General features: G+C 40.1%; 6 protein-coding genes, 1 long non-coding RNA gene and 2 pseudogenes across 7 annotated transcripts; 2 read left to right on the forward strand and 7 right to left on the reverse strand.

Annotated features, from left to right (window-relative positions):
- The first annotated feature begins 605 nt into the window (after nucleotides 1-605).
- Nucleotides 606-1,166, forward strand: LOC106423651. The gene has a single exon (XM_013864429.1). It carries the CDS (start codon nucleotides 606-608, stop codon nucleotides 1,164-1,166), a length of 561 nt encoding a protein of 186 aa, XP_013719883.1.
- Nucleotides 1,167-15,801: 14,635 nt separating this feature from the next.
- On the reverse strand, nucleotides 15,802-17,205 carry LOC106423653. Its single transcript, XM_013864430.1, has one exon. It carries the CDS (start codon nucleotides 17,203-17,205, stop codon nucleotides 15,802-15,804), a length of 1,404 nt encoding a protein of 467 aa, XP_013719884.1.
- A 6,153-nt stretch (nucleotides 17,206-23,358) lies between these two features.
- Nucleotides 23,359-24,756, reverse strand: LOC125593023. Its single transcript, XR_007328921.1, has 3 exons — nucleotides 24,499-24,756; nucleotides 23,665-23,686; nucleotides 23,359-23,582 (listed from the first exon to the last, which is right to left on the reverse strand). It is a non-coding gene; the product is annotated as an uncharacterized LOC125593023 (long non-coding RNA).
- Nucleotides 24,757-25,307: 551 nt separating this feature from the next.
- On the forward strand, nucleotides 25,308-31,218 carry LOC106423654 (annotated as a pseudogene).
- Nucleotides 31,219-32,724: 1,506 nt separating this feature from the next.
- On the reverse strand, nucleotides 32,725-33,963 carry LOC125593024 (protein HOTHEAD-like). The gene is made up of 2 exons (XM_048768922.1): nucleotides 33,018-33,963; nucleotides 32,725-32,935 (listed from the first exon to the last, which is right to left on the reverse strand). The coding sequence occupies exons 1-2, from the start codon at nucleotides 33,581-33,583 to the stop codon at nucleotides 32,872-32,874; spliced, it is 630 nt and encodes a 209-aa protein (XP_048624879.1). The 5' UTR covers nucleotides 33,584-33,963; the 3' UTR covers nucleotides 32,725-32,871.
- Nucleotides 33,964-36,390: 2,427 nt separating this feature from the next.
- On the reverse strand, nucleotides 36,391-44,276 carry LOC106423655 (protein HOTHEAD-like). The gene is made up of 3 exons (XM_048768923.1): nucleotides 43,689-44,276; nucleotides 38,801-39,873; nucleotides 36,391-38,717 (listed from the first exon to the last, which is right to left on the reverse strand). Exons 1-2 carry the CDS (start codon nucleotides 44,254-44,256, stop codon nucleotides 39,467-39,469), a joined length of 975 nt encoding a protein of 324 aa, XP_048624880.1. The 5' UTR covers nucleotides 44,257-44,276; the 3' UTR covers nucleotides 36,391-38,717; nucleotides 38,801-39,466.
- A 15,579-nt stretch (nucleotides 44,277-59,855) lies between these two features.
- Nucleotides 59,856-64,892, reverse strand: LOC106350232 (annotated as a pseudogene).
- Nucleotides 60,563-61,141, reverse strand: LOC125592657. The gene has a single exon (XM_048767988.1). The coding sequence runs from the start codon at nucleotides 61,139-61,141 to the stop codon at nucleotides 60,563-60,565; it is 579 nt and encodes a 192-aa protein (XP_048623945.1).
- Nucleotides 62,332-62,958, reverse strand: LOC106350231 (glutathione S-transferase T3-like). The gene has a single exon (XM_013790139.1). The coding sequence runs from the start codon at nucleotides 62,956-62,958 to the stop codon at nucleotides 62,332-62,334; it is 627 nt and encodes a 208-aa protein (XP_013645593.1).
- Nucleotides 64,893-72,089: the final 7,197 nt, after the last annotated feature.

Here is a 72,089-nt window from a genome sequence, read left to right on the forward strand (position 1 = left end):
TCTGCAATGGTATATCAACTTACCCTCCTGGTCCATAGCCTCCTTTGGGGTTCTCAGCGACAAGTTTGTGGAGCAATTCACCAGCAGCAGGGACCTGGAGAAAACCTCCGACAGCCTCTACAAAATCCTCCAGCACCGAGCGGAACCCCTGCGAGGCTACATAGCCCGCTTCAATCAAGAGAAGGTGGCTATCCCCGAATGCAGTATCCCCACTGCTATCTCTGCTTTCAAGAGAGGTCTGCTCCCCGACGGAGACCTCTACAAGGAGCTGACCAAACATCAGTGCAAAACCATGGAAGACGTCCTATCTCGAGCCTGGGCGCATGTCAAATGGGAGGAAGACGTCGCCAGCCGTGCCAAAGCGCAACAAAATCAAGATCCCAAGACGATCAGACCAGACCAAACCGAGCGAGATGAGAAACCCTCTCAAAGACCAGCTAGGGACTCCGGAAACCAAAACCGGGGCAGGTACCAGGACCGGCCGATCGAGAACGCAGAAGGGATGCCAGTGTCCACGTGGCCAGACATCTCACCTCTCCATCTCAAGGCCGGAGCTGGTCAATGTTCTGAGGCAGATGGGCCATCAGGTTAAGTGGCCTCAGAAGATGAAAGCCCCCGACTCTTTCCGGAACCTTGGCTTCTGGTGCGACTTCCATCGAGACCACGGTCACAAAACGGAGGACTACATCGCACTAAAGATCGAGGTCAACGAGCTGCTTAGGAAAGGGCACCTCAGGGAGTTCCTTTCCGAGAAGGCTATGAGCCATCTAAGCAAGGAGACAACGAGTAAGCCCACTGAAGCTGCTCCCGTCTCGCCACCGCAACAGGACCGAGTTATCCATGTCATTTCTGGCGGTTCGAAAATCAGCGGCATAAGACATGCAGCTGCGAAGAAAAGCACCTGGAACGCCAAGCACGGCCTAGAGGCAGCCATGCCAAAACGCCAGCTCCTAGGAACAGACGAGATAAGCTTCACGGCCAAGGAGCAGGAGAGAGTTCTCACTCCGCATCACGACGCCCTGGTTATTTCACTCACTGTAGCGAACTGCCTGGTAAAAAAGATACTGGTAGATAATGGAAGCTCCGGCAACATCATCTTCCAGGCCGCATACAAGGATCTGGGGCTGGAGGAAGACGCTCTAACTCGGAGGATAACCCCCTTATAGGGTTCAGCGGGGAGGTCAAGCAAACCGCCGGGGAGGTAACCCTCCCCGTATACGCCGAAGAAATCAACATGTCAACCAAGTTCCTCGTGGTTGATTGCGATTCGTCTTACAACATGATCCTATGACGGCCCTGGATCCATGGAATGGTGGCCGTCCCCTCGACTCTTCACCAAATGGTGAAATTTCCTACACCCTGGGGCATAAAGGCGATCAGAGGGTGATACGTCCTGAATTGAAGGATCACTTTAGCTAGATGTTGGATATGAACCGAGAAGGCAAATGACACTTTTGGAACTAAAATGGATTGAAAGGATCGTCAAGAGATGCGGAATGGCTCTTGATATACCCACGATCTAAGGCTAACCACCTAAGAAAGAATGAATGTGTTGGCTAACCACCAAACAACACACAAAGATGAATTGGCTGACTACCAAATCAACAAGCCGGTTCACACCAATGAACTAGCTAAAGAACTCTCTCTCTCAGAGAAGAAACGAAAATAAACTCAAAAATATAGACTGATTTTATTCATAGAATGAGACTACATATTTATAGTGTTTATAGTCAAAGACTAATAAAGAAAATACACGGAAAATAATGCATAGAAAATACAAATTTGACCAGATCTGAATTAGTGAGTCAAAGACTCAGTCTTCCATGCAGATTAGTCAAAGATGGCCCTTCAGATAATGTCCAGGTTCATCTGAACCAGATGGATGCACGAGGTAAAGATACGGACGCTTGCAGGACTATCTGGATGGTCCGCCGGATGAGAATGCATGTCCGTCTTCGATTTCTTCACGACCCAAGCTAAGTCTGCCTCGACCGTGGGTCTTAGAATGTCGAGTTGGTCGGGGAAGACGAGCTCCGGTACGGTCAGTTCGGTTGTCTGGTCTTGGTTCCAGCCGAATCTCCAATCGGGACGCACACGGGACGGCTCGGTCAGTCTGATCGGTACGGTCGGATGAACGAACCTCGGTCAAATTGTTCAGAATGTCATGATCTCCAGGCTGGTTTGCTCCAATGGACTGATCCACGAACCGGGGCACATTAGAGGGGATCAGGAATATTCCTGCTCTTGCTATCAGACTACTTTGAAGGGAAAGACCAAGGTCTTATAGCAATTACAGAGCAAACCTCCGCTTCGTCACACCGAGGAACCGGAGGTAGAGGAAATGGACGACGTGCCATTAACCGGAGGAGATCAGACCCGACATCTCAAGATGGGCTCCAATCTAACCAAAGGATTGAGAAGAAGACTGATAGACTTCCTCAGGTCTAACTCCGACTGCTTCGCTTGGTCCCACGCAGATATGCCTGGGATCGATCCGGAGGTCATCATGCACAAGCTGCAGGTGGACCCCCTACACCAACCCGTCAGAGAAAAGAGATGGAAGTTTTCCCCCGAGAGAGACGCGATCATCAACGATGAAGTCAAAAGCCTGCTCGGCGCGGGGTTCTTTCGTGAGGTGCAGTACCCAGAGTGGCTAGCCAACGTCGTCGTGGTCAAGAAAAAGAATGGGAAGTGGAGAGTCTGCATCTACTTCACAGACCTCAACAAGTCCTGTCCAAAGGACCCCTTCCCGCTACCTCATATCGACAAGTGGTGGACGCCACCGTGGGGCACCAGCTGATGAGCTTCATGGACGCGTTCTCCGGCTACAATCAGATACTTATGCATCTGGAAGACCAGGAGAAAACATCCTTCATGACGTCCAGAGGGATCTACTACTACAAGGTCATGCCCTTCGGCCTAAAGAACGCAGGATCAACCTATCAACGGCTGGTAAACATGATGTTCGTGGACCAAACCATGAGAACCATGGAGGTCTACATCGATGACATGCTGGTCAAATCTTTGAAGGCGAAAGACCACATATCTCACCTGCAGCAAGCCTTCTCCACCCTCTGGAAATATAACATGAAGCTCAACCCGGCTAAATGCTCATTTGGGGTCAGTTCTGGCAAGTTCCTCGGGTACATCGTAACCCACCGGGGCATCGAGGCCAACCCGAAGCAGATCAGGGCCATTCACTCAATCCCTTCCCCGAAGAACGTCAAGGAGGTTCAAAAGCTAACGGGAAGGATGGCAGCCTTGAGCATGTTCATCTCTAGACTCTCCGACAAATCTCACGCCTTTTTCGGAACTCTCAAGAATCCGAAGGATTTCCAGTGGACGGGAGAATGCGAATCCGCTCTCCAAGAGATACAATCGTATCTCACCACTCCTCCTCTCATGTCCAAGCCACTACTCGGTGAAGTCATGCTGCAATATCTAGCGGTCTTCGAACATGCCGTGAGCGCCGTCTTAGTTCGCGAGGAGGAAAACAAGCAGCTACCAATCTATTATATAAGAAAGGCTCTCCTAGATGCGGAGACCCGCTATAGACACCTAGAAAAGCTGGCCTTAGCCTTGGTAGTCGCCGCTCGCAAGCTCCGACCCTACGTCCAGGCTCATACAATCGTTGTTGTTACTTCCTTCCCTGTAAAGTTGTTCCTCCACAAACCAGAAGTCTCCAGACGCCTAGCCAAATGGGCAGTGGAACTAGGGTAGTACGACGTAATATTTCGACCCGCCATGGCTATAAAGTCACAGGTCCTAGCAGACTTCGTGGCTGAGTTCTCCCCTGCCTTGTTCCCAGCTCTGGAGCAGGAGGTACGCCTCCGAGGCGAAATTAAGGAAGAGGGAGAATGGATCCTACACTTTGATGGATCCAGCAACGTCAGTGGAGCTGGAGTAGGGATAGTGCTTACCTCTCCAACAGGGAACACGGCCTTAAGGGCTGTGAGATGCAACTTTAAAGCAACCAACTACGAAAGCGAGTAAGAGGCTCTAATCGCAGGCCTAACCCTCGCCCATCAAATGGGGGCAGAGAACATCCAGGTTTTTGGCAATATCTAGCGGTCTTTGAACATGCCGTGAGCGCCGTCTTAGTTCGCGAGGAGGGAAACAAGCAGCTACCAATCTATTATGTAAGAAAGGCTCTCCTAGATGCGGAGACCCGCTATAGACACCTAGAAAAGCTGGCCTTAGCCTTGGTAGTCGCCGCTCGCAAGCTCCGACCCTACGTCCAGGCTCATACAATCGTTGTTGTTACTTCCTTCCCTGTAAAGTTGGTCCTCCACAAACCAGAAGTCTCCAGACGCCTAGCCAAATGGGCAGTGGAACTAGGGTAGTACGACGTAATATTTCGACCCGCCATGGCTATAAAGTCACAGGTCCTAGCAGACTTCGTGGCTGAGTTCTCCCCTGCCTTGTTCCCAGCTATGGAGCAGGAGGTACGCCTCCGAGGCGAAATTAAGGAAGAGGGAGAATGGATCATACACTTTGATGGATCCAGCAACGTCAGTGGAGCTGGAGTAGGGATAGTGCTTACCTCTCCAACAGGGAACACGGCCTTAAGGGCTGTGAGATGCAACTTTAAAGCAACCAACAACGAAAGCGAGTAAGAGGCTCTAATCGCAGGCCTAACCCTCGCCCATCAAATGGGGGCAGAGAACATCCAGGTTTTCGGCGACTCCCAGCTGATAATCAACCAGGTACATGGGGAGTACCAAGCAAAAGACGACAGCATGATCCAGTATATGGCGGTCGCTCAGCGACTAATCAAGAAGTTCAAGAGCTGCAAGCTCACTCAAATCCCTCGGGAACAGAATTCACAAGCCGACGCCCTTGCTAATCTAGGGTCCACCCTTGAAACGAATATCCAGATGAGTATCCCCTTGCTCGTGCTTCAATGGCCAGCTACCCTGGAGGAACCCCCGTCAGAGGAGGTCTCTGCCGTCGAAGAAGGCGAAACCTGGATGACCCCCTTAATCGGGTACCTTGTGGCCGACATACTCCCGGAAGACCGTAGCGAGGCCAGAAAGATCAAGAAGCAAGCCACGAGGTATTGTATCTCCCAGGAGAAGTTGTACTGGAGATCTCTCTCTGGCCCATACCTGAGGTGTGTCACACCCCGAGAGGCCGCTAGAATCCTTGTAGAACTACATGAAAGAGATTGTGGATCCCACTCTAGTGGCCGAAGCCTGGTGCTCAGAGCCAGAAAGGCTGGTTACTACTGGCCCACGATGGCCGCCGATGCCGACAGACAAGCCAAGCACTGCGACCAATGCCAAAGGCACGCTCCAGTCTCCAAGCTTCCCCCGGAGAACCTCAAGTCCATAAGCTCACCATGGCCCTTCAGAAAGTGGGGCATGAATATAGTAGGAAATTTCCCTATGGTGACAGGGCAGATGGTCTTCCTTCTGATAGTCACTGACTACTTCTCCAAGTGGGTCAAAGCAGAAGCGCTCAGCCGCATAACAGATCTCCAGATCCGAAAATTCCTGTGGATCTACGTAATCACTCGCTTCGGGGTCCCCCACGATATCGTCATCGACAATGGACCCCAGTTCACGATCCACAACTTTAAGGAGTTCTGCAAGGACTGGGGCATAAAACTAACTTTCGCCACACCCCGACACCCCCAGTCTAACGGACAAGCCGAGTCCACGAACAGAACATTGGTCAACATGCTTAAAAAGCGACTGGAGGGCCCTCACAGGAAGTGGGCGAAAGAACTACACTGAATCCTTTGGGCCTACCGGACCACTCCCAAAACAGCAACAGGGGAAACCCCCTACTCGCTAGTGGACCCCCTACACCAACCCGTCAGAGAAAAGAGATGGAAGTTTGCCCCCGAGAGAGACGCGATCATCAACGATGAAGTCAAAAGCCTGCTCGGCGCGGGGTTCTTTCGTGAGGTGCAGTACCCAGAGTGGCTAGCCAACGTCGTCGTGGTCAAGAAAAAGAATGGGAAGTGGAGAGTCTGCATCTACTTCACAGACCTCAACAAGTCCTGTCCAAAGGACCCCTTCCCGCTACCTCATATCGACAAGCTGGTGGACGCCACCGTGGGGCACCAGCTGATGAGCTTCATGGACGCGTTCTCCGGCTACAATCAGATACTTATGCATCTGGAAGACCAGGAGAAAACATCCTTCATGACGTCCAGAGGGATCTACTACTACAAGGTCATGCCCTTCGGCCTAAAGAACGCAGGATCAACCTATCAACGGCTGGTAAACATGATGTTCGTGGACCAAACCATGAGAACCATGGAGGTCTACATCGATGACATGCTGGTCAAATCTTTGAAGGCGAAAGACCACATATCTCACCTGCAGCAAGCCTTCTCCACCCTCTGGAAATATAACATGAAGCTCAACCCGGCTAAATGCTCATTTGGGGTCAGTTCTGGCAAGTTCCTCGGGTACATCGTAACCCACCGGGGCATCGAGGCCAACCCGAAGCAGATCAGGGCCATTCACTCAATCCCTTCCCCGAAGAACGTCAAGGAGGTTCAAAAGCTAACGGGAAGGATGGCAGCCTTGAGCATGTTCATCTCTAGACTCTCCGACAAATCTCACGCCTTTTTCGGAACTCTCAAGAATCCGAAGGATTTCCAGTGGACGGGAGAATGCGAATCCGCTCTCCAAGAGATACAATCGTATCTCACCACTCCTCCTCTCATGTCCAAGCCACTACTCGGTGAAGTCATGCTGCAATATCTAGCGGTCTTCGAACATGCCGTGAGCCCCGTCTTAGTTCGCGAGGAGGAAAACAAGCAGCTACCAATCTATTATATAAGAAAGGCTCTCCTAGATGCGGAGACCCGCTATAGACACCTAGAAAAGCTGGCCTTAGCCTTGGTAGTCGCCGCTCGCAAGCTCCGACCCTACGTCCAGGCTCATACAATCGTTGTTGTTACTTCCTTCCCTGTAAAGTTGTTCCTCCACAAACCAGAAGTCTCCAGACGCCTAGCCAAATGGGCAGTGGAACTAGGGTAGTACGACGTAATATTTCGACCCGCCATGGCTATAAAGTCACAGGTCCTAGCAGACTTCGTGGCTGAGTTCTCCCCTGCCTTGTTCCCAGCTCTGGAGCAGGAGGTACGCCTCCGAGGCGAAATTAAGGAAGAGGGAGAATGGATCCTACACTTTGATGGATCCAGCAACGTCAGTGGAGCTGGAGTAGGGATAGTGCTTACCTCTCCAACAGGGAACACGGCCTTAAGGGCTGTGAGATGCAACTTTAAAGCAACCAACTACGAAAGCGAGTAAGAGGCTCTAATCGCAGGCCTAACCCTCGCCCATCAAATGGGGGCAGAGAACATCCAGGTTTTTGGCAATATCTAGCGGTCTTTGAACATGCCGTGAGCGCCGTCTTAGTTCGCGAGGAGGGAAACAAGCAGCTACCAATCTATTATGTAAGAAAGGCTCTCCTAGATGCGGAGACCCGCTATAGACACCTAGAAAAGCTGGCCTTAGCCTTGGTAGTCGCCGCTCGCAAGCTCCGACCCTACGTCCAGGCTCATACAATCGTTGTTGTTACTTCCTTCCCTGTAAAGTTGGTCCTCCACAAACCAGAAGTCTCCAGACGCCTAGCCAAATGGGCAGTGGAACTAGGGTAGTACGACGTAATATTTCGACCCGCCATGGCTATAAAGTCACAGGTCCTAGCAGACTTCGTGGCTGAGTTCTCCCCTGCCTTGTTCCCAGCTATGGAGCAGGAGGTACGCCTCCGAGGCGAAATTAAGGAAGAGGGAGAATGGATCATACACTTTGATGGATCCAGCAACGTCAGTGGAGCTGGAGTAGGGATAGTGCTTACCTCTCCAACAGGGAACACGGCCTTAAGGGCTGTGAGATGCAACTTTAAAGCAACCAACAACGAAAGCGAGTAAGAGGCTCTAATCGCAGGCCTAACCCTCGCCCATCAAATGGGGGCAGAGAACATCCAGGTTTTCGGCGACTCCCAGCTGATAATCAACCAGGTACATGGGGAGTACCAAGCAAAAGACGACAGCATGATCCAGTATATGGCGGTCGCTCAGCGACTAATCAAGAAGTTCAAGAGCTGCAAGCTCACTCAAATCCCTCGGGAACAGAATTCACAAGCCGACGCCCTTGCTAATCTAGGGTCCACCCTTGAAACGAATATCCAGATGAGTATCCCCTTGCTCGTGCTTCAATGGCCAGCTACCCTGGAGGAACCCCCGTCAGAGGAGGTCTCTGCCGTCGAAGAAGGCGAAACCTGGATGACCCCCTTAATCGGGTACCTTGTGGCCAACATACTCCCGGAAGACCGTAGCGAGGCCAGAAAGATCAAGAAGCAAGCCACGAGGTATTGTATCTCCCAGGAGAAGTTGTACTGGAGATCTCTCTCTGGCCCATACCTGAGGTGTGTCACACCCCGAGAGGCCGCTAGAATCCTTGTAGAACTACATGAAAGAGATTGTGGATCCCACTCTAGTGGCCGAAGCCTGGTGCTCAGAGCCAGAAAGGCTGGTTACTACTGGCCCACGATGGCCGCCGATGCCGACAGACAAGCCAAGCACTGCGACCAATGCCAAAGGCACGCTCCAGTCTCCAAGCTTCCCCCGGAGAACCTCAAGTCCATAAGCTCACCATGGCCCTTCAGAAAGTGGGGCATGAATATAGTAGGAAATTTCCCTATGGTGACAGGGCAGATGGTCTTCCTTCTGATAGTCACTGACTACTTCTCCAAGTGGGTCAAAGCAGAAGCGCTCAGCCGCATAACAGATCTCCAGATCCGAAAATTCCTGTGGATCTACGTAATCACTCGCTTCGGGGTCCCCCACGATATCGTCATCGACAATGGACCCCAGTTCACGATCCACAACTTTAAGGAGTTCTGCAAGGACTGGGGCATAAAACTAACTTTCGCCACACCCCGACACCCCCAGTCTAACGGACAAGCCGAGTCCACGAACAGAACATTGGTCAACATGCTTAAAAAGTGACTGGAGGGCCCTCACAGGAAGTGGGCGAAAGAACTACACTGAATCCTTTGGGCCTACCGGACCACTCCCAAAACAGCAACAGGGGAAACCCTCTACTCGCTAGTCTACGGCTTTGAGGCCATTGTACCTACAGAGATACACGTAAGAACAACGGTCTCCGGATCTACCTCTCAGGAGGAGAATAACGAGCTGATGGCGCTAAGCCTCGACCTGCTCGACGAAAAAAGAGAGGCCGCTCGGCTGAGAAACTGGTCCTTCCAGCAAGACGTCTCCAGGACGTATAACAAGAAAGTCAGAACCAGAACCTTCCAGCAAGGGGACTGGGTTCTACGACGAGCAGAAAAAACGATGGGGAAACTCACCCCAGGGTGGGAAGGACTCTATAAGGTCATCGAGGTGCAGAAAGCAGGTGCCTACAGGCTGCAAGATAACAAAGGTAAAATACAACCCAACTGTTGGAACACCCTGCACCTCAAAGCATATCATTTTTAATACGGTCTCCGGATCACGATTTCTATACTAGTATATACTATTTAAGCATTATGATTTCCTACTACTATGTATGCTAAACGTCTCTGGACAAAGCCTATAATAAAATAGTTCCGACTATAAAAGCAGAAGAGAAATCATTATACTTAAAGGGGCATACGAGCTGGATTAGGTCTCCAGAGACCTCCGATCCTGGCCAACCCTCACAAAAGTGGCACGACCACAGTGGCACGCCCACAAAGAATCAAAATGGGTATGAGACATAAAGCAGGAATTGGTATGCGCAAGCCTGAGTATGCTATCAAAACTACCTAAAACCCATGTGCAGCCTAAGGCGCATCGGGGTCCCCAGAGTACCAACGTGAAAAGTACATGTATCAAAATGCTACGAGCTACACAATATAGGGAACACATGGTATATATTCATTGCAAAAGTACTGTGAAATACAGAGAAAAATCTAAATCATGCTTCTCCAGACGTGGAAAGCAGCGTAATCCTGGCACTTGGGTCATAACACCCACACCAGTACCCTCTAAACATGTCAGTGACTTCCTGCAGAAGTAGAATACATCATAGGAACTCGATAGTGGCCAGCTTCCGAGCGGCAGAATGCGAAATCCAAACAGGTACCGGTAGTAGTCTTGCCTAGGAAGGCGGAGTACGGTCCCTGCGAAAAACAAAACATTTCGGGTTCCCAAGGAACTCTGGGTCCTTATGCGAGCCCCCGATCTAAAAAGGAAACCCAAGGCTCCCCAATTGATTTCGGGTCCTACGCATAAAATCTAAGGAAGAACCTTCGGGTTCCCCCATAGCCTCCGGGTTCCAATCAAAAGAATCTCAGGATATAAGGAAGAACCTCCGGGTTCCTATGTGGCCTCAGGGTTCCAAAGATAAAAAGAAGTTAGAACCTCTGTGCAGCCTAGGGCGCATCGGGGTCATTACAACTTCAAAGAACCTCCGGGTTCCAACCAGCAATCTTTGGATCCAAACCTCCGGGTTCCAACATGGCCTCAAAGGCCTAATGCGATTTTAGAAAAAAAGATAGAACCCCTGTGAAACCTAGGGCGCATCGGGGTCGTTACATCCCTAAATGACCTTCGGGTCCCCACACGACCTCAGAGTCCAAATACACCAGGGTCCCGATACGATCTCCGGATCTAAAGGTAAAAACCTGTACGCTAATACGATCTCAGGGCCCAATCATAGAAACCTCCGGGTTCCAACTACGATCTTCGGATCTAATTAGAGAATCTCAGGATTCCTACATCGCCTGAGGTCCCCAGTCTTGGTCCCAGGACCTAGAGAAATGACCTCCGAGTCCCAGATAAAAGACCTCAGGGTCTGACGGGAAACTCCGGGTCCCTAACGTGATCTAAGGATCCAAGGAGAGCCTCTGCTCCTCCACAACCTCCGAGCTCCTAGATGACCCCCGGATCCTCACGCAACCTCTGGGTTACGAGATCATTCAACGTACGAGAAAATAGGGATCATAGACTACAAAATCCCACTCCAATCGAGAAAAAGGCGAAAAGATGTTTTCTTAAAGAAAGAGAGTGCAACAGCAAGGAATAAAAAGGTAAACCATGAAGCATCATTATTCATAAAATCAAGGAGCGGGCTATAAAGACCCTTTATTCAAAAGAAAGCAACAAAAACCAAAGTCTCAAAAGATAAAGATCAATCAGAAAGAAGGTCCCTCTGAGAATCGCGATCCTATAACATATCTCGGGGTTACAGCCTGGGAGAAATTCTCTGATCGATGGTTAAACCCTCCAGATAAAAACAGATGACGCCGACATTCCTCTTCCGGATTCTAATGATCTACGCGCTTCTCCAGCCATTCCTTCATAAGCTCCCACCTAGCCGAAGCTCTCACTTGTGGAATTAGTAGATCCCGGCAAGCCATCATGTCTTGCACCTGGCCACGGAGAAGGAGTGCCTCGCTAGTCAATCTCCGATGAGCATCTGCCAGAAGGTCCCGGTTAGACATAATCTCGGCGCTTGTTGACGAGATAGAAGATAGACTCCCAGCCGATAAAGTGGCCCTCGCTAGTCTTGGTGGAGGAGTATAAGAAAGATGCCGTTTCCGCACTTTAACCTTCTGATACTCGTCATAGACAAACGATGCCGGAGACCTTGCCACGTTCCCTAAAACAGAAATATATATATATCATGGGAAACAAACAAACACAGAGTCTTATCAAATAGAAAGGGAAGGCTTACCCCAAACGCAACTATGACGTAAGGCCTCCCTGATCACCAGAAAGGCCACCCAGCGGAATCGCCGAGGAATTCCCATTATAAGCTTCGCCACTGTTTTTCTAGCGAAGGAAACCGGACGAGATACATCTGACAAAGCAAGAGCTAAAACGTCAGTATCAAGCTCCCGAAAGGATGGTAAAATTCAAAACTCAGAAGGAGAACTTACCCACGGTACGCCAAGACGTATGGTAACCCACTTTGCTCCTGAATCTTCACGAACACGTACCGGCTGTTCCAACCATCCCCAAAGGGGTGATTACCTCTGATACCCCTCGAAGGTTCCTCAACCAAAAGGGCACCGTCACGGGATCGAAGATCGTAGAACCCATCTTTGTTCACCAAAGGAGCAAAGTAATAAGAGTATAAAATCTCATGCACCCCGATGGAAAATCCATGGAGTTCTCCAAGTACTTGGATAGCCATTAAAGTCCTCCAGGTCAGGAGACTAAGTTGAGAAGGACAGAAACCGGAGAAAGATGACACTTCGTCTATAAGAGAAGGAATAACACCCCGGAAGCCTGCTTCCAGGTATGCTTCATAGACAGTCACCTCACCCGCTCTGCCATCCGGAGCGCGTTCGAACTCAGTCGGACTCCTCATCCCCACTGAAGGATGAATCAAGTACTTCCTTCTTATGTTAGCCAGGTCCCCCTCTCGGATCTCAGAACGGGGACCGTCATCAAAGAAACAAGAACGGAGCCTTCTCAGAGGCGCCATCGGAACCGCTTCACTATCAGCCTCCGGAACATTCCCCCAAGATGGATCGTGGGATGAGAAAGGATCGGTGAAAGGACGATGCGGCCTTGCATGACCACCCACGAGCGAGGACGGAAACGATAGCACCTCGGGATTCATATTTCTCAGCTAAAAATCAGCGCTAAAGTTGGGATGAGGCCAGCTAGGAGGTATCGTGAATCTCTATTTATATTTGGGTCATTCCCTTTTCCGCGGGATCAGAAAAGGAAATAAGGATGTTTCCAAATATCCTGAAGAATCCCTAACATAAGGAATGAGCGGCGAAAAGGAAAACCCGATCCCTACAGAAATGGAAAGTGCACGCTTTTGGAAGAATAGAAAGAGCATCTAGTATCATCAAACCGTACGGGCTCCCGCCCCCCGGTCTATCCTCAAAGCGTCAGAGCTCCAGACTCCACCGTCTCCGAGATGCCATCAGAAGTCCAGAGCTTCCCATCTTCTACAAAAAAAACCAGCGGTTCAATAGCGCCAGACCCCGGTCTGGAGTAACGGGATCGGTTCTCCCCCGGGTTCAGAATGTGGTTCCGGCCTGAGTGGAACCCGGGATCGCAGGATTACTGGAGCAATTTCCTGCCTAAGGGAAGCCTGCTGAGAATGAGCAACTCCGGTTTACTTGAGTGTACAGGTTATTCCCCGAGTTTGATAACGAAATCGAGCAATAAGGGGCAAACTGTTGGGGAAAAAATACTCAGGTATTGAATTCCTCCAGACCCCAGGTAGGACACCGGCCTCTGTATTCCTGCTGGAAGGAATCCCGGTTCCCAGGATCCCCGCTGGAAGGAACCCTGGTTCCCCGCTATGAAGTACTCCGGGTCCGGTCCCCAGGACCGCCCCTTCCCCCCGGGAAAAATGGAAAACTTCTGATATGGAGAATCTTCCATATTTTCGAATTTGGAAGAGTTTAACCTACTCCAACCGACTAAGGCCCGCCTTAGGAAGACTATATAAAGGGAACCTAAAACCTAAAGTAAGAGATCGACACTTCAAGACTTAAAGATTAGAGTTAGACGGCTAGAACTAGGGTTTATACACCAATCGTTGTAGTTCCGGCTTGTTTACTCAACAAAACATCTCTCTAACTTATACGAACTCAGCATAAATACTAAGCCTTGTCCATCATTCCGTGGTACTCACAAAGATCCTACACAAAAATCCTCTAACAGTAACTTTGAATCTTTAGCTTGTTCTGTCCATGCTGACTCGTTATGTTCCAGGCCATGGAGGCTAATAATGATTTTGCGGTGACTTTGGAGAGGCTTCAGCAGGATGTTCTGCGCTCCGACGAGCTTTATGAGATAAACATGGTAGTTCGGGAGCTGAAACATGGTCTGAAGATGGCTCGGGATCGAGAGCGTGGTAACGCTGTTCAGCTGGCCGCCGCTGAGAAGCTGGGGAATCAGGCTGCTTCGCTCGAGGCTCGTTTACGAGTCGTGAGTAATGAGAGGAATTCGGCCCTCGAGCAAGTCTCTTTTTTGGAGGTGACGTTCGAATCTTCCGCTAATAAGTTCTCTGATGACCTTCGTCGCGCAACTTACGATGCTAAAAAGGCTTTGGCAGACAACTACTTGGACGTGCTGGTATCTTTGAAGGAGAAGTGGGAAAAGAAGAAAGCCGCAACTGATTGCGAAGCTTGTCTTAGGGAGGTCATGGCGAACATAGATCTCTTGAAGGAGATCATGAACAACAACCTTTTGGCTTCGGATGATTTGTCGCGTCTTCGTACGAAAGAGGTCGAGCTCGGATCCGAGCTCGATGTGATGGCGGTTTTGGATTTCTCCGTTGAGAAGCTTGATCTGCCTCAGATTATGGAGGACCTGCCAGAAGATTTCTTTGCTAAAGTTCCTTTTGCGGTGAATGATACAGGAGACAAGATGAAGTGCGCGGGTGGCCAGTTTGAGGAAGGTGAATTCGATATCGAGGAGTAGTTTTAGGGATTTGATTTTTATTTTCGCTTCCCCCTTTGTTTCCGTTGCTTTATTATTATTTTTTAATAAAGAAAGGATTGTGAGTTCTCGAGTTGTTTGTCGCAATTTTTATGTTTACGCGAGGCCGATCTTTTGAGGCCGTGTGTTGATTTGTTGTAGGTACTTTTATCGACGTACGTTTCGTGTAGCAAAATATTTTGTTAACTAGTTTCGCCGCGCTCGTTGGCGGAGCTGGCTGTAACCGAAGACTTGATCAGGGTCCTGGTTTACAGTTAAACGTTAAGAATATTGCGATTTTCGGAAATAGGAAATTTAACGAGCTCGACTTACGAGGTGTAAGAACCGAATTTTACTAAAAAGTTGGGTTTTGGTTTGTTACAAATTTGAGATAAGGAAGGAAGCTTGTCTTTCGATTCAAAGTCGATGCTGTCGTGCTAGCGTGCTTCGGGTGTTGCGACGCGCATCCTTCGAGCTGTGTAGTTGGTGGGTGACTGAACTCGTGTCGTGAGTTGCCTACGTACCCTCGGCGAGGGATCAATTCATAACGTAGTTCGATTATTTTCCAAGAGATAGGGTCTTTTGTTTCGTGGTTCGTGTACGCGTGTACGTCTGTTGTTGGTCTTGGTCGCCTGATTAGGAGTGCTGCTAGATATCTTTGAAGCTTGCAAGGTAGCATGTTCTGGAGCTCTTCTGACTTCCTCTGATGGTTTTGATTCCTTTAATTTCTGGCATTGGTGGTAGGTTGAGGGAACTGCCTTCATGATGTATAGCGAGGACCTTCCAAGGATTGCGTTGAACGGGGCTGGACGGTCTATCACGATGAATTCCATGATTTTCCTGACTTCTCCGGCGGTTACAGCGAACTCGATTAACCCGAGGGAGTAGGTGGTTTCCCCTGCGAACCCGATCAGAGCGGTTGGTTCTTGCTTGAGGAGTGCTTTGGTGAATCTCATTCTTTTGAACGCGTTGTAGAAGAGGACATCAGCCGAGCTACCGGTGTCGATCATTACTCGGGATAGTTCGCAGCCGCCGATGTCGTGTCGTATTACTAGAGCATCGTCGTGTGGTTTGTCGAGTTCTGCGGTCTCATTTTCGTCGAAGATGATTTCGTGGTCGGGACCTTACAGGGGCTCTCTGACTCCTACGCTGTTTTCGGCTCTTCGTTGGTATGCTTTGATGGAGTTAACCGAGTTGCAAAATTTAGAGCCTACGTAGATAAAGTCGATTCGTTGTTTGCCTTTGTTTAACGTCGGAAAATTCCATCTTTTGGTTGGTGTTGGTCGGTAGTGTCTCTGTCCCCTAGACAGGTTGCGATTAAGGGTTCGCATGCTATCTTTCTTCTGAATTTGTGGGGAAATCGGTCTTTCTAGCAGTTCGCGGATTCTGGCCATCTTCTACTTTCGCTTGAAGTTTGGGATTTTCCTAAAGGAAGACCCCGCATCTGGGTTGTATCGAGTAATGCTGTGAGGAGGGGTAGCTTCATTGAGGTTCTCTAGTGTTCGGATTGCTACCGTAATGTCGATGCATACTCTTCCTTCGGTCTGTCCCTCGATTCTATTAGGTGTATGGCTTTCTGACCCCCACGAGATCAAGTCGACTCTTTTCTTCGGCGCTGGGGGTGGAGAGCTAGGTGACTCTGGCTCGGTTTCGCTACTTCTTTTATTCGAAGAGCCTTTAGCTTTCCGATTAGATTTTGGAGTCGCTGGCTCTTCCTCTTCTTCTTCGGTATCCTCACTAGTCTTTTTATTTTTGTTTTGACTGCGAAGTGCCGCTCGACATTCCACGGTCGAATGAAATTTTTGGTCATGGAAGGCACAGTGTTTGTTCGGGTCGTACGTTGATGATTTGTTTTGCGGTGAATTGTTTATCGCATAGGAGGGTTGCTCTTTAGTTGCTGGTTCTTTAGGAGCATTATTCTTTTTGGCGATGTTATTTTTTTTCGTGCTGTACTGTTCCTTTAAGGCTGCAAACTCCTCTTCGTGAGTTGTGAAATAGGAAGCTCGGTGTAGGGCGTTGTCCAACGAGATTGGTGCCCACACTGCCATTTCTTCCCTGAATTTGGATGAGAACCAGACGCCGTTCTTTAACGCTACCAGGGCCAAGACTTCGTTTGGGTGCGAGATCTTGGCTTTGATTTCCCTGAACTTGTTTATGTACGCTCTTAATGGCTCGAAAGGCGCTTGCTTGAGATTCCAGAGGTCTGCCTCGGTAACCCTCGGTTCTAAGAAAACTAAGTATTGTTTGAGGAACGTAGACACCAATTGGGTGAAGTTGTCGATTGAGTTTTCTTCAAGGCCTGCAAACCATTCAAAGGCGGCCCCGGTGAGATTTTCGGCAAAGAAGCGGCAGTAGCCGGCCTCTTTTTCGTCATCGTTGAGGTGTGCTCTTGATATCGCTAGTCGAAAGGCTCGTACGTGAGCTTTCGGGTCTGTGTTCCCAGCGTACTCGGGAAATTTGAGTTTCCCGACATGATGTAGCCTTACGCTGGCGATTCGGTTCGTGAATGGAGTTCTCCTTGTCTCCTCAATGACCATATCTATGTCTGGAGCAGAGCTCGTCGCCATATGCACGATGGCGTGTATTCTTTTGAGCTCGGCGTCGTTTCTTTCAATATAATTCTTGAACGTTCCGGTTTCGCCCGGGATCCTTAGGTCTTCTCTTTGAGGATCCTCGCCGATGGGTCCGCAGGGGTCGTAACCGCGAGCTTGCCCTATTGGGTCACTGAACCCCGTTTGCTGAACGGTTCTCGCAGCAGGTGGAGTTCGATTCTCGGAGGTTAAGTTTCCCAGTGGTGGCATTCAATTTCTAGGCTCTCTGGGTCTTTCTGTATATCTGTTTTGTGATTGGATCGGAGTACTTCTTTGAGCTTGTAGTCCGGTGTCTATTTCGTCCAGCCCGCTGTAACTCAAGCTTCACTGAGGCATGTTCTGCTACAGAGGTCGTTGCGAGTTCTCTCCCACGTAGCGTTCGGATCAAGCACTCGGGCTCCGGTATTTTAAGGATTTAGTGTTTCCCTTAATGGATCAGGCTGTGGTTGGTTTCTTTCTCGGGCGTTAGCTCGGTGCTCCACGAGTTCCCGTTCGGCTTGATCTACACGGTTAGCGATGGCATGATAAGCGGCCTTTTGGCTGCGGGTTTCATCGATTAATGACGAGACCATCCCTCGAAGCTCGGTCACTTATTCCCGAGTCTGTGCTAGGGGGTAGGAGATATCGGCCTAGTTGATTGAGGTCGGGTTAGGTCGTCAGCAGCATGTCTTTCTCCGGGGCGAGTCCAGACTCGAGCTCCGGTCCGATCGGGGATCGAGGTCCTTTCCGGAACCGAAGTGCAATCTGGTGGTGAGGATCGATCGTGGGTTGATGACCGTTCCTGGTTCGAGGTTCCGATTGGAGGGATTCGTTGTGTCTGGGCAGTTCCAGTCATCCCGTTGGTCCAACGGGTAAGGTTTCGGTTCTCGAGTTGGATCTGGTAGGATCGATTTTGTGGACTCCTGATGGCGTGGCTCCGATGGTTTGATTGGGATCCATAGTCGTGCTTAGGAAACTTAGATCGGTTTCTTAGCAAAGATGTTTTTCGTTTATCTTCCCCACAGACGGCGCCAAAATGTAGATCCTAAAATCTACACTAAGAATTTGATAGTGATCGGGAGTTCAATCTAGAGAAGGTAAACGATGTGGGCAACGATATCATTAGAACACAACGATGTAATCAGTTTTTGGTAGGCAAAAATGGACTTTTATTGATGAATAAGATCGAATACAATGAGTAAAACAAGATCGAACGTTACAACAAGATCGTTAAGAGAAAAGATCTAACGATGGATGAAAAAAGGTCGAAGTATGGGTGTAGCTCTCTCTAGGGTTTTCAACGTGTCCTTTCCTTATGCGTCGATCTCTTAACGGGCTGCTCCCGTGATCTTCGCAACTGTTCCGCGATCTCCGGATCTTCGAAGTCTCTGTCTGGAGCTCACGTTCTCGCTATGGGCTTTAACTCTTCGCAGTCCATTTAGTTGATCGTGGCCCATTAACGTATTGGCCAAAATTGGGTCCAACAAACAGGATAATAGAAACCTTGTAGCCATCAACAATGGCTTAGAAATACAAAAATAGGGTTTATGGTCGTCCATGGGTATTTTGGTAACTTTGTGTGGCTTATGGGCTTCAATCGGTCTTGAAATATGCTTGGGCCACGTTCTGGCATCACTGTCTATCGATGGTAATGCCGTTTCATCGATTGACAGTCATGCATCTCCTCGACAGCTTCCTCTCGCAAGGCAGACTGACCACTCTTCAGTAAAACAGACATAACTTCTGTTACAGGATGTTGATTGACCTCCAACCGGCAACATTGGAAAGCTAACACAAAGCTCTATCGTGTGCCAAAAGATGGGCTCAATCTGTAGGTCCCTGAAAGAATGTCCAAATTTTATCTCTCATCTCTTCAGCCCTTGCATCATCTAAAAATTCAGTCATAAAAACAGTTCTGACATCATTCCATGTAGTGAGAGATCCTGGTGGTAGGCATCTCAGCCACTTTTTAACATTCCCAGAGAGAGAATATTTGAACAGCTTGCAGATGATGTAGTCTTTGGTTGCTTCATCCTCCTGGAGGCCAGACACAAAGTCTTCGAGTGTCTCAATATGATCTAAGGGATTTTTATCAGGAAGGCCACGATAAGGGTGCCGACCCACATGAGAGAAATGTGTGGGGTGTATTTGAAATCCCTGGATTTCTAGAGCTCGAATCGCAGACCTGCTGGTATAGAATTGACTAGGCCTGATCAAATCTGCTAGCGTTCTCTGAAGAGGAACTTTAGCATCCTCGGTGGCAGCAGATGGCTCAAGGATTGCAGTCCCTTGTCCATCTATCTTCTGACCTGCTACATTACACAGATGACCTCCAGGGTCATGCAGGTTTCCATTCTCAACCCTCTGTAGCACAAGTGTCGCGACCATGTCTGCTCGCGGATTGGTATCGATCGATGTTCGAGTTGAACTGTCGATCGTTGCTTTGTCACAAGTGTCGATCGTAGTAGAGGTGGTGTCGATCAACGTAGTAGAGGTAGTGTCGATCGATGATGCATGTTTCTCTTTGCGGATCGAGCATTCCAAAGGTGCTGGGTCTGAGAAGAAAAGTAATTCCTCCTTACTGCTTCTGGTATTGATAGGCATGTACCTGAAAGACAAGAATTTTTTTTTTATGTATGTAACTATGATAGTAAATAAAACCTAGACTAAACCTATTAATCAAGTCTATTGGCGAATCCTTGCTGCCCGGCAACGGCGCCAAATTTGATATCACTCAAATTACCCTAAGGAGTGATTTTATACTTAGGGATCGAATCCAAAGGGAGCATGAGCACACAATAAACTATAGAAATCAAGGTTAAGCTAGGCAAACAGTTTAATAAGCAGTAAATAAATAGAACAGGGTTGGACAAGGCAGTTGTTCTGTTGATTGGTTGAGGTTTGTAAACAATAAGATGAAAGCGCAAGACTTAGGGATTTATCAATCAAGAGATTCAAAACTACAATTCAAGGATGCTAATGGTTTATAGATTCAATTCTAGATCTCGATTTTAATAAATAAGTAATCCAGCTTTCGCATGCAATTGCTAATCAGATGTCTAAGTCCAGTCTCAACTGTCGCTTATTGACTTGGAGCGAGCGTCGATCGATGCTATGGCCTGAGCGTCGATCGATGCTTCCTCAGACAAGCATTAACGACCTAATCGATTAAGTTCAATTAGATTCCTAGACCAACTCTCGTATGCGCCTAGGTATCTAATCCAGCAGAGTTCGGGTTCCGTTAATTGATTGCACTTTCGTGCCTCTCAACTATCCTATGATTCTAGGTTCAAACAATTAGTCACACTGTCGTGCTATCCTAACTATTCCAGATCCTAGTATTACAAATCATCATGGTGTAGAGATCTATAGATAATCTAACAATCCTAATTGACTATCAGTTTGACATTAAGCTCATGAAATCCCTAAACCTAACAAGATGATTACTCAGACATAGAAGCAGTAACACAAATCATAGTCTAAATAATAGATAGATAAATCAATTGTAAAACCAATGGAGTTCCAATCAATCTCTGAAGGAGAATTGATCTTCTCTCCAAACCTAAGAGAAAATAATAGAATAGGATAATAGAAAGCTTGTATCCGTCAACAATGGTTTAGAAATACATAAATAGGGTTTCTGGTCGCCTATGGGTATTTTGGTAACTTTGTGTGGCTTATGGGCTTCAATCGGTCCTGAAATATGCTTGGCCCACGTTTTGGCATCACTGTCAATTGATGGCAATGCTGTTTCATCGATCGACAGTCATGCATCTCCTCGACAGCTTCCTCTCGCGAGGCAGACCGATCACTCTTCAGTAAAACATGCATAACTTCTGTTATAAGATGCTGATTGACCTCAAACTGGCGGAATTGGAAATATAACTCAAAGCTCTATCTTGTGTCAAAAGATGGGCTCAATTTAACGGTAAGAAGGTCTCCATCCATAGCTAAACATCTGACGCGTCTATGCATATCTGCACTCAAAAGGCTTCAAAATCACCATATTTCTCCAGAACGTATTTGAACCTGTAAATACTCTTAAAAGACTTCAAAACATAATAATTATATCTTAACACTTATATACCCTGTCTGATGGGTAAAATCCATGGTGTACCAAGATACCCCTTAACTGCTTTTTACCCTAAAATCTTCCACCATCTGTATGCATATACATAGTGATATGTTAGTGTTACTGTCGACTAAAATGTTGTGTGTTTTACGTTAACTTGTACATGAATTTCATTTGTGTGATTGTTTTACATTAATGAGTGTGTTTGGCAATGCTATTTTAGATCTAACAAATGATAAACCATTTTTTATTATTGTTTTCGGGTAGTTATTCATTTAATGAGGTCAAACTAAGAGGTGATTTAACAAAGAAGTAATATTACTATTTTCATAGAGAAATCGTATTTTCACATCTTCACATTATTTACTACAATGCCTAATATTTCTATGTGATTGCGCGATTTTGTGGATACAAATATTTGATGAAATATATTTATAATATATTGTATGAAACAGTATTATATTTTATTTGAAATACCTAAATTTAAAATTTTATTATATATAAACAAAATTTAATTTATTATTTATTTTGACCATTTTTTTTACTTTTGAATATAAAATATATGTATATTTGAATATTTTGTTATGCTAACTACTGTAGAATTAGCTAATATATTTTTTATTTTAACTTTTTAAAATTGATACTTTTATAATTTATATATTGATACTTTATTTAGGAATATAAATACTGATTTAGTTATTGATTTGTAGAAAGAACAATAAATCATAAAAATAATAGTTGTATTTTAATTCTCTTTTATTTTCAAATTTTATTCTTTGAATTTTATTTCCTTCTAAAAATGTTGCATTCAGTTGTAAAAATGATTTTAAAATAAAAACATTATTTTCATTAAAAATGAAATTTAATACGTAAATAAAAAATCATTATATGATTTTCACATTCAAATGATCAAAAGTGGTAACGGTATCCCTAGATTTTGTAACAAATTTTATATATAAGTATATCAGAATACTCTTTCTGTCATTCTTACACACATAACTCATGTATCTTGTAATTTCTCTCTCATTTCATCCGAATCATAACTCCTTCTGTTATTCTTACACTAGGGATATTCCGGCGCTACGCGCCGGGTTCGGAGGTTGATTTCTCTTATGAATTCCATTTGTTTCATTTTGTTCTGTTAGTTGGTAGTTCATTTGAGTCTGAATTATTAGTTCTTGGCAATTAAGATTTGGGGGCCGTGAACTAATAATTGAATATATAAGTACATGTTAGTAGATCGCATGATGTCATGTCAAAGCGTTCCTTACTCTTTGGTGAGTGAATTTTAGTTTTTTTGAGTTATGGGTTTGATGCAGTTTTTTTGGTTTACGTATGTATTAAGGTTTATATTTATTTGTTTAATTTTTGGAGTCAGTATAGTAGGGAGTAATTATATATTTTTTATAATTGGTTGCTGTCTGTGGGACTTCTTTCTGTCAGTGTTTTTTGTGTGATTTTGCATGGGTAATGTGTGGGTGAAGCTGTTGATGCGGAACATTAGATATGGTGGTTGGTATGAGGTATTTTGGACCTTTTAAAACTTAGTTGTCATTGGATATTGGCTATTTATCGATTTCGTACAAATTTATCTTTATTAGTTCTTTTAATTTGTGCTAGAAACACATTTTAAAATGGATTTGACATAGTAAGTTTGTTTTTCCCTTTATATAATCTCGACATGCTTAAGAATTAAAAAATTAGTTACTTTTATATAATATAGTTTTTTTAGATCATAAGTTTTAAGTTCAACTGAAACCTATTTTTATTAAGTGAATCTTTGGGGTTTTTATAGTTCTTTTATGTCAAACATCTTGTTATAATTTGTATTGAATATTACATAAATGTTTTTGAGAAGGAATATTACATAATTTGTTTTTATATATTTTGTATATTGTTCTAAATGTTTTTGGTCTTCGTATTGTTTTGGCGCTGATTTTGAATTGTAAATTTACTATAATAGGATAATTATAGATTTATTTTAGGTCAATAGAGTGTGTAATTCCATAGTCTTACAGTCATAATGAGTATTTTTATTTTTATATAGTTAATGAATATATTGACACGTTCGTCTTTCTATTGTTTTTAATTTTGTATCTCTCAATTCATTTTTTTGACATGTTTATTTTATTATTAGTGGTAAGTTTACTATCACATTGACGACAAAAAAAAAAAGAAGCTTACTATCACATTATATTTATATCATATTTTACTATGATATTTATTTTTTATGGTTTCCTAGCCATTATGTTTTTATTGCTGAGTAAATAATTTTACGTCGTTGATTTTTTTTGTTTTAAAGAATACCTAAATAATGTAAATTATTCTTGTTTAATATTTTATTCAGTCTAGTTTTTGTTATACTACACTGCTAATATAAATCTCCTGCACTCCGAAGCAAACGTGCAGCTAAATCGACGGTCGGACCACTACCGATAGATTGATAGAGGATAATGTTCTCCTGCTTTGCTCCATAGTTCTCTTCCAGACATTTGTAAGCAGCTTCGATATCAGCATAAGTATTTTGTTCGCTGGGCTGCAACAAAACAGAGATTTATATTAGCAGTGTAGATGGGCCAACAGAACTAAAGAGAGGCTTAGGATCTGTGGTTACTCACCTTCCCTGATGATTGACCATACCTGTAAACACCACAACATATTTAGAGGAGTTAAATAAGTGGAAAATGTGAACTTACGGAAGTAAATCCTACAATATTCCAGTTCAATTTTAAGACAAGACAGAACAAGGTTTATAGTTTATGCTTTGTATGAACCAAAAAGGTGTTTCATAAAAGAGCTACATTTTGACATTTCAATACTTTTGCCTTCAGAAACAGATACAAACAACAGATCTGAAATGTCTAGAAACTTTAAGTTTTTGGCCTAAGACCATTTTATGTCAACAACACAACCGAAACATCAAACTCAAACCCTACCTCAAAACTGCTTTTTGTCTCCAAGGACTATTGTAGATCTCGACTATGAAGAAACCATAAAGACAAAATCTTCCAAAAACAACAAAGATTTTTCCAGTAAATTTCTAGACTTTATAGAGTCTGCAAACCTAAACTTTCCGAAGATTATCAGCTTCAACAGAATGAAAGCACAAATCTCTGCATCTGGAAGCTTCAAATCTACTTGAACAAATCCAGAAAACAGAGCAACAAAAAAAAATCAAAACTTTCTCAGAAAGATCTGTGCTTTAAAATTCAAAAGGGAAGAAAGAACTGAACCCATCAAATCCATAAGCATAATTTTGTCTGAGAATGATAAAGAGGACAGATGAAAAAGTATGCTAAACGTATTAATCAACACAAGAACAACTGGTGAAAGGTGATCATTTATCTACTGAATCTACTGATATTCAGCTCCATATATGACAATCAATCATTTATCTACTGAATCTCACAAGATCTATATAAATAAAGGTGATGGATTTTCAGGACATAAACCTTTTCATCAAGAAGGAGCATGTCCACTCCCATCAGCTCTCCTCCCTTTGGGGTTTCCCATACTCGTGACGACCGTATCGGAACAACGACCAGTGCTAACATTAGAAAAAGGTCTGGTAAGCCACCATTGATGCAGGTTACGTTGTAAGAAGGAGATGATACTCTGTTGAAACAACTTGATCTGAAGATTTCTAAGACGTTATTTATAGAATTTTTTTTTTAGGGTTTTCATCTGGACTTTTGAGAAGGAGGCAATTGAATAAACTGTAGTGGGAAAGATTGAAGGACCAATCAATGGTGAGAAAAAAAGACAAACTCTCATCGTCAAGGCAAAGCGTTACAGATCTGAAACCGTAGTGTAGGAAGATATCAGGGATCGTGAACAGTGCAGGGGAAAAGCAGGAAGAGAGTTCTGAGTAGTTGGGCTTTGTGAATATTGGACATTGCCATCTTTGAGTATTTTTTACAGATTACGGGAAAGTGGTAAGATAAGCGCTGATGTGGCGCAATTTGCCCTTTCCTCCATGATGACGTGGACGCAGGAGGTGAGAGAAAACTCTCATTTATTGTTATAGATAACACATAACTCTTTTTGTCATTCTTACACACATAACTCATGTACCTTGTAATTTCTCTCTCATTTCATCCGAAACAAAATCAAATTTTGATTTCAAAATAACATTGTCATTGAGCTTCCTCAAGTTTGATGATATTGAATTATTAAAGAGTGGGTATCTTTCATCGAATTTAAGCTAAAAGTTTTGTGTGCTTGGGGAAGCTATGCACGAAATCTTAACAATCTAGATAATTCATATGAGTTTAAAATTTTATGATATTTTTCGCGAAGCATACTCCCCTGAAGTCTTCTGCTCAATGCATGTAAAATGTTTTGGTCAATGCATGTGTTAGTTTTGAAATTGACAATTTTTAAATTCTTCTTAGTTGACTTTATGTGAAGTTTTTAAAATTTCTTTTGTAAACAAAAACAAAGTTTAGACTTCCAATGAAGTCTCTGTAAAACAAAACGAGGCTAGCTTTGCATTTGACCAAAATTTTATAAAAATTTGAACAAAACAGGCAGCCACAAGACGACCACAGCTCACTAAGATTCCGGTAACCAGAGACTAATCCCACCTTACAAATCCAAGATGAACTAGTCAATAACACCTCTGCAAAGTTTCAGCTCAATCAGAGAATATCCAACCTTCGGATTTACCAAACACTCAAGATAGCACTACTGAAGAACTTTGATGATCAGCTTCACTAAAACCCAGACAATAGAAGATCCAACCGTTGAAAACCAATCCCTTCGATGAACCTTTAAAGCATCCCACAAAATATCAGTCCGATGAGGATCCGTTTGACCCCTCCAAACATGCCTTGAAAAACCCAGACATAATCTCTCTTTTGTGTAGTGAGTCTTCTTGAGTACTCTTCTTTTTTGTGTCAATTCTAACCACACAGATTAGGTTAAGAGACTTTATATAATGTCTCACTAACCCAAAGGGCCCAATAATAATCACATGGACTACCAATGGTCCAACTTCCAAGTTTGGTTATCACCAACCAAACCCAATGGGTTTCCTCCATCTAGAAGGAACCCAACAACATTAGCACCAAAGATCGGTCATTTCGATTACATTATCATCGGAGGAGAGGCCTCAGGGTGTGCGTTAGCCACAACGCTTTCTCAAAACGCCACAGTTTTGGTTCTTAAACGCGGTGGCTCTCCCTATGACAATCCTACAGCCACCGACATCGGCAACTTTTCCAACACAGCATTGAACAACACACCGAACTTGTAGTCACAGCTATTCATCTCTGAGGAGGGCGTATACAACATACAGCCACGTGTTCTCGGTGGAGGCTCAACACTAAGCGCTGGATTCTACACACGTGTGAGCGATGACTATGTGGAAGAGGCTGAGTGGGAGATGGAGGAAGTGGAAGCTGCTTATGAGTGGGTCGAGAAGAAACTCGTATACAGGCCACCTATGAAGGGATGGCAATCTGCGTTGAAAGATGGGCTTCTCGAGGCTGGAGTGTTACCTTACAATGGTTTCACGTTGGATCATATCTATGGGACGAAGATCGGTGTTATGTTATTCGACCGTGAGGGACAAAAACACTCCGTCGTGGAATTATTAAAGTATGCTAATTCGGACACAATTGTTGTCTACTTGTACGCTTATGTTCACAAGATCCTCTTCACCACCAAAGGTAATGGATGCCATACTCACATTTTCTTATTCATATCTATATTTTTGGACATGAAAACTATGTGTTTTGTACAGGAAGACCGAAGCCAAAGGCGTCTGGAGTGATATATCAAGATGCAGATAGAGTGTTCCACAAGGCAGAGCTTGTGAATAAAGCAATGAATGAAGTAGTTTGTCTGTCGGTGCCATGGGGAGCCCGCAGCTATTGATGCTTAGTGGTGTGGGTCCTACGACTCATCTTAAGGCCCACAAGATTAATCGTGTGGTCCTAGATAACCCCATGGTTGGACAAGGGATGGGAGATAATCTGATAAACATTGTCGTTGTCCCTTTTCCTCAACCTGTTGGAGTGTCCCTTCTAGAGGTTGTTGGGATCACCAAGTTTGATAGTTTCAGTGAATATTGTGCTGGCTTGAGTCTCTCTTATAACTTGACCCGTAGGTTTTTCGATGGGTTTTGAGACTTCCCAACGAGGTACAATATAGTTACATTGAATGTTAATAAGCCCCACATTTTAAAGGGGAGTCATCCTCAAAATAAAGGGACGATGGTGTATTACTCCAACGGCCACCCTCAAATTTATTTTTAATAGAAATAATAATTTCCACTTTAGTCCTCAAAATTAGTGATTTGCCAGCTTCTCAAAATTATTGATAATGAACTATAATCGTTAAATTTTCAAATATGAATAAAATATACTATTTGAAACATATTAAAATAAATTATTTTTGAGAAAATATAATAATATGTAGTCAGATATAACTATATATAGTACAAAAGGTGTTAATACAATAATTTTAATTGAAATATTTTAAAGAAAATATAAAGATAAATATTAAAATATGATATATAAAAAGTTATTGATGTGATTGTGAAACTGTAGGGACTAAACTGAAAAATAAATAGTATTTTTAGGAGGAGAATAATGCACCATCAAATTTGAAAGTGTATTATTCACCTCCTTAAAATTTGAGGGGATGAATGACTGTTTTTTTTTTTTTTTTGGCAACAAACGGTTATTCTATTACTCAAACATGAGATGGTCTGGGTAATCGGACCGGAATAAAACAACCAATAAAACATAGAGATCTATGAAAACTGATAGGATTAAGAGCTATCGGAGATGTTATCTAATTTGTTAAAATATAATTATATTTTTTATCTACTAATAACAGGTTGTCACTTGAGTGTTAGCAAGACAATATTTGATTTATTATGTAATCTGAATAACTTTTAATAAATTACGTGTAATAATATGCTAGCAAAGTTTCATTGTTTTAGGAATAGAAATCATTCATTATACGGTGTTTAAAAATATGCTAATAAAATTTTACAATTAAGAAAATCGTATTAAAACAAAATTTCCTTCGGGTTATACTAGATATATAATATTTAATTGACAACAAATATCTCCTATTTAAAATGCAAAATTTCATCGAGATGATATTTATTAGAATTGGTATCTACATTAACTTCCCTACTAATATAATATTTTCCTAAACAAAGTGACACCACTATCTTTACAATAAAATCTTTAAAATACATTTAGCACTATATTAGAATATGCTCATCAGCTTTCTATATTTGAAGCAATGAGACGATAAATACATGTACAATATTTTTTTATATAAACAAAATTATAATCAACTTTAAATATGTCATTTATTCTTCAAAAAAATTCATCTATGTTATTTTTTGCAAACTATAAAAAGATTGTTTATTTTTCTCTTTTAGGTTGTTCACCCATTTAATTATTTTAAAATAATAGGTTTTGATACTAACCATGGCATTAATGAATTGATATTTATTAATTAATTATGAAATAACAATATATACAAAATATTATACAGTAATAGTATCGAACAAGGTACATAAATAATAGTTATAAAATTGTATAATATAACACTAAATTTTATAAAATATATAAAATAATTTTGTAATATAAACTAATTTTTGATCCGTACAACAACAAAAAAATATATGTGCAGGTCCACATTGCCAATAGGCTTACATCAAATAACTGAACATCTAATGTTCTATCATTGACGATAATAAATTAATTTTAAACTAGTTTTCTAAATCAAATAAAAAATTTAAAACGTATTTTAACGCGGATCAAAATCTAGTTATTACTTATTCTAGAATTATAAGACTCAGCATCATTAGTGGTGCTGTCTAAATAGTCTCTTAACAAAAATAATAACATTTTTTTTAGCAAGGCGAAAATAATAACAAAGTATAATAAAATAAGAAAGAGAATAAGAAAGGAAGAAAAGATTATTTGTAAAGAAGCGTTGCCCACATGAGAAATAAGTTGTTCTACAGCTGTCTTTTTGCTATTTGTGTATCTGTTTTTTTTGTTTTTAAAATTTAACCAGATAAATATATCACTTAGAATATTAATATAAATTCATAAAAACTGTGATAGAGAGACTTAAATGCTAATGCTCTTATATACTTATATAATACATTTTGCAGGCAAGCCTCTCCACCCAATCAACTATAGAATTTTTCAAATCTATTGATGGCTTGATACTCCAAAAGGTCGACGTACCACTCTCCAGGGGTCACCTAGAGCTCCGGAACACAAACCCAAATGATAACCCTTCAGTGACATTCAACTACTATCAAGATCCTGAGAATCTTAAGATTTGTGTTAAAGGTCTCAAAACCATATAATTGAAGTAATAAACTCGAATGCATTTTTCAATTACAAGTATACTAATGCAACCGCACATGAGCTGTTCAATCTCATGCTGGACATTCCAACCAATCTGAGGCCGAGGCATGTGACCTCAACGTTGAACTTGACGCAATTTTGCATCGATACTGTGATGACTATATGGCATTACCATGGAGGTTGTCAAGTTGGAAGAGTAGTTGACAAGAACTACAAAGTATTAGGCATTGATGCTTTGAGGGTCATCGATGGATCCACATTTCTCAAGTCTCCTGGAACTAATCTCCAAGCCACAGTCATGATGCTCGGAAGGTAAAAATGCAAATTAACCAAATGATTTTATAAATGTTCTTGACTTAAAAAAGATATATGATTGTTGGATCGTGTTATATGCATGTAAGGTACATGGGACAAAGGATTCTTCGAGAGAGAGATGAGGTTGGGGAAAAGAATGAAAAAGATTTGAGTGTTTCTCCAATTGAAGATGAGACCAATTTATGCTCTTCATTTCCAAAGAATAAACTCTAAAGATATAATCAGTGGTATGTATATTCATGGATTTTCCAAATAAGGTTTTGTGTTGTACAAGATGTGAAATTATTTTGATGTTGAACAAGAGTGTACATCTTATTGATGTTGTCAATTATTAGTTATCTTTTTTTTTTTGCCAAATGATTCAAAAATGTTATCAAGATATGATTGTTTTGACATTTCAAATTAACATAAAACAAAATTTTCACTGAATCTTTTAAACGGATTTTGCTTCCCAATTCCGTTGCAATAATTGGTAAAAACTAATCTAATTCGCAACTGTCACAAATTAGTAAAAGAAAATCGCAACACAAGTTTTGAGGGAATATTCATATTCATGTCACAAACCCGTACGGCCGTACCTGAACATTTTGACAGCAGCAGAAATGAACTGGAAGCAATGAAGTAAATTAGATATCCTTGAAAACTTGCCAACAAGAAGTAAAAAGTAAAAGAAGCAGAAATGAAGTAGAAGCAATTAGTACCAGTGAAGAAATGATAAGGGAATCTGATTTGCAAATTTACAATGAACACAATCAAAAGAAAAAACAGTAAAAGGGCAACTCTCCTTTGGCAAAGACTCAACCTCAATCTTGTGAGCAATAATATTGTCTCACTGATTATAGTTTCCTTGCCAACGTTGAGTTTCCCTTTCACTGGTTTCTTTCATCTAATAATTTTCTCCTGAGATTTTTGTCACACCGGACATTCTCGAAATAATATAAACGCGAAAATAAAATAATAATAAAATATTACAACCGAAATAATAATAATAATCTCCATATCATAATACAAAAGTCAATACGATACCACAAGGCCTACAGGGCCAATAACGATAACATCCGAAACATAAAGTACGACATAAACCGAAAGTCCAAAATACGAAATAACATAAACGATAGATAGAAGCCCAAAGGCCCAAGAGCGATAAAACGATAAAAGTGATAGAAGTCCAAAGCCCGATAGTAGTAAAATCCCAAAAGCCCAAAAGCATCGGTCCGATATAATCACTCCTGCTCATCGGTCTCATCTGAGAGGGGAAAGAAGGAGGGGTGAGCGACAGGGGAATCGCCCAGTGAGGTATGGGATGCAAAACCGCAAACCACTGACTCAGTTCATAGCACTACAACTATGTAGGCCTAGCTCTAGCATGAGACAATCACGGTGCCTATTACACCACACAGAACAATCAAAATATGTCTAGTGGACTAGACATGCTACAACCAATGCGATGATAGCATACCGCATTTCCTCATAAGGATATAAATATATATAACTCTGCAAGCGTCGTAAGTACAGTAGTCCACTCTGTACCCCCGCAATCTCCACAAACAAGCGGCCTAGTACAAACGTCTTTGTACCCTGCTAAACACACGGCCTAGTACAAATATCTCCGTACCCCGCAATCTCTCAAACATGCGGCCTAGTACAAATATCTATGTACCCCACAAATCCCGCGGCCTAGTGCAGTTACCTCTGCACCCCGCAATCTCAACACATGGACTCACATATATACATATATATATATATATATATATATATATATAACAGTTGTTAACATCAATCATTTCAATCAATCGTTGAATCCTCTATTATCCTGTTTCCGGTTTAACAATCAATAACAATAATAAACAAACAAAACTCTCAAACAGACTCGATTCACAGAGACAGATCATGTTTCGAAACTAGACTTTCCATAACGGTAGTACTAAACTAGTTCAGGATTTAATCGGAGTAGCCCTCACCTTAGCAACAAGAAGAAGTTGTATCTATGAACTCCAGATGCTCAAATAGACTCCAAATCTAAAATCAGGTCGATAAATTGAGTCACAACGCCTTTCGAACGGTTTAAAACGGGTATGGTCAAGGTTTATGGAAAAGTCAACTCGCTGGTCAAAGGTCAACCCGGTCAACCCTTGACCAGAAATCAATTTTACTTAACCGACCGGTTCATCCTAACCGATTTCGAATTCAATTTAAACCGGTCAACAAGTTGACTCACTGAGTCACCGGCGAGTCACGGCGGCCGGCGGCAGCAAGTCACGGTGGTCCGGTGGCGTTTCGGCAGTGGTGAAGCGGCGGCCTGGCGGCGGCAGAGGACGGCGGCGAAAGCGGCGGAGACGATATCCGGCTGCGGCGCGTGGCCGTCACGCGCGAGCGGAGGCGAAAGTTTGAACGGAGCGTGCAGCTTCATCCGGACTCCGATTGCGGCGTGGTCGGTGGCTGCGCCTTCGTCTCGACGGGAGGAGTACGATGGTGGCTTTCCATGCGCGAGATTCTCAACGGTTAGAGAGATATGGCCGATATACTGAACGGACAAAAACAAAGCTTAAGAGGCGGCGGTTTCCGGCGGTTCTCAGCTGCGGTGAACGGTGGTGAAGAGCTTGTCGACTTCTCGGCGTGCGGTGGTCGTGATGAGCTCCGGCGATGGCTCAGCTTGCAAGAGATCAAACTACTCTTTCATGAACTTTCTTTTTTTTCTAAAATTTCTGATTCTTGTTTCTTTGCAGGTGGAGAAAATAAGGCTGGGAGGAGTATTTATAGACAAACATCTTGGGCTTCGGGTATTGCTTGAGCCTTAGCCGGCTAACGAGTTCCGAGACCGGAATCGGGTCGTTACAATTTTTTTAACAACGTCTATGCAATTTATATAACCAAGAATAAACCATTCGAGCAACCGCATATGCTCTAAGTATTATCCTCACATATAGCAGATGCTTCACTTTCCAAGCCACTTCTTTGAAAGTGTAATAGGCAAGATTCAAATCAAAGAATATACTACGCACACTAACCATCTGAATTTCAAAGATTCCACCATTATTATACATAATAGAAACAGAACATGGATTGATGTACACGTTCAGACTATTTTAGCTCAGCATACATTGATTAAAATAATTCAAGTCCATGATTCTTTTAGCATATATCTCAAAAAGTAATATCTCATGTTTCTTCGTTCCTTTTGCGGAAAACCTCCCTCTCTCGAAGAATCTTTTGTCCCATATACCTACAGACAACAATCAAACTATCATTTCTTAATCAAATGGTTAATGTTTTGGATCACTTCTTCATTTATTTTATGTATTTACCTTCCAAGCATCATAATCGTAGCTTGAGCATTCGTCCCCGGAGACTTGAGAAATGTTGATCCATCGATAACCCTTAAACCATCAATACCTAAAACTTTGTAATTCTTGTCTACCACTCTTCCAACTTGGCAACCTCCGTGGTAATGCCAAATAGTCATCACAGTGTCGATGCAAAACTGTTTTAAATTAAGCACCGAGGTTACATGCCTCGGTCTCAGATTAGTTGGAACGCTCCGTATTATATCGAGCAAGCCATGTATGGTCGCTTCCGGGTACTTGAATTTGGAAAATGCCTTCGAGTTAATCACTTTAATGATAGTTGCAATCCCTTCAACACATTTCTCTAGATCCTCTGGCTCCTGATAGTAATTAAATCTCACTGAAGGATTATCATTTGGGTTTATGTTCCTTAGCTCCAAGTGATCTCTAGAGACTGGTCCCGCGACTTTCTGGAGGATTAAACCAGCTTTTATGGTTGCATTTAATAATGGATTTATGGATTTGAAAAAGTCGGTGATGGACTGAGTCGAGAGTGATGTGGAAGTGGTAGTACGGCTTGTCTGCATCTTACCCAATCAAAACAAAACAAGGTAAAAAAACATTAGCATATAGTTATTTCATTAGTAAATAATAAAGTTGTAATAACGTTTAATAAAGTTATGTTTATTATACCTCGTTAAAATAATTCAAAACGCCATCGAAAAAATTACGAGTCCAACTATAAGAGAGGATTACACCACTAGCTCCTTCGATGTAGCTATCAAACTTTGTGATCCCAACGACTTGTATTAGAGAAACTTCTACGGGAGTAGGAGAAGGAATAAAGATGGCATTCATCGGATTATCTCCCATCCCTTGCCCGACCATTGGATGGTCTAAGACCACCGGTTTAATCCCGTGAGCCACAAGATGAGCCATAGGACCCACGCCGCTAAGCATCAGCAGCTACGGGCTCCCAATGGCACCCGCCGACAAAATCACCTCGTTCATTGCGTTTTTCGCCAGCTCAGCTTTGTGTAACAGTCCATTTGCGTCTTGAAATATCACTCCGTATGCTTTTGGCCTTGGCCTTCCTGCCCAAAACGTAGGCGATGATTGGTGAGAGCCGTCGCTGCTGTGCACAACTTTGTTTCCTTCCACAGTACTAAAATTACAGCCATCAAGCTGTAATTTTTTTTATTAAACTACAGCCGCCATAATTAGTTCTTTCACAAATCTACTGTTTTGAAAAATAACTTTCTTAAAACATTATTTCAAGTACTTTGAGAATAGATCTTTTCTTTCCTTTGACAAATATTTTTCTCTCTCTCTAATAAATAATAATCATAGAAATTCTATAAATTAATACTTTATAAATTAATAAACACTATAAAATAGAAAAAAATAATTTGGTCCCGAGTTCTGATATCTTGCATATTTACATTGTTTTATCCATTTATTCATGTGCATTTTCATCATATAGATTAGGATTTAGCCATGTCTAGGTTGCATTTTGCATATGTCTCTATTAGGTATTGGAGTACCACATGGAGTCCCTGGAAACATTTGGGTGCATTTGGAGCTCAAAGGAGGTGATTAGAGTGATCTTTGGACGAGCACTGCCTGGAGCGACTTCCCGGAGCGACTACATGAAGTCGCTGTGCACCACATCCCGGAACGACTTTCCCAGAGCGACCGCACGAAGTCGCTCGCGTTTTCACGTCCGGAGACACACGGATTTGACCCTTGGAGCGACCTCCCAGAGCGACGTGCCGAAGTCGCTCCCGATGTTCAGAGCGACCTGTTGGAGCGACACACCAAGGTCGCTCGCATCCTCTCGTCCGGAGACACCAAATTCAAGCATCCTGGAGCGACCTCTCAGAGCGACCTACCAAGGTCGCTCCCAGCCAGAGCGACCAGCCCAGAGCGACTATCTCAAGTCGCTCCAGCCAGAACGACCAGCCAGAGCGACCAGCTCAAGTCGCTCGCGTTTTGACGGGGCGAGACACGAAGAAACGCGTCGGGAGCGACCTCCTGGAGCGGCTATGCTAGGTCGCTCCGCGTGTTTTGCTTGGACGATTTTTATGTTATTTCAGGGGCCTTTTGGTCATTTGTTTTGTTGTTTTACATTGCATAAACCTAAGTTAAGTACTCGGAAAGAGGGAGGCAGAGAATATCTTTTTGGAGAGAACAACTAGTAAAACTTCTTTTGATTCAGATTTCATTGCTTTCATCTTGTGTTCTTGTTGATTTCTTATCTATTCCTCTACATGATTAATCTGAAATCCAATATGGGTTTAAGAGGAATCATGGAGATTAGTGAGTAATCACCTTTTGAATTCATGGGTTAGGGAGATTAAGGGTGATTAGGTTAGTTCTAGGATGTTTTAGTGTAGATCATTCTTGTTCCTTGCTGGTAGAGTATTCATAATGCATCTTCTGAGTTGGCCACTCAAAAGTTGATCGATAGGCATTTCCCACCCAAAAGGTGTTTGATGAAATGCCTGAGACAACTCTCCTAGGCTTTTAGTATACTTTGCCAAAGACATTTGTTGTTAAAGGTGCTAAAATAGCTAATAGACTTGTTAGTAATGATTGTTTTCATATTATTCAACCAAAGACATTTGATGTTTGAGATATGTTAGCAAATGAGCATTTATCTAGACATAGAGCTTGCTTAAAATTGTGTCTAGGCTTAAGGTCGATAGTTTGATTGATCATTTGTCATCCTTAGTTCGAAACTTGATCACCCAAGGTCTAATCCCTATGCCCATGAGTTCTCTTTTCCCTTAGTCAAGAAAGTATCATTCTGTAATTGATTTCTAGTATTAGTAGTAGTTTAAAACCCATCTAAATCATTGGTTGCACTTAGATTAAGTGAGTATTTGCATTCTCGGTGCTTTGATATCCCTCAGAACTGGTTCGACAATCAGTTATACTACAACATTTGTTTTAGGAGACTTGAAAACTCCTAACATCAAGTTCGACCGATTCAAAATATGACACAAATTGATAAAATAATAAGATAATAATTTTTTATAGAAAGTCTTATGCAAATATATGGTCCCATTAAAAACATAATTTAATAATATATGTATATATACATTTTATATAAATACAAAATAAACATTATATTGTTGGTTTTATATTCACAGTGAAAATACTTCTATTTTTCTTAACATTTCAACATATTTTTATAATATTTATTAAAATTATATCAAAAACCACATAAATTCTATGAAACATAAAAATATACACCAAATAATATAAAAACAATATGAAAGTTAAATTTCTAAAATTTAATTAATGTATATATGGTAAAATCAAATATTTTCTTATTTTATAAAAAAAATAGAAAAATAGAAAAAAAAACATTTTTTAAATTAATAAAATACCATAGTCCCGACATTATTAATTTATAGAGTTTTTACTATATATTTACAATATATATACAAAATATATGTACAAAATATAAGTCAATACGATACCACAAGGCCTACAGGGCCAACAACGATAACATCCGAAACATAAAGTACGACATATACCGAAAGTCCAAAATACGAAATAACATAAATGATAGATAGAAGCTCAAAGGCCCAAGAGCGATAAAACGATAAAAGTGATAGAAGTCCAAAGCCCGATAGTAGTAAAAACCCAAAAGCCCAAAAGCATCGGTCCGATATAATCACTCCTGCTCATCGGTCTCACCTGAGAGGGGAAAGAAGGTGGGGTGAGCGACAGGGGAATCGCCCAGTGAGGTATGGGATGCTAAACCGCAAACCACTGACTCAGTTCATAGTCCTACAACTATGTAGGCCTAGCTCTAGCATGAGACAATCACGGTGCCTATTATACCACACAGAACAATCAATATATGTCTAGTGGACTAGACATGCTACAACCAATACGATGATAGCATACCGCATTTCCTCATAAGGATATAAATATATATAACTCTGCAAGCGTCGTAAGTACAGTAGTCCACTCTGTACCCCCGCAATCTCCACAAACAAGCGGCCTAGTACAAACGTCTTTGTACCCCGCTAAACACACGGCTTAGTACAAATATCTCCGTACCCCGCAATCTCTCAAACATGCGGCCTAGTACAAATGTCTATGTACCCCACAAATCCCGCGGCCTAGTGCTGTCACCTCTGCACCCCACAAATCCCGCGGCCTAGTGCAGACACCTCTGCACCCCACAATCTCAACACATGGACTCACATATATACATATATATATATATATATATATATATAACAGTTCTTAACATCAATCATTTCAATCAATCGTTGAATCCCCTATTATTCTGTTTCCGGTTTAACAATCAATAACAATAATAAACAAACAAAACTCTCAAACAGACTCGATTCACAGAGACGGATCATGTTTCGAAACTAGACTTTCCATAACGGTAGTACTAAACTAGTTCGGGATTTAATCGGAGTAGCCCTCACCTTAGCAACAAGAAGAAGTTGTGTCTATGAACTCCGGATGCTCAAATAGACTCCAAATCTAAAATCAGGGCGATAAATCGAGTCACAACGCCTTTCGAACGGTTTAAAACAGGTATGGTCAAGGTTTATGGAAAAGTCAACTCGCTGGTCAACGGTCAACCCTTGACCAAAAATCAATTTTACTTAACCGACCGGCTCACCCTAACCGATTTCGAATTCAATTTAAACCGGTCAACAAGTTGACTCACTGAGTCACCGGCGAGTCACGGCGGCCGGCGGCAGCAAGTCACGGTGGTCCGGTGGCGTTTCGGTAGCGGCGAAGCGGCGGCTCGGCGACGGTCTGGCGGCGGCGGAGGACGGCGGCTAAAGCGGCGGAGACGATTTCCGGCTGCGGCGCGTGGCCGTCACGCGCGAGCGGAGGCGAAAGTTTGAACGGAGCGTGCAGCTTCATCCGGACTCCGATTGCGGCGTGGTCGGTGGCTGCGCCTTCGTCTCGACCGGAGGAGTACGATGGTGGCTTTCCATGCGCGAGATTCTCAACGGTTAGAGAGATATGGCCGATATACTGAACGGACAAAAACAAAGCTTAAGAGGCGGCGGTTTCCGGCGGTTCTCAGCTGCGGTGAACGGTGGTGAAGAGCTTGTCGACTTCTCGGCGTGCGGTGGTCGTGATGAGCTCCGGCGATGGCTCAGCTTGCAAGAGATCAAACTACTCTTTCATGAACTTTCTTTTTTTTCTAAAATTTCTGATTCTTGTTTCTTTGCAGGTGGAGAAAATAAGGCTGGGAGGAGTATTTATAGACAAACATCTTGGGCCTCGGGTATTGCTTGGGCCTTAGCCGGCTAACGAGTTCCGAGACCGGAATCGGGTCGTTACAATTTTTTTAACAACGTCTATGCAATTTATATAACCAAGAATAAACCATTCGAGCAACCGCATATGCTCTAAGTATTATCCTCACATATAGCAGATGCTTCACTTTCCAAGCCACTTCTTTGAAAGTGTAATAGGCAAGATTCAAATCAAAGCATATACTACGCACACTAACCATCTGAATTTCAAAGATTCCACCATTATTATACATAATAGAAACAGAACATGGATTGATGTACACGTTAAGACTATTTTAGCTCAGCATACATTGATTAAAATAATTCAAGTCCATGATTCTTTTAGCATATATCTCAAAAAGTAATATCTCATGTTTCTTCGTTCCTTTTGCGGAAAACCTCCCTCTCTCGAAGAATCTTTTGTCCCATATACCTACAGACAACAATCAAACTATCATTTCTTAATCAAATGGTTAATGTTTTGGATCACTTCTTCATTTTATTTTATGTATTTACCTTCCAAGCATCATAATCGTAGCTTGAGGATTCGTCCCCGGAGACTTGAGAAATGTTGATCCATCGATAACCCTTAAACCGTCAATACCTAAAACTTTGTAATTCTTGTCTACCACTCTTCCAACTTGGCAACCTCCGTGGTAATGCCAAATAGTCATCACAGTGTCGATGCAAAACTGTTTTAAATTAAGCACCGAGGTTACATGCCTCGGTCTCAGATTAGTTGGAACGCTCCGTATTATATCGAGCAAGCCATGTATGGTCGCTTCCGGGTACTTGAATTTGGAAAATGCCTTCGAGTTAATCACTTTAATGATAGTTGCAATCCCTTCAACACATTTCTCTAGATCCTCTGGCTCCTGATAGTAATTAAATCTCACTGAAGGATTATCATTTGGGTTTATGTTCCTTAGCTCCAAGTGACCTCTAGAGACTGGTCCCGCGACTTTCTGGAGGATTAAACCAGCTTTTATGGTTGCATTTAATAATGGATTTATGGATTTGAAAAAGTCGGTGATGGACTGAGTCGAGAGTGATGTGGAAGTGGTAGTACGGCTTGTCTGCATCTTACCCAGTCAAAACAAAACAAGGTAAAAAAACATTAGCATATAGTTATTTCATTAGTAAATAATAAAGTTGTAATAACGTTTAATAAAGTTATGTTTATTATACCTCGTTAAAATAATTCAAAACGCCATCGAAAAAATTACGAGTCCAACTATAAGAGAAGATTACACCACTAGCTCCTTCGATGTAGCTATCAAACTTTGTGATCCCAACGACTTGTATTAGAGAAACTTCTACGGGAGTAGGAGAAGGAATAAAGATGGCATTCATCGGATTATCTCCCATCCCTTGCCCGACCATTGGATGGTCTAAGACCACCGGTTTAATCCCGTGAGCCACAAGATGAGCCATAGGACCCACGCCGCTAAGCATCAGCAGCTGCGGGCTCCCAATGGCACCCGCCGACAAAATCACCTCGTTCATTGCGTTTTTCGCCAGCTCAGCTTTGTGTAACAGTCCATTTGCGTCTTGAAATATCACTCCGTATGCTTTTGGCCTTGGCCTTCCTGCCCAAAACATAGGCGATGATTGGTGAGAGCCGTCGCTGCTGTGCACAACTTTGTTTCCTTCCACAGTACTAAAATTACAGCAATCAAGCTGTAATTTTTTTTATTAAACTACAGCCGCCATAATTAGTTCTTTCACAAATCTACGTTTTTGAAAAATAACTTTCTAAAAACATTATTTCAAGTACTTTGAGAATAGATCTTTTCTTTCTTTGACAAATATTTTTCTTTCTCTCTAATAAATAATAATCATAGAAATTCTATAAATTAATACTCTATAAATTAATAAACACTATGAAATTGAAAAAAATATTTTGGTCCCGAGTTCTGATATCTTGCATATTTACATTGTTTTATCCATTTATTCATGTGCATTTTCATCATATAGATTAGGATTTAGCCATGTCTAGGTTGCATTTTACATACATATGTCTCTATTAGGTATTGGAGTACCACATGGAGTCCCTGGAGACATTTGGGTGCATTTGGAGCTCAAAGGAGGTGATTAGAGTGATCTTTGGACGAGCACTACCTGGCGCGACTTCCCGGAGCGACTACTTGAAGTCGCTGTGCACCACATCACGGAGCTACTTTCCCAGAGCGACCGCACGAAGTCGCTCGCGTTTTCACGTCCGGAGACACACGGATTTGACCCCTGGAGCGACCTCCCAGAGCGACGTGCCGAAGTCGCTCCCGATGTTCAGAGCGACATGTTGGAGCGACACACCAAGGTCGCTCGCATCCTCTCGTCCGGAGACACCAAAATCGAGCATCCTGGAGCGACCTCTCAGAGCGACCTACCAAGGTCGCTCCCAGCCAGAGCGACCAGCCCAGAGCGACTATCTCAAGTCGCTCCAGCCAGAGCGACCAGCTCAAGTCGCTCGCGTTTTGATGGGGCGAGACACGAAGAAACGCGTCGGGAGCGACCTCTTGGAGCGGCTATGCTAGGTCGCTCCCGATTCAAAATATGACACAAATTGATAAAATAATAAGATAATAATTTTTTTAGAAAGTCTTATGCAAATATATGGTCCCATTAAAAACATAATTTAATAATATATGTATATATACATTTTATATAAATACAAACTAAACATTATATTGTTGGTTTTATATTCACAGTGAAAATACTTTTATTTTTCTTAACATTTCAACATATTTTTATAATATTTATTAAAATTATATCAAAAACCACATAAATTCTATGAAACATAAAAATATACACCAAATAATATAAAAACAATATGAAAGTTAAATTTCTAAAATTTAATTAATGTATATACGGTAAAATCAAATATTTTCTTATTTTATAAAAAATAGAAAAATAGAAAAAAAAACATTTTTTAAATTAATAAAATTCCATAGTCCCGACATTATTAATTTATAGAGTTTTTACTGTATATTTACAATATATATACAAAATATATGTACATATATGACTAGAATATTATAATTACTTTGTAAAGATTATGTATAGCACATTAATATAAATTTCACATTCATTGATAAAATATCATATACGACTTATATCTATTTAGGATAATCATTTAAAATAGAAACTAAAAATTATATTTGAGCTTATTAATCTTTATCATTCTGGCTCTAATTTTGAATTAATTACAACTTAATATTTAATTGGCTATATACAACTAAAAATTCACAATCCAGTTTCTATAACTACATTACTAAAACTTACAACTTATAATCCACAGCAAAAAAAAAAAATTCTAAACATACGGTTTATATTCTACAGCAAAATATCTAGATCGAAACTAGTGTTTTGAAATCCGACCCGGACCCGCGGTTGAACCGGTAAACCCGGTGACCCAGAAAAAATCTGGTTTGGGTTTTTTGAAAAACCCAATATTTAAAAACCCGCAAAACTCCAGTAAAACCCGGAACCCGATACCGGTTGAACCACCGGTTGAACCAATAAATAACTTTTACTTCTTTTTAGTTTTTAATTATGTTTTTAGATTATGTTTTCTATTCTAAATTTCCAATTAAGAAATTAGCTGATGGTTGAAAAAAAAAGTTAGGTTTTCCCTTTTCAGTTTTATATTTGTGATTTTTAGATTTTGATGTAAGTTTCACTATGCCACCTGAAGAAAATGAAGTGAACAATGGTAGAGTGAACCAAAATTAGTTGATTTGATTTGGTGTTAGTTTATTTTCATTATTGACAATTTATTACAATGATCTTTTACTTTTGTTTTATTTTGTATTTGAAGTTTAATTTATTATTCATATTAGACATTTAAATATTTATATATTTTATGTCTTGATTTTTTTAGATGTCATATCTCTTACCTTGTTTGAGAAAATTTTAAATAGTCTAAACTATTTTTCAAAATTTTGTATGTCAAATGAAAATAAAAATATAAAAACTAAAGTTACGTAATTTATAAATGTTTTTAAACATAAAATATATACATATCCAAACTATTATTTTATGTTTTAAAAAACGTTTAGAAAATATTAAAACTTTAGTTTCTATATTTGTATTTACATAGTTGATATATTATTATATAATAAAATTAATTCATTTATTTACACGTGGTTCACCCTCGGTCGATCCAGTTACCCAACAACCCGGTAAGTCGTCTGGTTCAGTGTCCGGGTCGGGTTTATAAACATTGATAGAAACTGAACTCACCAGTTCTAGGACACAAGAAACATTTGACTTGGCTCCCAAATTTTATAAAGTTCTTTTTTATAGGTTGAATAGCCCCTATATTGTCAAAGGACAAAACTTAGGTTCACTTCTTAGGGTGAACCTTTAAATTCACCACATTTTTATAACTAATCAAATTGTCACCTAGTTAATTAATAAAAATATTATTTAAAAAAAAAATCAAAAATAATTGAAAAAAGAAAATGATGCCACTAACAAAACCAAAAACCCTAAATCATAAACCTAAACTCTAAACCCTAAATTTTGTCCAAGACAAAACTTAGGTCACCCCCTATGGTGAACCTTTAAATTCACCACCTCTCTTATCACCAATCAAAGCGCCACCTAGATAATTAATAAAAAATATTATTTTATTTAAAAAATTTAAAATAGTTAAAAAAATGATGTCTAACAAAACCCTAAATCTTAAATTCTAAACCCTAAATCTAAATCTAACCCCTAAATACTAAACCCAAATAGTAAACCCTAAACCCAAACCCTATACTATAAACCCAAATCCTAAACCCTAAACCCAAACTGTAAACCCAAATCCTAGACCATAAACCTAAACCGTAAACTCTAAACCCAAACCCAAATCCTAGACCCTAAACCAAACTGTAAACCTTAAACTCAAAATTCAAACCTTTTGGGTTTAGGGTTTACGGTTTGGGTTTAGGGTCTATGATTCAGGTTTAGGATATAAAATTTGGGTTTAGGGTTTATGGTTTAGGATTTGGGTTTAGGGTATAGGGTTTGGGTTTATGATCTAGAGCTTGGGTATAGGATTTAGGGTTTAGAGTTTGGGTTCAAGATTTAGGGTTTAGAGTTTAATTTAGGGTTTTGTTATTGGCATCATTTTCTTTTTTCAATTATTTTTGATTTTTTTAAAAAATAATTAATATTTTTGGTAATAATCTTGTTGGGATTTTGATTGGTTATGAAAGGGTCGGTGAATTTAAATAACCTAAGTTTTGTCCATAGTCAAACTATAACTTCCGGCCGTGCGAAATGTTTAAGCCAAAACAAAGCAAAGTAACTGGAGTTTGTTCCCTTATAATCCAAAGAACAGAAAGAAAGAAAGAACAAGTGGTGTAGAACAATCAAATACCCTTTTCTCAAAAGAAAAAAAAAAATCAAATACCTTTGGTGGTGAAGAGGATCTTGTGAACAGTAGCATGCAAATAGACAGCAATGCTGTTCGGATTAGAATACTCCAACAGGTTCGCCGCCGTATGTCTTTGACCGGCATCATCAAAGATTGTATCACCGATCTTGGTCCCGTTGATATGATCGTACGTGAAACCGTTGTAAGGAAACTCTCCAACCTCCAAAAGCCCGTCCTTCAACGCGGTTTGCCATCCCAACATCGGAGGTTTAAACGCTACTTTCTTCTCGACCCACCCGTAAGCAGCTTCCACTTCATCGCTCATCCAGTCGGCCTCCTTCACGTAGTCATCCCCCGCACGCGTGTAGAATCCAGCGTTTAGCACCGAGCCTCCACCGAGGACGCGCGCACGTGTGTTGTAGACGCCGTCTTCGGATACGAAAAGCTGCGACCACGATTTAGATGTGTTTGAGAGTGTTTTGGCAAAGTTTCCGATATCAGTTGCCGTCGAGTTATCGTAAGGCGAGCCGCCGCGTTCAAGAACCAAAACTGTAGCGTTTTGAGAGAGTGTACGCTCCGTATCCACGTGGACGGGGTCAAACATGTTAATTAAACATATATTTTTTTTCTTTACAATTTGATTCATTATTAACCGTTTGTTCTTTTTATTAGGTTCAACCGATCCGGGAACGGGATCAGCGCATGGATCAACCGTATGATGTACTCGGCCCTCGACAAGGGACATCCGACTTTCACTCACTTCCCTACCGACAAGCAGCATCTGTGGTTTCGTCAGTTTGCGGTAAGTATTCTAATTTTTTACTTATATTTTAAATTTTTAATATAAATTTTCTACTAATTGTGTTTTTTTTTCAGCAAGAATTCAACTGAAATTCCGATGAGACGCTTTTTATCTATCACCACTTCGTCCATAAAGTTATGGACAACTATTGGAAGCAGATCCACGAGTGGAAGAAGAAGTGAAAAATCAACAAAGTTTGTTTTTAATTTATTAAACAATTTTTTAATTTATTAAACGATTTTTTAATTTATTTAACTATTTTCTTTTTTTTTTTATTAAAAGGTCTCAAAGTCGATAAACAACACGGTCTGGACGGAGTTGTGTGCGCATTGGGATAAGGAAGAGACGAAAGAAACTTCTTCCACCAACTCCACCAACCGCAGGAGCGACCGTAAAGGGAAGGGCGTCTTCAAGCATAACTTGGGTGCTCAATCTATTGCCTCTCTGGGAGATCGCATTGGTAAGTTCAGTCGCTTTTTCTTCAATTATTTAAGTTTTGAAATTTTATTTTTTTGTGCATTTCTTCTAATTTCTAATGTTTCTTTAATTTATGTTTTTTTCAAGGCAGAAGAAAATGATGGCGAGCCGGTTGATGATCTCGCCCTAATGAAGAGGGCGTATACCAACAAGAAGACCGGCCAGATTGATGACGGTCTTGTGAGGGAAGTGGTCACCCTGGTCCAAACTCAGGTGCAGGACGAAGTGTCTCAGCTTCAAACCGAGGATGACGCACTACAAGAAAACAGCAAGGATTCTGAGGGAAAAAATCGTCGGAATTTCGTCGGAATATCGTTATTCCGACGACATACCGACAAAACAAGTCCTCGGAAATAATTCCTCGGAATTTCTTCTTTCCTCGGAAATCCCTCGGAATTTTCCAACGGAATTCCGAGGAAACAAATTTCCGAGGATCACTAGTTTGTCGGAAATCTCCTCGGAATATACCGAGGGAAAACTTCGTCAGGATATTTCCTCGAAAGTTCATCGATCGATGCGTTTTTGGACATATATACATCGATCGATCGGAATATACCGAGGGAACGGTTCCTCGGTATATTCCGAGGAAAGGTGTCCCTCGGTATATTCTGAACGTTTTTTTATAAACAGATCGATCGATGGATTTATGTCCAAAAACGCATCGATCGATCGAGTAAAAAATATAATTAATTTCCTCGAAATGTAAAAAATATTAATTTTTTTTTAAAAATTAAATTTTTGAAATTTAAATTCGAAAATATAAAATTAAAATTGAAATCATATTAATTAATATTCAAAGTTTCACAAATAAAAATAAAACATTCTGAGTTTTTGGAAAAAAAAAAACTACGGGTCTGGCACGTCCGGAAACACCTCGTTCGGGTACATCCTCTGCATCATCTCCATCATTTGCTGGTTCAGCCTCCTCTGTGCCTCATAGCCCGCCTGTTGAGCCGCCATCTGGGTCTCCAACAAAGATATGCGATTATCCTTGTCCTTCAACTGAGCCGTAAGTACTTCTGGATCAACAAAGGGCGGTGGTGCAGAAGAAGGAGGAACCGACCGGGTGCGACGACCCAAACCGACCAAACGTCCCTTCTTCTTTGGAACCGACTGAATAGAAAATAGCCAAATTTACAAATTTAAACCAAGAAATAAATGAATTGAACTTAAAAAAAAAAAACTTACGGATTCAACGATTTCGTTGATTCGAAACCGGGACAAGTTGGTCGAAGCCGTCGAAGCGTCATCCTCGGTTTGAAGCTGAGACACTTCGTCTACCACCTAAGTTTGGACCAGGTCGACCACGTCCCTCACAAAACCGTCATCAATCTGGCCGGTCTTCTTGTTCGTATACGCCCTCCTCATTAGGGCGAGATCATCAACCGGCTCGCCATCATTTTCTTCCGCCTTGAAAAAAAACATAAATTAAAGAAACATTAGAAATTAGAAGAAATGCACGATAAATTAAAATTCTCGAACTCAAATAATTGAAGAAAAAGCGGTTGAACTTTCCATGCGATCTCCCAGAGTGGCAATAGATTGAGCACTCAAGTTATGCTTGTAGATGCCCTTCCCTTTACGGTCGCTCCTGCGGTTGGTGGAGTTGGTGGAAGAAGTTTCTTTCGTCTCTTCCTTATCCCAATGCGCACACAACTCCTTCCAGACCGTGTCGTTCATCGACTTTGGGACCTTTTAATAATAAAAAAAAGAAAATAGTTTAATAAATTAAAAAATTGTTTAATAAATTAAATCAAACCTTATTGATTTCCCACTTCTTCTTCCACTCGTGGATTTGCTTCCCATAGTTGTCCATAACTTTATGGACAAAGTGGTGATAGATAAAGAGTGTCTCATCGGAATTCCAGTTGAACTCTTGCAGAAAAAAAACACAATTAGTAGAAAATTTATATTATAGATTAAAAATATAAGTAAAAAATTAGAATACTTACCGCAAACTGACGAAACCACAGAACCTGCTTGTCGGTAGGGAAGTGAGTGAAAGTCGGATGTCCCCTGTCGAGGGCCGAGTACATCATACGGTTGATCCATGCGCTGATCCCGTTCCCGGATCGGTTGAACCTAATAAAAAGAACAAACGGTTAATAATGAATCCAAATTTAAAGAAAAAAAAATGTTTAATTTTACCATGTTTGACCCCGTCCATGTGGATACGGAGTGAGATACGGAAGATGGTCACGACCGGGCTGTTGAACCAACTCCGCAACACTCATCACTCCCGGAGGACCCGGAGGAACAGGAGCGGATGCAGCAGCGGGAGCGAGAGGAGCAGGAGCGGGTGCAGCAGAGGGAGATGTATTGGTGGAGTTGTGGGGCGAAGGAGAATCCTGAAAATGGCTGGAATCCCAAGACTGGCTCCCCGTACCACCACGACCACGACGCTGTCGAGGCCGGGTCTGATCATCATGAGACATGTAAATTAAAAATATATATTTAATAAATACAGAAATATATAAATTAATTTTTTTTAAAAAAAATTCAAATAATTTAATCACAAAAAAAGATTTATATATATTAAAAATATTTAATAAATATATAAAAATAGTTCTAATAAACAAAAAATAGTTTTAATAAATAAAAAATAGTTTAATAATTACAAAAAATAGTTTTAATAATATATATATATATATATATTAAAAATATTTTTAAATCCCAAATAATAGTTTTAATCACAAAAAAAGTTTTATAGATATTTAAAATGTTTTGTAAAATCCAAAAAATCGAATTTATATACAAAAAAGATTTTGTAAAATCCAGAAAATCGAATTTATATAGAAAAATCGTTTTGTAAAATACAAAAATCGATTTTATATACAAAAATCGATTTTATAAATACAAAAAAAATAAAAAAATTATAAAAAAATTCTAAATCAATTCAACAAAACAAATTATTCAACCAAATCACAATTCTAACCCTATTATACAACCAAATCACAATCCTAACCAATCACCCTTACAAAAATCTATCAAAACTACACAAAAACCTAACAAATAGAACCTAAGAGAGTGGGATAGGGTCCTTACTTGATTTGTGTATGAGAAGGGGGAGATCGCCGGAGATATCGTCGGATTTCAGGGGAAAATCGCCGGAGAGAAGAGAGGAGTCGCGCAGAGGAAGAAGAGAGAAATGGGGAAGAAGAAGGGGCTCGTGGTTATAAAACCTAGGGTCCGACGGACATTTCCGTCGGAATTCTAATTTCAATTTTCGCGAAATATTTGCCCGGTAAAATGAAAATATTCCAAGGAAATTCCGACGGATATTTTACTATCCGTCGGAATTTCCTCGGAATATTCCGAGGAAATACCGAGGAACTAGTGTTTGGGGTTTCAAAACATCAATTTTTTTTTGCCGTATTTCATTTCTTATACAATTGTAATGCATACCATTGAGGATTCTTTGTATAGATGAGCATAAACCATGAAATAACAAATTTTAAAACTAATTGAAAGTATTCCCTTTACCGTTCATTAAAAGGTATAAGTGTTTCTCTTATGTTGTGGGATTTCGTTCATACAATCGGAAAAGTGTTAATTATACGGTAAGGAACAAATTTTTGACTTCATAATGAACGTAAGACACTTAATAAGGGTTATATAGGTGTTATTCAAACCGCAAAACGTTGTTTTCGGTTTAAAAACCCAATTTCCTCGGAATTTCCTCGGATTATTCCGAGGGAATTCCGAGGAAACCCTCTTCTTCCTCGGAATTCCGTCGCAATATTTCGAGGAAATTCCGAGGAACTAGTGTTTGGGGTTTCAGTACGTCAATTTTTGTTTTATAAAGGATCGATCGATGTATATATATCCAAAAACGCATCGTTCGATCACTAAGATGGACCAAAGCGTAACAATGTGATCGATCGATCGAGAATCTCAAGCTTTCCTCGGAATGTCCTCGGAAAATCTCGTAGTTTTTTTATAAACGGATCGATCGATGTGTATATATCCACAAACGCATCGATCGATCACTAAGATGGACCAAAGCGTAACAATGTGATCGATCGATTGGATTATCCCATCGATCGATCGAGAATCTCAAACGTTCCTCGGATTGTCATCGGAAAATCGTGTAAGTTTTTTTATAAACTGATCGATCGATGGATATATATCCAAAAACGCATCGATCGATCACTAAGATGGACCAAAGCGTAACAATGTGATCGATCGATTAGATTATCCCATTGATGGATCGAACAAAATCTCGGGAGCCTTTTTATAAACGCATCGATCGATCCGTATTTGTTCAAAAACGCATCGATCGATGCGTGTGCAGGAAACATAATTATAAGGCAAAACCCGAACCTTTTGGATCAAAACCTCTGAACTCTCATCCCCTCCGATTTCCCCTATAATTCCCCCCCTTTTTCTCTCTCTATAATCATCCGATTTGAACAATTTTGGGCTCTATTCCCCTTGATTTTTCGAGCTCTACCTGATTCCTACACTCGTTTTCACCCTAAGACAGGTATACTCCGCGAATCTCTACATTCTGAAATCGTGTTCTTGAGCAATTTTTTGGGTTTTGTGAATTTCTTATTTCCGTGTTGATTCCTTGATCAAATATGCATGAAACAGATGTTTAAACATGGAATAGAACACAATTGTCTGTGATCAACGAGTTTGGAACATGATTTGAGATGATTTAGGGATTGAGAATTTTTTTCAATTTGGTTTTTTTTATCACTACTCGATTTCGCCTTTCATTTTCATGTTGCTTTGAGTTCTTAATTGATTATAACCATGTTGAGAGCAATGATTCTATTTTGTAGAGAATGAAGCGCACGAAAACATCAGCAAAGAAGAACACACAAGAAGAGGGTTCTTCTCAGGGAGAGAAGCAAAGGCCAAAGAAGTGGGATAAGTCTGATACCACCCACTACAACAACATGAAGAAGGTAGCCGTTCCGGCTACACAACTAGCATGTCCTGAGACGATGACAATATTGAGAATCAAATCAGACATTGAAGGGCTGTTCCAGAACATGGGTCTAGGCCAACTATGCAACCTCAATGAACCCACTTATCCGGAGTTGGTACGCCAGTTCATAGCATCCGCATACGTCACCCGTCCCGATGATAGCCATCAGGAAGGTTTTCTGGCATTCATAATGCAGAAAGTATACTTTGAGGTATCTTTCACAGACCTCTGCGGACTATTTGGATTGAGTGCAGGGGAGAGGACATCTGGTCTTTATTGGACTTCAGAGCTGTTGAACTTCAGGGAAACGATTGGCACATGGGTTTAAAGATCTTCTCAGGCAAAGGAGTCACTTATCCGGAGCCCAGTACTGAGATATGCCACACGCCTCATTGGCTCATTGCTATACGGGACAACCACAGCCGCATCAGTCACGCAATAGGAGTTGCGCCTCCTGTACCAAGGTGTGAGACATTTGCTACCGGCATTTGGAAACTCTACATTCCCACCTGCTACTGCCTTACACATGGGAGCGGTGCTGGCCGCAAACTTAGCAGGATACAAGGGAAAAGTAACCAAATCCAAGAGCAATGCATGTGGATTTGGTGCAGTGATTACTTGGATCCTTACACATGTGGGTGTAGACTGCGAGAACCAGCAGGTAGCACTGGACAGATCGAACAACATTGCTTGGAACTACCTGGATGTCATTTCTCTAGTAAGTAAGGAGTTCATAGCTGGTCCCCACTCGAGGATCGATCGGGATGGTCCTTACGTCTACGTATTCCAGGACCGAGCGAAGAAAACACTCTACTGCCACCTGCCTCAGATCGGCCTGACTGCTCTACTTTCAGAGGCTGCAGTTGAGTTCCTACCCCCTGCTACCGCACTAGTAGACAAGCCATCCTTCTTCACGCCAAAATATCAGACCAAAGGCAAGGCCGTGGTTGATGAAGAAGGAGAAGATGAGGCTGCACAAGCCATTCCAGATGATTCACAACCCCATCAGCTACTCCCATCAGACTCCAGCCAGTACAAGCTGCAAGAGCTTCCACCGAACGCCACTTCGCGCCAGCAACAACATTGGAGAGATCAGAGCATAAAGACAAACAACGACATGCTACACAAGATCTGGGCTGCCATTTCACGTATCAGGCCGTGTCGTTGCCAAAAGGATGATGTAGTTCATCGGGACAACTCTCCATCCAGCTCTGGTTTGGGTTCGAGTGGTAAACACAGGGTAAGAAAGAGGTCCAAGAGACCCAACGATGCAGGAACATCTGGAGCAGGAGACGAGGAGTAGGAGCTATCACCGGCCAGTATTGCCATTTGATTTCCGACCGCGCTATTTTATTTTCTTTTCTATTCTAACGTTTTATGGTCTTATTTTCTGTTAATTTTGAACTTAGTTTTTTTTTTATTTTTTTTTAATTATGAGTTCGTATTTCTTTTACATGGTTTCTTCGTTTTATTTGGTTGTGTTTTGAGTAGTTTTTAATTCGTATTCAGCTTTGCCTTGCTAGATAAACCAAATAACTAATATCCGAGGAAAGAGGTTATATCAAGTGTTCCTCGGAATTTCCTCGGTATTTCTTAAAAAAAAAAAAAAAAAAAATCAATGGTAGTCTGTTTCCGAGTCATCATCACCAGATGAATCTGAATCTGGATCTTGGTGAAACTCTCCAATCACTGGTTCATCCTCTACGTGAACGACGGCTTCCTCTCCAAAGTCGGTTAAATCGACTACAAGGCCAACTCCAGCTAAATCTTCTGCTGCACTTAAGTTGCCGGATGTGCTTGGTTGTAGTGGGTCTTCCAGCTCAGAACTTCCCTGAACTCGGCCTCTCGGGTTGAGTCTTGTAACAGTAACCCATGGATCATCTCTGTTCCTTACCCGGGGGTACTTGATATAACAAACCTGTAACATTTAGAAAAATTATAAATTAATACACATGATGATGAATCATTCTGAATAATTAACATTTAATTACCTGATCGGCCTGAGAAGCAAGAATGAAAGGATCATAATATTGCAGCTTTCGCCTCGAATTTACTGATGTAACACCAAATGCATCTGTTCTCACACCTCGATCTGGAGTGTTGTCGTGCCAATCACAATAGAAAACAGTACAGCGCAATCCAACCATGCCCAAATACTTGATTTCCAAAATCTCATGTATGTGTCCGTAGTATACATCATCTCCTGATGCAGAACAAACGCCAGCATCATAAGTCGTACTCGAACGTCTCCTCTTCTGAGTTGTGAATGCATATCCTCGAGTACAAAATCTCGGATATGACTTCACAACAAAGTTTGGTCCAACGACCATCTCACGTATCCAATCGTCAAATGTTTCACCTCTGGCCAAACCAGCAGACACCTATTAATAGCACATATATATATGTTATATCAATAAATGTGAATTAGTATAAATATGTGATAAAATATATTTTAATTTGTTTAAAGCACTCACATAAGTAAACATCCATCCAGTAAATTCTCTCTGCTTCATTTCTTCTAGTTCGTCCTCTGTGGCGTATCTATACTCGAACCGCTTTTCTGCCATGAAAATCCTGTATATGATGACAATAATGTAATTAATTAAGATTTAAATTTCAACTTGTTAAAATAAAAATTTGTAAGCTCATTTATTTACCTCTCATATTGAAGAACGTCTTCGCAGTTGGTGAGCAAATATGTTTGCAAATGACTGCGCTCCTGCTCAGTAAGTCGACGGTCCTTTGGTTTTCCGCTAAGTCGTCCAACGTCTGTGAAAATGTCTGGAACCGTAACATGATATGTTGCCCGTTCGCCTCTATCATCATGCCGAGCAGGTCTTCTGTTTTTGGTCTGAACTTCTGCTGGAAAGTAGTACTCGGCAAAGTTTGAAGTTTCTTCATTGATCATCTGTGCGACTATAGAACCTTCCACCCTACTTAAATTTTTCACCATCTTCTTCAAATGGAACATATACCGCTCATACAGATACATCCATCTATACTGCACAGGACCACCAAGTTCCAATTCTCTTGCCAGGTGAATAACAAGATGCTCCATAACATCAAAAAATGAGGGAGGAAATATCTTCTCAAGGTTGCACTGAATCACGGCTATGTTAGTCTTCAAATTTTCAATACCTTCAAGAGTCACTGATCTCGTGCATAAATCGCGGAAGAAACCACTTATCCCTGCAATTGCTTCATGAACATTTCGTGGTAATAGTTCCTTGAAGGCGAACGGAAGGAGGCGCTGCATCATTACATGGCAATCGTGGCTTTTCAAGCCAGTAAACTTTCCTTCCTTTCTGTCGATACAGTTACGCAAATTTGATGCGTAACCGTCTGGAAATTCCACATCGTTTGAAATCCAATCAAAGAACGCATCTTTTCCCTCTGCATCAAGTCGGTATATGGGAAAAGGAGCCCTACCATTCTCATCAACATGAAGTTCTGAACGAGCACATATATCGACTAAATCCAGTCTTGACTTCAAATTATCCTTTGTTTTACCTTGAACATTAAGGATCGTGTTCATGAGATTGTCAAAAAAGTTCTTCTCAATATGCATGACATCTAAATTATGCCTTAGCAGATGATCCTCCCAGTATGGCAGATCCCAGAAAATATTTTTTTTGTGCCAGTTATGTAGTTCTCCAACAGCATCTACCGGAAAACGCTCATGTCCACCGACGTCTGGCGTCCTTTCTGCACCAAAATCTCTTAGTTGTATCTTCAAATCTTTCCCACAAATTTCCGGAGGTGGACTGTCAAACACCCTCTTGTTCTTCGTAAACAAATTCCTACTCCTACGATATGGATGATCAGGTGGTAGGAATCTCCTGTGACAGTCAAACCAACACGTTTTCCTTCCGTGTTTTAGTTGGAAAGCATCAGTGTTATCTTGACAATATGGACATGATAGCCTTCCATGCGTTGTCCATCCAGACAACATACCATATGCTGGAAAATCACTTATTGTCCACATTAGTACTGCCCGCATTTGAAAGTTTTCTTTACACGAAACATCGTATGTTTCAGCACCTTGAGCCCATAGTTGTTGCAACTCATATATTAGTGGCTGAAGAAACACATCAAGTGATCTCTTAGGATGCTCTGGTCCGGGAACGAGAATCGAGAGAAACAAAAACTCTCGTCGCAAGCACAAGTTTGGGGGTAGGTTGTATGGTGTAAGAATGACGGGCCATAGAGAATACTGTCTTCCACTCTTGCCAAACGGACTGAAACCATCAGTACATAATCCAAGGTAGACATTTCTTCTCTCATACGCAAAGTCGGGATACTTTGATTGGAAATGCTTCCACGCTTTTGCATCTGAAGGATGTCTGATCTCACCATCTGTTGAGTGCTCCGCATGCCATCTCATTGGTTGCGCTGTGCGTTCAGACAGATACAACCTCTGCAACCTTTCCGTCAAAGGTAAATACCACATCCTTTTATATGGCACTGGAACTCTTCCACTCGTATCTTTATAACGAGGCTTTCCACAAAATTTGCATGTAACCCGCTGTTCATCCGCCCTCCAATAAATCATGCAGTTGTCGCTGCATACATCTATTACCTGATACGATAAACCAAGACCAGCTACGAGTTTCTGAACCTCGTAGTATGAACCAGGAGCTACATTATCCTCGGGTAGAATACCTTTTACAAAATCAGCAATCGCATCCACACAGTCTTCAGCCAAATTATAATCTGTTTTAATGCCCATCAATCTTGTAGCAGATGATAAAGCTGAATGACCATCTCTGCAACCTTCGTACAATGGTTGCTTTCCAGCATCCAACATATCATAAAATCTCCTAGCTTCTGCATTGGGTAAATCTTCCCCTCTAAAATGATCATTTACCATCTGCTCAGTACCTACACCATAATCTACATCCGTTCTAATTGGTTCTTCTAATCTAACCGCTGGCTGAGGTTCGCTAGTACTACCATGTTCATAATCAGTTTCCCCATGATGATACCAAATTTTGTAACTTCGTGTAAACCCACTCAAATATAGATGAGTCCAAACATCCCACTCTTTAATAACCTTTCTATTTTTACAATTAGAGCAAGGACATCTTAACATACCTGTTTTTGCTTCCGGTTGTCGGTGAACTAACCCCATGAATTCGGTTATACCTCGTTGGTATTCTTCTTTAAGCAATCTCGTGTTCGGATCCAAATGAGGTCGATCGATCCAAGAACGAAAATAATTTGAAGAAGACATATTTTTTATGAATCAAATTCGTGTGTAAATAGAGTAAGAGGGAGGATGAAGATATGGAGTGAATGAAGAGGAAGAGGAGTGCTTGTATTTATAGTTTAAATCCTGCCGACAAACCGAGGAAATTCCGACGGAATTCCGACGGAAAAGGCTAGTTCGTCGGAATTTCCTCGGAATTTTGTAAAATCTCCCAACGGCTCTCCAACGGCTATAATATTTCCTCGGAATTCATCGGTTTTTTCCGAGGAACACATTTTTCCTCGGAATTTCCTCGGAATATTCCGACGGATTGATATTTCCTCGGAATTCCGTCGGTATATTCCGAGGAAATTCCGAGGAAACCCAATTTTGTGCTTCCTCAGAATTTCCTCGGAAATTCCTCGGGATATTCCGAGGATTTCATTTTCCGTCAGAATGTCCGTCAGAATACCTCTGTTTTCTTGTAGTGACGCTTCGACGGCTTCGACCAACTTGTCCCGGTTTCGAATCAACGAAATCGTTGAATCCGTAAGTTCTTTTTTTAAAAGTTTAATTCATTTATTTCTTTATTTAAATTTGGCTATTTTCTATTTCAGTCGGTTCCAAAGAAGAAGGGACGTTTGGTCGGTTTGGGTCATCGCACCCGGTCGGTTCCTCCTTCTTCTGCACCACCGCCCTTTGTTGATCCAGAAGTACTTACGGCACAGTTGAAGGACAAGGATGATCGCATATCTTTGTTGGAGACCCAGATGGCGGCTCAACAGGCGGGCTATGAGGCACAAAGGAGGTTGAACCAGCAAATGATGGAGATGATGCAGAGGATGTACCCGAACGAGGTGTTCCCGGACGTGCCAGACCCGTAGCTTTTTTTTTTTCTAAAACTCGGAATGTTTTATTTTAATTTGTATAACTTTGAATATTAACTAATATGATTTCAATTTTAATTTTAATTTTATATTTTCGAATTTAAATTTCAAAAATTTTATTTTTAAAAAAAAAATTAATTTTTTAAAAATTACGAGGAAATGAACCCTCGGAATATACCGAGGGACTAGTTCCTCGGAATTTTCCGAGGGTTCAAATTCCGAGGAAATGAACCCTCGGAATATACCGAGGGACATGTTCCTCGGAATATACCGAGGGACTCATTCCTCGGAATATACCGAGGGACTTGTTCCTCGGAATTTTCCGAGGGTTCATTTCCTCGGAATTTCCCGATGAAAATTCCGAGGAACATTTCGTCGGAACTTCCGAGGTAAATTCCGAGGACGTTCTCCCTCGGTATATTCCGAGGAGCTTTCCGACGAACTGGTGGTCCTCGGAGTTTCCTCGGAATTCCGTCGGAAAATTTCGAGGGATTTCCGTCGGAAAATTCCGAGGGATTTCCGAGGAAAGTGGAATTTCCGAGGAGTTATTTCCGAATACTTGTTTCGTCGGTATATCGTCGGAATAACGTTATTCCGACGACATACCGATGATTTTTTCCCTCAGTATGTCGCTGTTTTCTTGTAGTGTGTTGCGGGTAAGGCACAACCGGAGGTTCCTCCTCCGATGACAATGTAATCGAAGCGAGCGAACATTGGTGCGAATGTTGCATCTTTCATAAAACTAGAATACCCAACTTCACGTGAAAAAAAAAATTCACCATATTAATTAGTACTAAAAATCCAAATATTCTAGTCACACACTGAATGATGGTACGTATGGAAACAAATAAATATTGTACCTTGATCTGGAAAAGACGAGCCATGGGAGATGAATGTTACGATGAGAATAATGCGAAAGAGCCATAATATTTGAAAACTCATTGAAAGATTATGTGTGGTTCTTTATATTTAGATCAGAGCCAAAAATGAGTAGGTTTGATGTGGTTTATATAATAAGATGAAGCATGAGCCTCTTTTCGTTCATCTTTATGAATGAGAGGAAGGTTTGATGGTTCACCAACACTTATTTATTGGTCTTAGAGTTCATACAAAGAGTTTAGGCTCTTGGTAATTATTATTTTTTGAAGATGGGATTTTCTTGTATCTCGTATGTATTTGATACGTAGCATTATAGTTTTTGTTAAGCGTAATACGTACAGCTAAACTAAACAGTCAAAGATTTTATCAAAATAAACTCACAGTCATAAGTGAATGTGATCGACTACATGTTTTGTTTATATAATAAGTAGTTATTTAATATTAGATCAAAGTAGTAACACAAAAACATTTATAAAAAAATATATTTGTTTTTCTACTTGCAAAGATGTTGTCGCAAATCGCAATGACGTAGCTATAAATACCGAGGTGCACGAGAAGATATATACATTCAGTTGATCCAGGGACGGATCTACGTTACCCAGCAGGGATGCAGCTGCCCCCAACAAAATTTATAAGTAAATTTAATTACGTTAGAATTGTTAAGTATTTTACAGCCCAGTTGGATAAAACCCTTTTCTGCCCCCACTCAACGTTCAATTTCCTTCCGCCCTCTTATCACCATTGCTTTCTTCGTTCCTCTTTCTTATTTCTTTTTAGCCGGGTGTTATTTTAATTATTTTCCTGACATTATTTTCTTCTAGGTCTTTTTGTTCCTAAGTTCTTTTCATTAGTGTTAAAAAAAAGTTATTTTCATTAAAAAGCCTTGTTTTCAAATATTTTCAGTTCCAGTACTTCTTTAATTTTATTTTGTTAGTAAATTCACTCTTTTTCTTCATTTAGTTTTTAGTGATATAAATTTATTTTTCTTTAAAATGTATTCTTATTGAAAAATATAAAACAGATTTATATAATATTATTAAATAAAATATTAATTAATTTATGCTCCCACTTAAAATATTTTTTAAATCCGCCACTGAGTTGATCTATTCTATTATACTATTACTATAGTCTTTGTTAGACTTGAAATACTAAAGTCACTAATCATAAAAACTATAATCACCATTAGCAAAATAATTAAATGATCAACATTATAATCATCATTAAAATTGAACCAAACATAGATACTCACAGTCTCGTACCTCTTCTCTAGCGATTCATGGTGGACTTAAGTTGTTTTATTCTACGGCTACTTAAGTTGTTTAAGCCACAGAAATGAGATTATGTCTTAGACTTTATTAGAAACTCGGAGCTGAACTAGTTATTAGTATTGTCTTCCAAAAGATTAGTAGGGCAGGTGCTAAAACTAATTAATAAAAAAAAATACAGATACTAAAATGATGGTGTCTGTCTGTCCACCCCTAATCTTCAGATATTTTATCATCATCTAGAAAGAGAAATTATCTGGTGTCCCCCGCATCTCCGCTTTTAACTTCAGTTAAAAAAAAAATTTGTTAATTGATTCTTGAAAGTTTTAGAACGAAAAGGATTCTTTAATTTATAACACCGTCACAACTAGAAAGAAGGTAGTTCCAACTGCGAACTACCCATATATAAATTTGTGTATATGGAGCTTTTGTCTCCGAGTCGAGATAGTTATGGCGGAGCTTTTGTCTCCGAGTCGAGATAGTTAGGTTGGTTGGTCGAGGTCCTCCTCCAGCGGAGCTCCGGGGCGTAAGCCAGGCGCTTCCGTCGATGCCTGCTCGGAGCCACTTCGGTGAGTTCTCGACTGATTTTCCAGGTTATTCTCTTGCTTCCGCAATAAGCGCTTTGAAGAAGGGTTTACATTGTTGTTTTACTTGATCTTACTACCTATTAATCTCAAGTCCTCTTTGTTTGAGGCTTGGAATTAATCTTTATGTATCCTAGTGGTTTTTTAATTTTTTGCGGTCACTAGGATCAGATGAGCTCTCTGCAGATTGTGGTTCAATTAAGTTTGTAACCAAACTTTTATTTCATCAATGATATTTACCATTTAGCAAAAAAAAAAAAATTTGTGTATATATAATCAATAACAACTTTTTAGTTCACTACTATACTTAATTTGGTGGAAATGGTACACTGTCATTAACTGATTATCTCTATTGAAAGAAGGGTTTATGAATATGATGGAACATATAAATGAGCCTACTTAATTACTAGTACGCTGTAAACTTGAAAGGTCGAGGAGCTTGGAGCAACACTCGTTTTTATTATGACCCTACGTATGTTTTCTGTTGTCGAGCTTTATAAAAAAAAATTGAATTCGATAAGTCTGTACCTATAATCTTCCTAAGCTAGGGAGTAGGGACAAGAGCCAGTTATTATTTCTTCTCCGCAGCTAGAGCTTTATAATTTCATGTGAAGATTTCGTAGGTGAGTTAAAATAAAACCTTGTAATGTATTCTATACATAAAACTCGTAAGAAAATCTCTATTGCAAAATTGTATAGTGTAGATAAAGTGCAAATATATTTTATTTAATTAATTATAATTATTGTTACTCCTGGTAGTCTTGGAGCATTATTATTAGTATGGATATCCCATGAGATATCTAACCTATACAATTTTAATTTGGTTTATGTAATTAATTTTAAATATAAAAAGTAAACCAATTATAAGAAAATACATCATCATATATGAATATCCAATTTTTTTAATATTTTATTTGGTTTTCTTTTTCTTATCTTTTATTTTACGGCAAATCATGTCGATAACCCTAAAACATTCGAAAATAGTATTAATTAAATAAGAAAAGATTAACTATCTTAAACCCTAAACCTTGATTATAATCCGCATCCTTAAATAGTTTAAGGATCCTAATTCAAAAGGTATGTCCAATGGTGTTCTCCAATTTAGAGTCCTTAGGAATTAAAAAAAATAATAAACTTTTTATAAAAGTGAAATTAAATTTTTTTATTTATTGCATGATTAAATAGAAAGATACAACATTTATTAATCTTCAATCACCAAATTTGTTCCAAATATTTTCAATTAAATCATTTTTCAATTGTTGATGTAAACGCTTATCGTGAACATCATCCCGAATGCCGAGCAGATTATGGATATTTGTAGGCCTCTCGGTATCCACCCGTGAACTTCTGCTGTTGTCTCCTTCTTCAAATTCATATAGATCGTACCGAATATATCCATCTCGTTCGTTTTCGACTATCATATTGTGTAGTATGATATATGCTCGCATAATGTTCCCTATCTTTTCTTTGTCCAATGAAAGAGCCGGATTTTTCACAATCGCAAATCGAGCTTGCAATACTCCAAAAGCCCGTTCCACGTTTTTTCTGGTTGCTTCTTGAATTCTAGCAAATAACTCTGCTTTAGGACCTTGAGAGTGCGATATAGATTGGATAAATGTTGACCATTTGGGATATATACCGTCTGTGAGGTAGTACGCCAACTTATACTTGTGTCTGTTGACCACGTACTCTAACCTGGGAGCTCGGCCTTGGAAAATCTCATCAAAAACAGGAGACCGATCGAGGACATTAATATCGTTTAAGGTACCTGGAGGACCAAAAAAATTGTGTCATATCCAAAGATCTTGTGAAGCCACAGCCTCTAAGACAATTGTCGGTTTTCCTGATCCACGTGCGTACTGTCCTTTCCAAGCGGTTGGGCAATTCTTTCACTCCCAATGCATACAGTCAATGCTTCCTACCATCCCAGGAAACCCGCGTTTGTCTCCCATATCGAACAGTCGTTGAAGATCCTCTGGTATGGGTCTTCGTAGATACTCATCTCCAAATAACTGTATTATTCCGTCAGTGAAATGGTGTAAACACGAAAGTGCCGTGCTTTCACCAAGTCGGAGATATTTGTCTACCGTGTCAGCCGCAGTACCATAAGCATGCAGACGAATAGCTGCTGTACATTTTTGTAGTGGAGAAAGACCAAACCTCCCGGTTGCATCTCTTCTTTGTTGAAAGAATGGAACGTTCTCTGAGAGGCCATGAACAAGACGCAAGAATAAATCCTTATTCATGCGGAAACGGCGTCTGAATAAATATGTCGAGAATGTCGAATCTTCGGTGAAGTAGTCATCCCATAAGCGGCTGTGTCCCGCTTCACGGTTTCGTTCTATATAAGCTTGTTTCCTTTGCTTACTGGTTTTGGCCTCCACTATGTCGTTGTATGTATCTTCCAAGATATCGTCGAAAATTTCGTTCAATCTTTCTTCGACTTCATCGGACGAAGATGATGACATTTTTAGGTATTCTATTTGAAAAAAAATATTAAACAAAAATAGTTTCAAATTTTAGTAAGGAATTTTAGTTCTTTATTTTTTGTGAAGAATATTAGTTCTATATTTTACTAAAGAAATTATCTATACAAGAGTTTATCCAAAAAAATAATATTATAGTAATACATGAAATATATATTTATATATATATATATATATATATATATATATATATATATATATATATATAAACTGGCCAAATGATTCGATGAAATATTTTTATTTTTTTAAAATGTCTATTTTTTTCAAATATTCTATAGGAATTCTATATTCATTTTTTTTAAACAATTGTATAGTTACCGAGACTATTACCACCAGAAATTGTAATTTGAATCAATTATTTCATTTTAGACAGATATTTTGGACATAAAAATATATATGACAATGTAGATGTTTATATGTGCAAATCACTTCACATATCTCGACTAGTTTCTATACGAGATTAGTAAACAAGAAGTGATAGTAGTTACCTATTTAAGTGAAGCAGTACTTCTTGATTACAACTTTTAGCAACTGGTAAACGAGAAGTGATAGTAGCAAAAGCTTACAACAACTTGATAGCAAGAATATTACATAGGAAACGAAATACGGCAGTAGCAAAAGGAAACGTAAGGAAAGAAGAACTTGTGGAAACTAAAGACGAGCTGGAGTGAAACTTATAGAACATGGAGTGATACAGTAGAACCCGTGAGTTGGTTCACATGAAGCTAAACAACAAAACACTTTCAGAAATGCACCCGTGACTTGGTTCACATGTCCTACTGCTTAACCTGAAACAACACAAAAGACAAGAGTTGGCTAATTATTAAAGTTATATGACATGTGACTAGATAGCTAACTACGCAATACAACATGTCTACCTAATACGCCAAGAGTTAGCTAACTACTCAGGACAACTCCAAACAAGATAGCTAACAGCTCAATGCAACATGTCTAATACGCCAAGAGTTACCAAATAACACAATACCTAAACTCATAACATCTCAGACATAAGTTTGAGTTTAAGAGATGTTTCCATCTCAGTGAGTGGATCTTTTTTGGCAAGTAAACGGTCGAGCAGTTTCTGTTTAGAGAGTTTTTCTTTCATTTCCATGATGGCATGTATATGTGACAACTCCTCTTCTTTACCACTCTTCTTCCTCTTAGTAGCAGCTTTAGCAGCCTTGACACCCCACGGGCCTAGCCTCTGGTTCTCCCACTTCATCTTCTGTGTATACCTCCTGCACTTGTTTGCGCTTTTCTTTCCCACTGTGATTAGCCAGATAGGTAGAGGACCATTTCTTGTCATGCCTCAGCTCCCTCCAGGCATGTTCCAGGGTGAACATGTAATTGTGATCATTGTAGAAGTAGTCTAGTGCAGCTTTCATCACATCATCATCATTTTGACCACTTCTCTGCTCCCTCAGAGCCGCATCATAGCATCCAACGAACTTGGACACTTGCTCGTTAATACTAGCCCATCTTTGCTTGCACTGACCAACCTCTCTAGGTATTGTCCCAACCAGCTGAGGGCTTGCGTTGTAGTAGTCTACAATCCTCCTCCAGAATGCACCAGCTTTCTGCTCATTGCTCACCACCGCATCTTTACTGGTGTTAAGCCAAGCCCCAATAAGGATTTTATCCTCTTTCAGAGACCATTTCCTCCTCTCCTTCACAACAGACTCGACAACAGACTCATCAGGACCTTGGCTACCCAACCAAAAAGGTTCATATGAATCAAGGTCAACTGGAGATTGAGATTGCCTAAACAGTAGGTTAACATAACTAGTGTTCTTATCCATGGTTAGAGAAGTGGTCTGTGTCACTCTAATAGCAACACAGAGCCTTAAGTAGGCGAGCTTTACTTAAGAAACATTTAAAGGCAATAAAATCCGAGCAGTTAGGAAGGTAGAAAGAAAACTAGTTGCATTAAACACCAATCAAATCAGACTAACACCGAATTCATTAGGTTGTAAAACATTTAAAACAATCCAATCTGAGGCGGTAGGAAGGTAGAAAGCAAAACAACTAGCATTTAACACCAATACATTCAAAGAAAAGAGACTACTATTATTTTTGACGTTTTAATTTTTATTATTCAAAGAAAATACAGTACTATATGTTTTTTATAATTCAAAGAAAAGTCACTAGGAAGTTGTAGTTTCGTACCTTATTATACAGACACTCTCGAGGTTTTAGACACTCTGGTTTACTTCTTTGAAGCTCTTGCTGCAAAAACATGAGATCAAACAGTCAAAAGTTTTACAAAATTGCATAAAGGACAACCAAAAGCAGAAGAGATAAACTTACCAGTCAGAAACATGACCGCCAGACCTAAAAAAACTAACACAGAGACCAGTAGCCCAACTTCCAATGCAAAGCCATTTCTAACCCCTGATTTCTTCTTAGATAACTCACAGACGGTCTTCTGTAGCTTAACCAGCTTCTAGTCACACTCAAAACCTTGATCCTTAAGCTGCCTAAGTTGTCTCTGAATGTCACTCATATCCTCTGTAACAGCCACATCCCACCATTTCCATATGTGGCAGTCCCCATCATCGATATTGTCGCAGGTGAAGTACCTTCTCCCTGGGTCTTTACGCGTGTAAGATGTTGCATCAACAGGCTCACCACCACAGTAGCATGTCGTCGGGATTCCATCATCAGCCTCAGGTTGAGGTGGGTACTGAACCGGCTCAGCAATATGGTAGCTACTCTCAGATCCATCGGCGTACAGTTCAGCTTCTGCTTGAAGAAGGGACGTTATGTCATACTCGTTTGATGAAGAAGGCTGGGTGTACGAATAATCTTGTCCCATGATTCGTTAACCTGAAAGAAATTATGTAAGCGAAGAAGATAACGAAGTAGATAATAAAGTACACTAAATAGATAACATTAAGATAAAGCGAAATGGATAATAAACAACAACAATCACAGAGTATTATAGAAACAAACACCGATTGAACAAAACAGAGGGATCGAGTTAACAAAACATGACAAAAGAGTAGATCCCCAAATTGACAAAACATGACAAAAAAGTAAGAAATCGATTGTAAGAACAAACGAGTAGATCCCCAAATCGTTTGAAACCAAAATCCTTTTCAAACCCTAACTACAAACGACCTAAACCCCAAATCGATTGAAAACCCAGTTTTTCTAAACTCTAATTTCAAACGTAAATATCCCCAAATCGATTGAAAACACAAAACCGAACACTAAATTGAGAGGAAAACAACATCGAACCTAATCTAAATCCATAAATCTGCACGAGAAGGCTTCGATTTACCTTCGTATCGGGACGGATCGAAATCGCCTTTCCTCGAGAGCTTTTCTTTTTTTCTCGGCTTCGGTTGAAAATGAAATTTTTTTTTTGGTATACGAAAGACGAAAGCCGACCGAACGTATCACCGGCTGCCACGTCTCTAAGGATCAACGCCTTTAAATCCTTAGTTACGGATTCATCCTTAGCTTATTTAGCTCAAATAATATTTTTATAATCCGACAAGCATATGATTAACCGCTAAGGACCATCAACGTTCCCCCATTGCAGCTGCTCTTATCGCCCTTGCTTTCCTCGTTCCTCTTTCTGATTTCTTTTTAGCCGGGTGTTATTTTAATTATTTTCCTGACATTATTTTCTTCTAGGTCTTTTTGTTCCTAAGTTCTTTTCATTAGTGTTAAAAAAAAAGTTATTTTCATTAAAAAGCCTTGTTTTCAAATATTTTCAGTTCCAGTACTTCTTTAATTTTATTTTGTTAGTAAATTCACTCTTTTTCTTCATTTAGTTTTTAGTAATATTAATTTATTTTTCTTTAAAATGTATTTTTATTGAAAAATATAAAACAGATTTATATAATATTATTAAATAAAATATTAATTAATTTATGCTCCCACTTAAAATATTTTTTAAATCCGCCACTGAGTTGATCTATTCTATTATACTATTACTATAGTCTTTGTTAGACTTGAAACACTAAAGTCAGTAATCATAAAAACTATAATCACCATTAGCAAAATAATTAAATGATCAACATTATAATCATCATTAAAATTGAACCAAACATAGATACTCACAGTCTCGCACCTCTTCTCTAGCGATTCATGGTGGACTTAAGTTGTTTTATTCTACGGCTACTTAAGTTGTTTAAGCCACAAAAATGAGATTATGTCTTAGACTTTATTAGAAACTCGGAGCTGAACTAGTTATTAGTATTGTCTTCCAAAAGATTAGTAGGGCAGGTGCTAAAACTAATTAATAAAAAAAAAATACAGATACTAAAATGATGGTGTCTGTCTGTCCACCCCTAATCTTCAGCTATTTTATCATCATCTAGAAAGAGAAATTATCTGGTGTCCCCCGCATCTCCGCTTTTAACTTCAGTTAAAAAAAAATTTGTTAATTGATTCTTGAAAGTTTTAGAACGAAAAGGATTCTTTAATTTATAACACCGTCACAACTAGAAAGAAGGTAGTTCCAACTGCGAACTACCCATATATAAATGTGTGTATATGGAGCTTTTGTCTCCGAGTCGAGATAGTTATGGTGGAGCTTTTGTCTCCGAGTCGAGATAGTTAGGTTGGTTGGTCGAGGTCCTCCTCCAGTGGAGCTCAGGGGCGTAAGCCAGGCGCTTCCGTCGATGCCTGCTCGGAGCCACTTCGGTGAGTTCTCGACTGATTTTTCAGGTTATTCTCTTGCTTCCGCAATAAGCGCTTTAAAGAGGGGTTTACATTGTTGTTTTACTTGATCTTACTACCTATTAATCTCAAGTCCTCTTTCTTTGAGGCTTGGAATTAATCTTTATGTATCCTAGTGGTTTTTTAATTTTTTGCGGTCACTAGGATCAGATGACCTCTCTGCAGATTGTGGTTCAATTAAGTTTGTAACCAAACTTTCATTTCATCAATGATATTTACCATTTAGCAAAAAAAAAAAAAATTGTGTATATATAATCAACAACAACTTTTTAGTTCACTACTATACTTAATTTGGTGGAAATGGTACACTGTCATTAACTGATTATCTCTATTGAAAGAAGGGTTTATGAATATGATGGAACATATAAATGAGCCTACTTAATTACTAGTACGCTGTAAACTTGAAGGGTCGAGGAGCTTGGAGCAACACTCGTTTTTATTATGACCCTACGTATGTTTTCTGTTGTCGAGCTTTATAAAAAAAATTGAATTCGATAAGTCTGTACCTATAATCTTCCTAAGCTAGGGAGTAGGGACAAGAGCCAGTTATTATTTCTTCTCCGCAGCTAGAGCTTTATAATTTCATGTGAAGATTTCGTAGGTGAGTTAAAATAAAACCTTGTAATGTATTCTATACATAAAACTCGTAAGAAAATCTCTATTGCAAAATTGTATAGTTTAGATAAAATGCAAATATATTTTATTTAATTAATTATAATTATTGTTACTCCTGGTAGTCTTGGAGCATTATTATTAGTATGCATATCCCATGAGATATCTAACCTATACAATTTTAATTTGGTTTATGTAATTAATTTTAAATATAAAAAGTAAACCAATTATAAGAAAATACATCATCATATATGAATATCCAAATTTTTTTAATATTTTATTTGGTTTTCTTTTTCTTATCTTTTATTTTACGGCAAATCATGTCGATAACACTAAAACATTCGAAAATAGTATTAATTAAATAAGAAAAGATTAACTAACTTAAACCCTAAACCTTGATTATAATCCGCATCCTTAAATATTAAATAATAAATCTAATCTGCATCCTTAAATATTTATCGTATAATTAATTATTTTTATTTTTATTTTGATATATTAATTAATCGTACAAATATGTGTATATTTTTATTTTTAGCATTTAATAAATATTATTTTGAAGATTTTTTTTCTATTATTTTAAAATAAAAACCTTTTTAGTAAAATTAGAATTTTGTTTTTACTGTTTTAAATTTTGAGAGATTCACTTGCATATATTGATTTCTATATTTACAAGAAGAAGAAGTGAAAAAGAAACGTCTTTTTTTAAAAAATATTTAAACGGCTTTTATATTAAAAAAAATTTGTGTTTTTTTTTAAATGCAGAAAGTTAAGATTAAAACTTAAAAAAAATAATAATAAAAAAGAAGAACCAAACCAAACGCTAAACAATCTGTTTGCTAAACCGTAATAGACCATGAAACCCTAATCGATAGAGAAGGACAAAAGTAGTGATCGCTGCCATCAAATGGAACCCGCCGGAATCTTCTTCCGCAGAGACGCTATATCGACTGCGGTTCATCGCATAAATTGGAGCACCAGAGCTGAAGCAAGCCAGAAGATGGATAAGCTTCCATCGGGAAGGAAACCGAAAGATGGAGTAATTTTCGCCGGGAAGAAAAACAGAAAAACAAAGTAGTGAGCATGCACTATCAGACGCAATAGAAAGGCACAGCGAAGATGAGAAGCTGAAAAAGAAAAGAAAAGACACTACAAGATTAAGGAAACGGTTATAAACCATATGATGGATGTCCATAATCGAGAAAGACAGACGGCCGGTTTAGAGAGAGACGGCCAGTTTCCATAATCCCTCATTTATGATTTGTACTATTTCTATATTGTGTTTTCCTTTTCCTAGTTGTATTAGGATTTTTAATCTTTTCATTTATCTATGACGGTGTAATTCCCTACATATAAAAGGTTCCTTATGATTGATTAATAATAAGAACTTACGGATTCTAAATCCTTAAGTTTACAACAGGTTATCAGCATGAAACTCTAAACACCCTGAGCCAAAACCAAAATCGCAAAACCCTAAACCTAGACGCGACCCGACGAACCCTAATCATCCGATCGCGTCTCTTGTTCCAGCTCACGCCCCGATCAGCTCCAGCCCAAGGTGTTCCTGATCCTAGACGAACTCAGCCTCAGCTACCATCCAGGACAGCTCGCATTCCCGGACAGCAAGCGTCCCGTTCGCACCATACGATCAAGTCGTTCGCGATCCGACAACAAACAGCTCGCATCCCCGATCAGCCGCTCGTGACCTCAGCCTCAATCCGTTCGCAGTCAGCTCGCGTCCAGTCCAGCTCGCGTCCAGTCCAGCTCAAGGTTCATTCTTTGGTGGTCCGGTTTCAACAATCAACTAAGCTAAAAGGTAATTCGAAATCTAAGAACATATGAATCAAATTTGGATTATTTGATAAAGAATGAAACCATAAAACCTAATCTTTATGATAAAGGCCATAGGATAATAGATCAAACCCTAATGAGTAAATCAAAGCTCTAAAGTTCGATACCCAAAACCCTAAATCATGTTCCTACATGATTAAAACCTCAAATCGGATTTTACAAGTTAAAATCTGATAAACCCTAACCCCATATCTATAAACCCTAAATAATATAAGTATCAGAATTAATTATAATATAATTATCAAATCACATATTAAAATCCTAATCGAATATTTTTGAAATCAAAACTGTTTTCAGTTTTGATCATTGAGGTTTTAAATCTGATTGAATCTGATGCTATGTTGGTAGAATTATTTGACAGTTAAGTTGCTAGATTTATTATTCTCATCCTGCTAGTTTAATAATGTTGATCTGTTTAAGTCTTGATTAAATCCGATTGATAGATTTATTTTCTCATCCTGCTTGGTTAATTGTTCATCTGATTTAAAATTGATTAAACCGACCAGCCTGTTAAAGCATTGATTAAATCCGATAGGTTGCTAGCTTGCTTTGCTTATATAATCCGATAGGTTGATAGATTCATGATAAAATCTAATGTCTTGAAGTTTAAGATTGTATGCTAGGTTCGATTTTATTGATTGATCTGATTAGAAATCATGAAACCCTAATTCTAGTCCTAACATTAATCCTCATATCTGAAACTTGAAACCCTAAATTCATTATGCTTATGAGTTCTATTAAATTGATTGATCTGATTATATGTTTTTGAGGTTTAATAAATTTGGATACTAGATAGATTATTTACACACGGTTTATGCTAAATACCAATCAGCATTGAAACTGATTCATTGAAATTCATGCTTGAAATCTATATTCTAATATTGCTAAAATCAGCCTTGAAACTGATTAAGTGATTAATTGAATCTGTTTTTGCTAGTCTTGACAAACCATAATATTTTGAGCACATAGAAATAGTATTGCTGAGACTTGCTAGAAATTGACTGATTGATTAAATGCTTTTAAGATTGATAGTTTCATTGTCCTCACAAGATTGAAATCCGAATTGATTTTTTTTAAGAATAAGGCCGCATGAAAAAATTATACCTAAATATTGAGTGATATATGATTTGAGATGTCGAAAATCAACCTGGATTTTGCTGCCCTAAATCTCTCTGGAGATAATTATTTATATGGGCATTGGACACAAAGATTATCCTAAAGTCAAAAAGACTTGGTGAATGTATCATAGAAGACAATAATGCAAATGAGAAAGATTGATACAAGGCAATATTAATTATTCGCCATCATCTTATTGAGAGTCTCAAAGATCAGTATTTGACAATTGAGAATCCTCTAGACCTTTGGACAGAATTCAAATCGAGATATGATCACCAAAGAAAGGTGTTATTACCAAAAGCTATGGAGGAATCTCAGAATCCAGGACTACAAGTCCGTGGATGAGTCTATTGCTAGCTAAGCCTCCAATACTGATGAGAAACAATGATTTGAGACCTCCTGGATCAACCCCATTACCTGAAGCCAATAAGGCCGCAAAGGAAAATAAAGAATCCAAAGAATCTAACCACGTCCAGGATGATAGACCACACGGCCATGGCCATGGAGGGTAGAAAGGACGTGGCCATGGCCACTATTATACATTTGGCCGTGGGAACCACTATGTCAAAGGCCGTGGGTATCAACCTAATTTGATACCATGGTCGAGGCAGAGACCGTGGTATATCCTTTAAACCACAAAGCTCGACCAAATCAGTGTGCCATAGATGTGGAATGGGGAACCACTGGGCTAAGATATGTAGGACTCTTAAACATCTTTGTGACATCTATCAAGAGAGTCTGAAAGGGAAGAATCCTGAAGCCCACTTGGTATATAAAGATGGTAAAGATGATTTTGATCATGAAAGAGATGATCCTACGGAATATGAAATTTCTGATTGCCTAAAAGAATAATGTTGATTTCGACTTCTATGTTTGTTTTGGTTTTATACTTGCTTTGTTTTATCACTTTGAATTTATTTTATTGCTTTGTTTGCTCCGAACTTAATAAAAGGAATGAATGATTTTTTCAAATATATAAGTTTATAAGAAATATAGTTGCGGGTATTGATGTTAGGAGTTTTCAAGGCTCCTAAGACAAATGATGTAGTATAAAAGATTGTCGAACCAGTTCTGAGGGATATCAAAGCACCGAGAATGCAAGCACTCACTTAATCTAAGTGCAACCAATGATTTAGATGGGTTTTAAACTACTACTAATACTAGAAAGCAATTACAGAATGATACATTCTTGACTAAGGGAAAAGAGAACTCATGGGCATAGGGATTAGACCTTGGGTGATCAAGTATCAAACTAAGGATGGCAAATGATCAATCAAACTACCGACCTTAAGCCTAGACACAATTCTAAGCAAGCTCTATGTCTAGATGAATGCTTATTTGCTAACATATCTCAAACATCAAATGTCTTTGGTTGAATAATGTGAAAGCAATCATTACTAACAAGTCTATTAGCTATCTTAGCACCTTTAGCAACAAATGTCTTTGGCAAAGTATACTAAAAGCCTAGGAGAGTTGTCTCAGGCATTTCATCAAACACCTTTTGGGTGGGAAATGCCTATTGATCAACTTTTGAGTGATCAACTTTTGAGTGGCCAACTCAGAAGATGCATTATGAATACTCTACTAGCAAGGAACAAGAATGATCTACACTAAAACATCCTAGAACTAACCTAATCACCCTTGATCTCCCTAACCCATGAATTCAAAAGGTGATTACTCACTAATCTCTATGATTCCTCTTAAACCCATATTGGATTTCAGATTAATCATGTACAGGAATAGATAAGAAATCAACAAGAACACAAGATGAAAGCAATGAAATATGAATCAAAAGAAGTTTTACTAGTTGTTCTCTAGAAAAAAAGATTCTCTGCCTCCAATGGCTTGCCAATGTACTTAACTTAGGTTTAGGCAATGTAAAACAACAAAACAAATGACCAAAAGGCCCCTGAAATAACATAAAAATCCTCCAAGCAAAACACGCGGAGCAACCTAGCATAGCCGCTCCAGGAGGTCGCTCCCGACGCGTTTCTTCGTGTCTCGCCACGTCAAAACGCGAGCGACTTGAGCTGGTCGCTCTGGCTGGTCGCTCTGGCTGGAGCGACTTGAGATAGTCGCTCTGGGCTGGTCGCTCTGGCTGGGGGCGACCTTGGTAGGTCGCTCTGAGAGGTCGCTCCAGGATGATCGATTTTGGTGTCTCCGGATGAGAGGACGCGAGCGACCTTGGTGTGTCGCTCCAACAGGTCGCTCTGAACCTCGGGAGCGACTTCGGCATGTCGCTCTGGGAGGTCGCTCCAGGGTCAAATCTGTGTGTCTCCGGACGTGAAAACGCGAGCGACTTCGTGCGGTCGCTCTGGGAAAGTCGCTCTGAGATGTGATGCACAGAGACTTCAGGCAGTGCTCGTCCAAAGATCACTCTAATCACCTCCTTTGAGCTCCAAATGCACCCAAATGTCTCCAGGAACTCCAAGTGGTACTCCAATACCTAATAGAGACATATGTATGCAAAATGCAACCTAGACATGGCTAAATCCTAATCTATATGATGAAAATGCACATGAATAAATGGATAAAACAATGTAAATATGTAAGATATCAACTCCCCCAAACTTATTCTTTTACTTGTCCTCAAGTGAACTTTCTAGAACTCATAGGTAGAGAGGTTTGAAGGTGGGAGCTCATAGCCAAATGAAACACACAA

Source organism: Brassica napus, chromosome C9 (genome assembly GCF_020379485.1).
Source record: "Brassica napus cultivar Da-Ae chromosome C9, Da-Ae, whole genome shotgun sequence".
Taxonomy (NCBI): Eukaryota; Viridiplantae; Streptophyta; class Magnoliopsida; order Brassicales; family Brassicaceae; genus Brassica; species Brassica napus.

Excerpts from the sequence above, each read along its gene's own strand:
- LOC106423651 (XM_013864429.1), top strand. The coding sequence starts at position 606 with ATGAAAGCCCCCGACTCTTTCCGGAACCTTGGCTTCTGGTGCGACTTC.
- LOC106423653 (XM_013864430.1), bottom strand. The coding sequence starts at position 17,205 with ATGCCACCACTGGGAAACTTAACCTCCGAGAATCGAACTCCACCTGCT.
- LOC125593024 (XM_048768922.1), bottom strand. The coding sequence starts at position 33,583 with ATGCAGACAAGCCGTACTACCACTTCCACATCACTCTCGACTCAGTCC. Across the intron at positions 32,936-33,017 it reads ACGATTATGATGCTTGGAAG|GTATATGGGACAAAAGATTC; the intron begins GTAAATACATAA and ends TGTTGTCTGTAG.
- LOC106423655 (XM_048768923.1), bottom strand. The coding sequence starts at position 44,256 with ATGTTTGACCCCGTCCACGTGGATACGGAGCGTACACTCTCTCAAAAC. Across the intron at positions 39,874-43,688 it reads GATCCTCTTCACCACCAAAG|GAAGGCCAAGGCCAAAAGCA; the intron begins GTATTTGATTTT and ends TGTTTTGGGCAG.
- LOC125592657 (XM_048767988.1), bottom strand. The coding sequence starts at position 61,141 with ATGTCATCATCTTCGTCCGATGAAGTCGAAGAAAGATTGAACGAAATT.
- LOC106350231 (XM_013790139.1), bottom strand. The coding sequence starts at position 62,958 with ATGGATAAGAACACTAGTTATGTTAACCTACTGTTTAGGCAATCTCAA.